Genomic DNA, 71019 nt, shown 5'->3' on the forward strand with positions numbered 1-71019 from the left:
AGTATAAAACAAAAGTGTGGTGCATACAGTGCTGTCTTGATCTTTCAGCCAATAGGGAGGTTTAGTTCCCACGTAACGGAAACGCGTACGTGGGTGATCCACGTAAAGTGGATGAAGGGCACCCGTACCCACGTTGCAATGTTGTGTAGTCACACGGAACAAACAAAAGCATGAAGTGAAAGGCCCAAACCTGGTCAAAGACGAAGTTACCCGGGCCTAAGAAGCTCATCCAATATTTTGATTTCGTGCTTCGGAAACTTCTTCAGCTGAGCACCCTCACAGCTCGCACAATGCGCTCCATTCTGATTTTCACCCACGTTCTGGCGGAACGTGGGTGAGCCTCCATACACGGTATGTCGTGAATCAGAAAACGTCTGTACGTGGGTCACTGAGTATATATATCACGTGGTACACACACGTAAAGTACCCACGGATTACGTGGGACTAAACCTCCCTAGTTTCAGGTGTTTACGACACTAAGTTGCAAAATACTCTTCCAATGCATTAGTGAGAGAGTCCCGGTTAGGGCAGCACACACACACACACACACACACACACACACACACACACGGATACACATACACAAACACGCACACACACACCCATTCTGCGTGCGGACGCGGCACAGAGACTCTCCGTCCGCACGGGAATGGAAAAGTGGACACGAAGAGACGAGCCGGTTTAGAAGTCATGACAGACCAGTACACAGTCCTGTGGGGCAATATCCAGAGAGGCATGAGGGTAGCAACGCCGAATAATAACAGCTAAAAGCAGTATGAAAAAAAACAACTTTCAGCAGTAGTTGGTAGTTAGCAAAAACAAACAAAACAAACGACAATTCGAAACAGAATCAGCACAAGACAGTGTGCAATGTCTCCCGGTGACATTTTGCGAGCAAGAAAAAAGAAAGAAAGAAACCAACACACAGAACCGGGATGGCTCCAGATCACGGGCAGCCTGTATGTACCCAACATGTTATATGTATACTATTAGACATATCAGACACATTTACAAGACCAATATGGTCGCCCCGACAAGCAGCGACCAGGTCAGCACGAAAACGCACACGAGGTGACTGCTCCCCGCAGGTGAGAAGTGAAACGGCAGGCGCACAGCAACATGATTGCAGTGAGGAGCGGGTGAACTCCACACTACAACAAGAGAGAGAAAGTCAAAGACACCACTAATTGCAGTGAGGAGCGGGTGAACTCCACACTACAAAAAGAGAGAGAGAAAGTCAAAGACACCACAAATTGCAGTGAGGAGCGGGTGAACTCCACACTACAAAAAGAGAGAGAAAAGGTCAAAGACAACACAATGCAGAAAGCGAGAAATTGCACCACACGCAGCATTCGACAATCGACATACATGTACACATATACATGTACACGTGGGTTGTGTAGTCACACGGAACAAACAAAAGCATGAAGTGAAAGGCCCAAACCTGGTCAAAGACGAAGTTACCCGGGCCTAAGAAGCTCATCCAATATTTTGATTTCGTGCTTCGGAAACTTCTTCAGCTGAGCACCCTCACAGCTCGCACAATGCGCTCCATTCTGATTTTCACCCACGTTCTGGCGGAACGTGGGTGAGCCTCCATACACGGTATGTCGTGAATCAGAAAACGTCTGTACGTGGGTCACTGAGTATATATATCACGTGGTACACACACGTAAAGTACCCACGGATTACGTGGGACTAAACCTCCCTAGTTTCAGGTGTTTACGACACTAAGTTGCAAAATACTCTTCCAATGCATTAGTGAGAGAGTCCCGGTTAGGGCAGCACACACACACACACACACACACACACACACACACGGATACACATACACAAACACGCACACACACACCCATTCTGCGTGCGGACGCGGCACAGAGACTCTCCGTCCGCACGGGAATGGAAAAGTGGACACGAAGAGACGAGCCGGTTTAGAAGTCATGACAGACCAGTACACAGTCCTGTGGGGCAATATCCAGAGAGGCATGAGGGTAGCAACGCCGAATAATAACAGCTAAAAGCAGTATGAAAAAAAACAACTTTCAGCAGTAGTTGGTAGTTAGCAAAAACAAACAAAACAAACGACAATTCGAAACAGAATCAGCACAAGACAGTGTGCAATGTCTCCCGGTGACATTTTGCGAGCAAGAAAAAAGAAAGAAAGAAACCAACACACAGAACCGGGATGGCTCCAGATCACGGGCAGCCTGTATGTACCCAACATGTTATATGTATACTATTAGACATATCAGACACATTTACAAGACCAATATGGTCGCCCCGACAAGCAGCGACCAGGTCAGCACGAAAACGCACACGAGGTGACTGCTCCCCGCAGGTGAGAAGTGAAACGGCAGGCGCACAGCAACATGATTGCAGTGAGGAGCGGGTGAACTCCACACTACAACAAGAGAGAGAAAGTCAAAGACACCACTAATTGCAGTGAGGAGCGGGTGAACTCCACACTACAAAGAGAGAGAGAGAAAGTCAAAGACACCACAAATTGCAGTGAGGAGCGGGTGAACTCCACACTACAAAAAGAGAGAGAAAAGGTCAAAGACAACACAATGCAGAAAGCGAGAAATTGCACCACACGCAGCATTCGACAATCGACATACATGTACACACACACACACACCGTCTCCAAGTCAGAAACCAAAAAACTCAGGCCCAGACGGTGCTGGTCCAAAAGGCAAAAGCTGAGCAAAAAAACAACCCCTCAGGCCAAATCGGAGAGGCCCTACACGCTACAGCAACGATCGCGAAGAAGAAGAGAAAGTAAAGGAAAAGAATATAAAAATCAGCAGCAGTAGCTGGGTGGAGATCAGCAGGCGGAGAGTGATCGATTGGCGAGTTCGTCACGACGAACCATCATTGCGACACAACCACAACCAAACACATACACAAAATCATACAACTTGATGTCGTTCTGGTGTCATTGTAGTTGAGTGTCAGCAGTTCTCTATCGCGCTCCACTAGCGCAAGGCCCCCCATTGAGACGAGAAACATGCCATGGAGAAGACAGGAGCCCGCTTGCTTGCACGCGCGCACTGCATCCGCTTGGCCGTAGCAGTACAAGCGAGAGATTCATTCATGAACACGCCACCACGTGTACGAGTGTGTGTCCGCCACAATCTGCTGCCGTCGGCTCCACTGGCAGAGTGAACCGAGCCAGGCGAGCACATTTTTGTTCAGGTCACCAAGGAGGCGTCGTATCAGACGCCGCCAAACATAGCAAACAGCAAGCGCACTGTTGGATCCACAGAAGAGCGGAAAAGGCAAGAAGCAGCGGGCAGAGACAGAGTCCGGGGTCAGTCAGCCGGCCAGCAGAGCCGCTAGGGACCAGAAGCGAAGAACTGAACTGAGACGTGCCCACAACAAAATAGTCAATACACCTCCTACGGGCGCGGACATGCCACTGACAACACACAAAAGAGAAGCAAGCATACACGCCGTACGCATGCCGCTAACGGACTAGACTCGCTGGATCCACGGCAGCCTCACAAAACACGGAACATAACGACGTTGCGGCCATTGTGGTGGCTGCGGCTCGCAGACCACCTGCACTGGCGGCAGTCGTTGATGGTGATATCGAATTGGAAGAGTCTGCCAGCTTCTCTAGTCAGTAGCCGCAGCTGTTACGTTCGCCCCTGCTGACGGAGCAGCACTAACTTCGCTGTGTGCTGCTGGCGCGCTGGCTGAAGCCGGCTCAGTAGCAGAGCTGCTCGATGCCGATGGCGGTGCGGACACCTCGGACACTGCGGAACGCTGCTGCTCGACTCCTGCCGTCACCGCTGGGGGTGTACTGTCTGACACAACGATGGGTTCAAAGCTTGCGCCGGTGGCTGGAGCGGTTGGAACCGAACCAGTAGTGGCAGCAGCTGTCACACTACCACCGGACTTGTCAGCTGCAGAACCTAGCGCGGGCGCCGAATTCGACGCTGTACTCGGTGCAGAAGGCCGCAAAGCTGCGACGGGTGGAAGACCACCGACGGAGTTGCCAGCAGGGAGAAGACGACTGCTCAGCGCCGCAGACTGCTGAAAGCTGTGATGATACGGCGCGACTCCTATCGGGGCGGCGGGAAACGGACCAGCAGCGGCAGAGGCAGGGTGCACGCGAGATTGCTGAGCGGGCATGTACGGCGGCCGTGGTGCACCTTGCGCTGCGGCATTGGGATAGGGTAGAAGCGGTGACTTCCCGTCTGCCATGTTGCCAGTTGCTGCTGTGGCCGTGGACACAATAGCGGCGGCGGCAGAATTGGTCTGCTGCTGGCGCTGACGGTACATCGCCTCTTGCTCGTTGGCGTGGCGGATGTGAGTGGACGCCTCCTGAAGAGCGCGCTGCTGCTCAATGCGCTTCTGGTCAACGGGTCCCCCTTGACCTTGCTGCTGCTGTCCGGCTGCTGCTGCAGCGGCCATTTGTGCTGCCGCTGCTGCGTGCATACCACCCGGTCGCTGGGCACCGACAACCTGTCCTGCTGCTGCTGCTTGTGCCGCCGCCGTGGGTAGCGAGTAGTGATGCTGGCTGGGGTGATGACCTCGACCCACGTTGTGCAGCATACCGCCGACCGGGACGGACGAGATGTGCCTCTGGCCGGCGACGGCGGAGGGGGGCACGCCTGGCGCCTGATGCAGCGCGGTGCCGGGATGGCGCGGCGGTGCACCGATGGCATACGCCTGCGACGCCTGCTGCAGTGCGGCCGGTGAAGGGCGCACCATCTGGTTGGCGGCTGCACCTGCCTGCTGCAGGCTGCTGTGCAGCTGGTGAGCAGTGTTGGACTGCTGCTGCTGTTGTTGTTGCTGCTGGGAAGCTAATAGCTGAGATTGTGCCTGCACTTGCGAGCTCAGTGTATTGGTCTGCTGCGGTAGCGATGAGCGGATCGTATACTGGTTACCTACAAGCTGGCCAAAACCGGCCCCAGGGTGCTGGCCTTGACCTGGCTGGGAAAAGAACTGCTGCTGCTGCTGTTGTTGCTGCTGTTGTTGTTGTTGTTGCTGCTGTTGTTGTTGCTGCTGCTGTTGTGAGGCTTGTTGAAACTGCAGCTGCTGACCCACAGAGTCTGACTGTGAGGCGACCATTCCAAACGACGCAGGTTGTTGCTGCTGTGACGGGTTCTGTCTGTACATTACCTGGACATGACTAGAGTTGGAGGACGAGTTAACAGAACTACCTGTGGACTCACTACCGTCAAGGGTAGGACGGTGCAGCTGCGGCTTGAACTCCTTCGCTTCGACGTGCTTTGCGAGCGACGAGCTGCCATTACCTGCTGCTTCTCCTTGCACTTGCTTGGCTCGGCCTTGACTGGACGGAGGCGCAGACGAAGATACAGCGGCCGTCGAACTTACGGCCGTAGATCCACCGACGGACTGGTTGGAGTCGATCGGGCGTAGGGCGAGGTGCTGCTGCGCCTGACCGGGAAACGCACTGGCGGTATACTGCATGTTACGCATATGCTGCTGCTGTGACTGGACCAGGGTATTGGCTGGCGGTGCAGCGTTGCCACTCATGTGCGAGCCGCTGAGCATCATGGGCTGCATTCCGGCAGTGCCGTGCAGCTGGTGACTGACCAGGTTGGTGCCGTACGCCGCCTGGTTGAGCATCATGCGCGGACGGGCTATGGCCTGCTGCGATGCACCGGCGGCCGCTGGATTGCTCAGCATCATGGCGGGCTTGCCGTGCGGCATGTGGTACTGGCTGGTGGCAGAGTTGGGCGCCGCAGCCGCCGCCATCATGCTGCTTGCCAGCGCGCTGTCCGCAGCAAAGGAGCGGGCAGAAAGGCCGCCGGCGGCCTGGGCAGATGCCTGGCCAAGCTGCTGTGCCTGCGCACGCGTCTGCTGGAGGACAAAGCCGGACTGAGCAAGCTGCTGCTGTTGTTGTTGCTGGGGTTGCTGCTGCTGGGCTGGAGGACCCTGATACAGCGAGGCGAACGGATTGAACATGGTCTGGGCCGATAGGCCAATCTTGCTGGCACCAGCGAACCCTTGGCCGGCAGGGATTTTCTCAGCTTCGCCGGGTGCGCTACCGGCTGTGCCACTGCTGACATGCGGCTTGCTGGTTTCGGCAACGCTCGCCGGGTGCGCTACCCGACTGTGATCGGGGGCGGGCGTTGACACCGTATTCCAAGCATTATAGGCAGCCAGCTGGGTCTTCTGCTCCAGTTGCTCCGTTGTCTTGATGGTACTGTTGGTAGTGGCGGGCTTAGCTTGTTGTTGCTGCTGCGGTTGCTGTGCCGTCTGTTGTTGCTGCTGTTGGACGCCACCCCAGGACGAGAAGGGATGGTTACTGAGGGTTTGATCCATACCCATTGACATGGCCGACGCAGGCCCCGTGATGGTGCTGCCGGCCATGGGAGCGGGGGACACCTGCTTGCCCAGTCCGGGCATACTTGCCGCCTGCAGAGCGGCGCCGCCCGGTGTTTGCAGTTTGGCGGAGACTGCAGTGGCTACTGGCTTCATACTGTCAGTGCTCGGAGGCTCGGCTGCAGGATGCGACTCTGCTCCGGCACCTTCAGCGGGAGAAACGGATTCGTCCGCATCGCTCGTCTGCACAACACAAGACAAAATAGGCCAATGGATTGTTGACTATTGTTCTGCATTGTATGACGTGTGCAAGTACGCCATGAGATACTAATCGTCATATACTGTGTACGCAGAAATTTTCGTCTGGAATTAAATTTCGTTTTTTCCGTCCAAGGAGGTTTTGGACTAAATGAAATGCCGGACTAATGTCGATGGTCCAGCTTTTCAATCCACTCTTATGATCCATGGACGAAATTTACAACCAGACAAACTCCCTTTCTTTGGAGTTGGGCGAAATTATTGACCGACGAAATATTCTGCCTGTACAGTGCTCAACAGTCCAAGAATGTTATAACATTCATTTGTTATTATTTGTTGCAGCCCGAGGCAGGACAGCTGAAGATTCGTACGGAGCAGGTATTTTGAATTTTATTATTTTACTTGGGCATTGCCAACAGACCCTAAGGTCTTCTTACAGGGTGCCCAGCAGGTGTGCAAAACAAGAGCACGATTTTACTGGTCCAACAATGAACATAAAACTGGCATACATGTAACTGCAGCATAAAGACGGAATCCAAATCAATCAATGCTTCTCTTGATACAGTGTCGACGGTGTTGCCTAGCCAAAACAAAACACTGCCACATTCACAGACACAATAGGCTACGCGATCAACTTACCTTGGACTTCTTGTCAAGAATTTGCTTCTTGGGCTTCTTCTCCGGACGACGGGCCTTTGCAGAGTCTCCAGCGGCCATATTGGCTGATGTCTTGCTGCTCTTGCGCTCAGCCGACTGTTCGGAAGAATGCAAACACAGGAAGAGAAAAAGCGAGTGAATAGCTTGATACACAAAATGTTCTTATATGCGTTACGTCATATTATCTTGACAGGTAGCATCAGCAAAATGTGAAACGTACGAAAAGGTCGTTGCTCGGAAATTAAAACAAAAGACACCACGTTTATAGTCTGGGAATTTGTCTCGTCATTGCAACGAACTCCGTACATCACCCTATCTTACAAGAGGAAAGCCATACGCACACACATAGAACCAGGCTCTAAGTATTAGCAATATACCAGTGTCATAAGCCCTCCCCAATAACTGCGTACATTTAGGGTGTGTTTGGTTGGTACGATCTAGAACAGGATTGAACAGCGGGTGCATATGCGCAGCCTCATGCCAAACAAACGGTACTCCAGAAACAGAGCACATTTTCGTGAAAAAATGTGCCAAACGCGGTGCATTCTTCGACATGTGTATGGGTCGCCATGGTCACTTTGTACGGTACTACGAATCAAACCCAAAAGCGTATGCACGTGATCATTTGGGACCAAAATCGATGTTCCCGCCAGGTTTCACTGTGAAAAAGTGAAACTGCTCAGTCTGCTCCGGCCTCGAAGCCGGAGCAATCAGAACATGTTCTGGCCGACCCAGAACAGGTGCAGTCCCAACCAAACGCGCTGTTCTGGTGAATCTTGCTGTAGGTCGTACCAACCAAACGCGCCCTTAGTAAGTGGGTGCAACTCTTTTTTTCGGTCGACCAACACACTCACGCATACCGGGGGCTTCAGAAGCTAACCAGAGTCAATCTTACAAAAGATTGCTACCTACATGTTGCGAGTTTCAAACATGTACGCAGACAGGCAGTTGATTTACAGCACAGCACACATATTCACAGGAGCTAACCGGCCAGCCAAGTTGCATCACGCTGCAGCTGCTGTTGAGCAGTTGACCCGATTCAATATCACCAATATCACTGTTCGCGTTTTGAGAGTTATCGAGATTTTCCAGGAGGGGGGTCAATCTACAGTACACCTCTCTACAGCACCTACTGGAAGTCAACACATATTCGGCCTGGTCAAATTTGGCCGACACTTTAATGCGGCCGAAATGGGTTTTAGCCCTGGGATGCTGAAATTTGAATGAGCCGAACATTTGTAGACTTACAGTAAATGAACAAAGAAACGATAAGGCTGCAAACCAAGCCTCGGCGTGGCACATACCTTGCCAGAGTCCACAGTAGTGGTGGCGTCGTTGCCACCAGGACGAACGGTGGTCTCCTTTCGCCTGGTGCCGCCGCGCCCACGACCACGTGCCTTGGCTTTCGCGGCGGCGGCCGCTGCTGCCGTTGATGATGATGACGACGAGGCAACAGAAGCACCGCTGGAGGTTGCGGTGGCGGCTTTAGAGCTAGTACCGGGGGTGGTGGCGACCTTCTTGTCACCTACAGCACCCTGGCTGCGCGGCGGGTTGTAACTGGCGCCGGCGCCGTCGGGGCCCACCTGAAGGATCTCGTGCACCGTGGACGACGGATGATTGCTGGTGGCCGTCTGCACCGTGGGAGAGCTGGGCGTGTTGGCAGTGCTGCTACCAACGCTCTGTTGCTGCTGCTGAACAACCGTGTTGTACAGTGCTGGCATGTCGAACGGAGACGCCAGGAAGTTCTGCTGTGAATTGGCGGCTTGGCCTGTGGGCGAGACGGGCGATGCGCCAGAGTCAGTACCCGACGCCGCCGACCCACTCCAGGCGCTCGACGTCTTCTCCACCGGTTTGCCGCCGGTGCTTACTGACGTACTGCTGCCACCCGATGCCGTCATGGCGTAGCTGGCAGAGGCGTTGCTACCGCTGAAGAGAACTGGCGAGGTGGCGGACACGGGAGCGCGAGCACCGACAGCGCGTGACGACTGAGCACCCTGGGACGAAGACGCCGCAGCTCCGTTAACCTGAGCAGAGCCGGTCTTACGCGACGATTCCCGTGACGCGGTCGCATCACCCTGCTGGCGCTGCTGCTGCTGCTCTTCAAGCTGCTTGCGCTGGCGTTTCTCACGCTGGTTGCGGCGTGAAACAACCTCCTGGAAATCACCGTCGGCCGTGGAGCCGGCGTCGACAAGAGGAGCGCTCCGCTGGTTCTTGCCTTTCTCTGGAACTTCATCAATGACATGCACCATGGCCGAGTTGAAGTCGACGCTATCTAGAACATGGACCTTGGGTGTTGTGGGCCGCTTTGGCCGTGCACTCGCAGCATCCGGGGCTGGGCTACTGGACCGACCAGAGTTGACTGGAGGTTCTGTGGGCGACAGTTTGTTCGCTGTTTGCTGATTGCGAGCGCCACGCCGAGCTTTCCCAATACCACGTTGACGCTGTGATGAAGCACCCAAGCGCCCTTCGGCGGACTTGTCGTCGGCTTGGTTACCAGTACTGGCGACAGACGATCGGGGAGCGACAGACGGATTGGGCAGAAGAGCTGCAGGCCGTTGCGTACTATAGCCCTTGACCTTACCGCCGCGAGCGGGCGGTGCTGATGTCGTCGTCGTGCCAGTGCCGGTGTTCGCCACACTGGTGGATGATCCGGACGTGGCCATGGATCCACTCTCACCGCTGCCGCGGCGAGTGTTGACGGAATGGCCTCCGCGACCACGTGCTGGTGCCGCGACGGCATCACGGCCAGCCCTTGGCGGTCTGGTGCTGGCTGTAGACGTTGCTGCTGCCGCTGCTTCCTTGCCTGTGTTGGACGATAGCGATGTGATGGGCGCGGGTGGCGGCCCCTCGCGGCTTTCTGCTTCCTTGCTGGCGCTCTCCTCCAGTGCTCTGGCTTCGCGGCGGCGGGTAATGGCACGCTCACGTGCTGCTCTGATCTGGTCGGCGTCCTGCACCTTCTGAGGTTTACCTTCCTTGCCGCTGGACTCGTCCAGCGACGATCGCTTAGCGGCAGGAACGGACTCCGCAGAATCCCTCGGTGCTGCTGATGCGGCTGATGTGGATGCCTCTGTAAACGTGGGCCGTGCTGACGGTGTCGACCAGGCAGGCTGTCTTGGCTTGTCCTGTCTGGAACGCGCGTCCGATGTTTCCGCCTGCGACTTGGCGCTGGGCTTGCTGACGGAGCCGCCATCAGTGCTGTCTCGTGCTTCGGCCCGGGGATGGTCTGTGCCGCTGGTGCGTGGCTTCCTGGTGCGCTTGTCTCCGTCTGCACGCTCGTGGCGCTCTCGACGCTCGGGTCTGTCCGCACGCTCTGGCCTGTCTGTGCGCTCGCCGCGATGATCTGCACGCTCGCCTCTCTCTGGCCTCTCTCGGTCGGGTCTGTCTGTACGTTCGCGACGTTCCGGACGCTCGCGGTTTCCACCGTCGGCGGCATCACGCTGGTTACGTGCAGCACCGCCGCCGCGCTCCGAGCGGCCACCTCTCTCACGCCGATCCGGACGCTCTGCTCGCTCGCCGCGGTCTTCGCCAGTACGTTCAACACGGTCTCCTCGGTCTTGGCGAGCACCTCGCTCTGCACGGTCTCTGCGCTCGTGACGATCGCCACGGTCGGCGCGCTCAGGACGGGAATCCTGCTCGCCGCCACGCTCCGTGCGCTGTTGTTCACCTCCTCGCTCTTCTCTCCTGGGGCGTGGCGCATCGCGACTGCCACCAGTGCGCTGTTCGTCGTTGTCTCTGCGACGGTGCTCCCTGCGACGGTCCGCGCGGCCATCTGCTCCCTCGGACTGTTGCTGCTGCTGCTGCTGGTTGTCGCCACCGCGCTTCCACGGGCCGTCCGAGCGGGAAGGTCTCTCGCGACGTGGCCTGTGCTCAGCCTGAACATCCGGCGACGGAGCTGAGTCCTTCAAGCCGACGGCGCCCTCTTCTTTCTGTGCGTCAGCCGCGTCGGCCTGCGCATCAGCCGCGACCTGAGCAGCAGCAGCAATGGCTGCGGTGGCCTCGCGCGTCTTTTCAATACTCTCCATGCGCTCTTCTCGACGCCGATCCTCGCGTGGCCGCCGCCTCGCCGATCGCTCTTCATCATAGCCACCGTAGTCCTCACGTGGACCCTGGACGCGAGGCTCGTACCGGTAGTCATCACGATAATCCTGGCCGCCGCCCCCGCCACCACGGCGGGGCCCGCCGCGACCACCGCGGTGCTCGTCGCCAAAGCGCGCGCTGCCTCGGCCTCTGCCTCGCATTCGGCCGCCGCCCTCGGGGCGGTCCGGGCGGTGACCATACTCGTCGTCATAACCGCGGTACAGCTGACGCTGGTTGTGTGGTCCGCCGGGACCAGCAGCACGGGCATCACCGCTGCCACCACCGCGACCGTACCGACTGTACATCTCCTCGTCGTCCATGCCGCCCATGTGGTGCCCATCGTCGCCATGATGGCCGTGGTGCGGGTAGCGAGGACGATCGCGATCGTCCATGTAGCCGCCAGGTGTGGTGGCGTCGTCCGGCCGCACCGTCTCCTTAATGTCCTTGGACTGCTCCGCCGTGGGCCACTCCTCAACGGGCAGGCTCGACGAAGGCGGCTGCGTAGGGGCGGCGACTTCCGGCGACTTGCGCACATTGCCCCACGCCGATGTAGCCGGCGGAGGAGCGGCTCGCAAGGGAGCAGCGGGACGCCGGCGAGGAGATGGTGGTGCATCCTGTGCTGCAGGGCCACCTGTCGCCGATGCTCGCTCTGCTGCATGATGGTCTTGCTCGGGGGCTACGGCAGCCGGAGCAGATCTCCGCTCGCTCTGTGTGCTCTCGGATGAGGCGGACGTCGTACTGGCAGAAGTCGCGGGAGCAGGCTGTTGCTGATGCTGTTGTTGCTGCTGCTGCCTGCGCATTATCGTCAGTGCAGGCTGACCACCAGCTGCCGGCGGTGGACCAGAAGTAGCGCTGCTGACAACGTCCATGGCTTGAACCGACGACGTTTCTACTGAGGACGATGCCGCAGCAGTTGCTGTCGTCGGCTTGTTGGCCGTAGTCGTCGCCACAGTGCTGTTGGCGGCAGCATTCGGCCGTTCGTCGTGCATTGGCCGCAGCGTGACGTCGCTACGACGCATGCGCGTACGCTGGGGCTGAGATGGCTGCGCTGGCTGCTGCTGGTCGTGATCAAACTGACGCGATGGGCGCTGCTGGTCACGGCGATCTTCGCCGGCCATTTCGTCCTGGCTGGCAGACCGCCACTGTGCCGACTGTCCTTGTCCACGATTGGGCATGGCAGACGACTGCTGCTGTTGCGGCGGCGGATGAGACTGCGTGGGACTGCTGACACGTTTGCGCTCGGTCAGCTCTCGCAGCTTGGCTTGTGTGCGCTCGCGCCTGGCCTGCTCCTCCTCCAGCTCCTGCTCTCGGCGACGCTGGATGTTCTGACGGGCTTCAGTGCTGAGGCGGAAACGCGACTCGTTACTGCCAGCCGGCGACTGGGCAGTGGGTTGCGGCGGCGCCTGGGTATGGTTGGCAGCCGCAGCGCCCTGATGTCCTGCCGCTGGCGTTTGTCGCCTGTTGTAGTCCTGACCCGCATTGTTGCGCTGCTGCTGTGCTTGCTGCTGTTGCTGTTGGGAGAAGTTGGCAGCGGAAGCATCGGGCAAGCCGTTGACACGCTGATCGTGTCCGCCAGATGGTGGCGCTGAGCTACTGCCATCTCGCTGCACGGAACACAGCAATTGGGAAAACAGAGAAGAAACCATACAGGCATGAGCATCATACAGAGGGAAGCAAGAGTTACTTGACAGTTTTGCAGACAAAAACCAAAGGGATGCTTTCGTCCGTTGCTCGGAAATTAAAACAAAGACACCACGTTTGTAGTCTGGGACTGATTCTCGTCATTGCAACGGACATCGTTGTGCACATCGCAGCAGGTGACCATGTTTTGACATGCACAGGCAGAGCAGAGAACAGGACAGGTAGTGTTGTTGTTTAGCTTTATTTTACTTCAACATAGACACAGGCAACATCTACCTTCTTACTGGGCGTATTGCCACAGTTTAATCACAAAATGATGAAGATGTGCGCGTGCGCGCCATGACTCACCTTGAAAGCCAGACGTTGAGGTCTAGCTTGGTCCTGCTGATGCTGTGTATGCCTGGGACCTGCTCCAGCGCCGCCAGGCGAACGAGGAGAGCGGCCTCCCTTTGATGCATCGTCATCGCTGTCACCCCAGCTTAACTTAGCATCAAAGTCAACCTACACAACGACAATCAATCGCAAGAGAGAGAGAGAGAGAGAGAGAGAGAGAGAGAGAGAGAGAGAGAGAGAGAGAGAGAGAGAGAGAGAGAGAGAGAGAGAGAGAGAGAGAGAGAGAGAGAGAGAGAGAGAGAGAGGACACAAAAAAGCCATGGGCGAGCGTAAAGTATTGGCTTTACTTGATCATGTGTGCACGGCTACACATGCGGCCACACAATATTCGCAAACAGACCAGCACAACAACCGAAGCAGAAAGGCCGAGATTCCTTTGGACAGCTGCAGTTGCTCGGAAATTAAAACAAAAGACACCACGTTTGTAGTCTGGGACTGATTCTCGTCATTGCAACGCGCTGTTGGCACGGCCAGAAAGATTCCTTGCACTCTAGTCAGCTCTAGCTGGAAAAGTAGATTCGCACAGGAAGGGTTACACACATTGTACATGGCATGCTATGTCCACATGCAAAACACCGACAAAACCTAGCCCAATCTCCCTTCAGAGGAGACCATGCAACTACAGCAAACTGATGGCCGGGGCATTGTTCTGATTGAACTAAACGCCCAGGAGAACTCTGCAACCTTGTGTGCGCAATAACTGCTGTACACTCCAGGAGAGTTGTGGTTGCTCGTGACAGTGCTCAACGCACCTAGGTGCAGAGTACACAAACTTAAAAGAAGGAAACAAAGTGTTCCGCCTGATGCTTAGTAAAACAGTGAAACTCGAGTCACCACACAGTAGAAAACCATTGTTTCCTTCTTTCAAGTCTGCGAAACTGCTGTACATGTACAGGCCATTCACAAGACATACCTCTTCCTGCTGCCCGGCCCATCCGGACTCCTCGTCATCCTCGCGCAAGTGCCTGATGTCGTCGGCACTGACAGAGGATGCGGAGTGTGCCTTGCCAGGAACCGCGAGTCGCGGTCTGCAACAGCAATGATGCCGGAGAAAGCAAACAAACACGGACGACGACAAGTCATGCATTAGTTACGATGACAGCACTCGACCACTCGACTTCGTGCAGAACAGGACTTGGCTTGCTCGGAAATTAAAACAAAGACACCATGTTTGTCGTCTGCGGATGATTCTCGTCATAGCAACCAGGCACTCGTATCATTGAGAAATACACCATGCAAAGAATTGTGGCACAATGCACTGTAATGAAGGCACCAAATTTCCAAAACAGCTGCACATGATCACTGGTCCTCGACCTCAACAAGTGTTCTACAATGTAGATTGTGTCTGCTAAAACTGGTAGCTCTATCCAACTTCACGGCCTCTGCCGAGTCAAAGGCTAACTGTTGGACTACGAAAAAGAATACAGATGCTGGCCAGATATCCTGCACCCTCAGGACCAGACGCTGCTGTGGATACTGTAATAAATCAACAAATTTTCGCCAGTGAAAAACTCTCGCCGATCTGCAAAAAACACTTTTCGCCGCCACTAAATTTTCGTTGTGGGTGTGCAAGAGTCCGAAAAAGTGATCGATGTTTCGTGCGGCATGTACTAGTGCCAGTAGTAGTGGTATAGTAGTACAAATGTCCGCGTAGTTTGTAGATCCCTGTCTACTGTACGCATTTTTTTACAGAGAGTCCAGCGGCATAAGAGTGACCCAAACTGACAAATGGTTCTGGGGACAAATTTTTGCAAGCGAAATTTTTTTGATTTACAGTAACTGAATACTCTTGATAGCTGGAGCTACATAGTTATCTTGTATTTAAGACTCAAAAGGACTGTACAGGCCAATTCATACTTCATCTCGCGTACGGGAAAATCATCGGAGGACCGTCGCGCGATGGGCTGAGTTGAGCGAGTTGAGCTCAAGCCGACTTTTTCGCGATGCGACGCATTTCCCGTAGGCGAAATGAAGTATGAATCAGGCTTCCAGCATTACTGTACCTGTATTTATGATGTTCTATTATGTGTAGCACTATCCTGAGATAGAGTCATCGTGCTAATATCTAGAGAGTGACTTGCATGTTACATAAAGGCAACCATGCTCGCTGTCCACATTCAATAGAATCAAGACTGAAAATATACAGTATATAAGCTGTCAGTGCTCTGCTGGATAACCAACATGGCGGATGATTAAACACTGGATGCGTGACATACCACTGTACTCAGTTTACTAAAACTTGTGCAGTCGTTTGCAGAGATTGATACTGCTACCTCTCTGCACCAGTAACACAAAGTCTTTCTCCAGCCTGTGAACGGGTAGAGGCGCCCGTCAGTATTGTTCACCGCATTGGTAAACACACACACACGCACACACACACGCACACACACACACGCACATGCGCGCGCACACACACATGCCTGAACTGACCTTGGCGAACTCGACGTGGTAGAGACCGGTCTCCTAGCGTCCAGTGCCCCAGGAGGGCCGTACTGGAAACACAGGGAGCAACGACACAACACAGTAATTACAGCAGGAGTTTAGATCACAAAATCCTGCTACAAACAGCAAGACTTTCAAGCCATGGACATCAACACACACACACACACCATTTGACAAATTGAAGGGGTCCACTGCCAATTGCGAGAGAGGGGGTAAGAGGGGCTTGCGAAGGAGAACACGATGGCTGCCAACCCTGAGTCTCCAAACTTCCAGACAAAGGAACAAATGAATATGTACTGCGCTGTGAGCATAACAACATTGAAACACATACAGTCAAACCTCGTTAGGACGAACACTGATAAGGCGAACTTTCCATTAGTACGAACTAAGTTCAATCCTATGGTTGGCCAGGCATCAATTCAAGTCAAAATTATTCGTTTACGACGAACTTCTGTACAGCGAACTTTCGCGAAGACGAACTATTTTCAAGTGTGATTTGAACAAAGTCAGTGTGGTCATGTACATGTAGTACGAACTTTCGGTCCACGAGCGTGCGCGCGTGCGCTGGCTGCCTTTTTTCTTCTATTTTTTTCAATAGTCGAGGTCATATTGTATGTACAGTGCAAATTGTTTTCAAGCGTGTTTTGAACAAAATAATCAGTGCGTTGTACGAACTTTCGACACAGTCGTGATTCATTGCACTTTGTCATTGTACTTACCTGTTTCTGGCTTATGCTAAGAATAACATGCTTCCCATGTACCACAGCATGCACCTTCACATAAATACAATCCACCTGATATGCATATCGATGTTTTGTCAAATCTGGACAAGAAGAACTCCCGATAAGACAAACAAATGTGTTCAGTCCCTTGAAGTTCGTCCTAACGAGGTTTGACTGTAGTGACATAATCTATTTGAATGGATTACGTACCCCACGTCCAGCTGGTGCAGGCCGTGAGCCTCCTCCTCCGCGTGGACTAGCAGCCCCAGAACCTGGACTAGGGCGATCTCCAGGGCGAAAGGAAGCCCGGTATCCCTCCACAACTATGTTACATAGAGGATCAGAGCACGAACGACACAAACAAATCACCCACTTAAACGTCTTGCACTCAAAAATATTTACTGGTTGGAGGGAAAGATGCAAACAGGAAAAGTCTGAAGAAAAAGTTTACTGTCACCACCAGGACTCGAACCAGGGACCCTCACTTGTAAGTTGTAGCCAGCGATGCTCCAACCACTGAGCTATGGTGTAGCAGTCATCCCAGCAGAGAGCGTTCAACATATTCTTCGGACTTCAAAAAATATAAATAATTTACACTCACAAGTCTAACAATTGCAATGCTCATGACAACAACGAGTAGAACCTGCACTGCAAAACTAGCCAGGCCTTACAACCACAAAACATGAACAGGGAAGCAGTAATCCATTTAATCAGCTCATACATGTATGTACAGAATTTTTTTACGGAATCAAGATCTCTCGATTCTAATTTTTACAATCAAATCAAAAAAATTGAATGGAACAATAAATTCATGGCGCATGCCACACGGAGCTATCCACCGGTTTCGACTCCAGGGTGAACATGTTGCTCATCTATACAATTTAATGCATGTTCCCACAACAAAATGTTCACGGACACATTCTCTAGCAAAAATTGATTCAGGAAATGATCATGCAAGAAAATGAACGAAAACGACCTCGACTTACAAGCATCGTTTCTGTCCGCGGATTGGGTTCTTGGTCTATTGTCATTGCCAAGGCTTGGAAATTCACGCTGGAAGGTTTGCTGACCGAGTGCTGCTGGACCTACAGAACAGGAGAGGACGCACGCACGCATACATGCATATTAACACAATAATTATTAGAACATTTCCCTTATAACAAATGCAAAGCAGCCAAAAGAGATGTCGCAAAAACTGAAATACCCAAAACGTTGCTCACCTCTGGAGGGAGCGGGCGGCTCAGGGCTCGATACCGATGCCCAATTTCTCTTCGTAGGTGGATCTCCACCAGCCTGGCTCACAGTCTGTGTGGTGGACGGCGTTGAGCTTGGCGACGGCTCAGGGTTTACTCGTTCGGCGCTTGAAGTCGACGAAGTTTTATCTTTGGTTTGATTCGCCGTACCCCATCCACCACCACCACTAGGGACAAGACTGACAGTAGGATCATGTCCCTGGTGCTCTTTTCTTAGACTCGGAATAGCAACAGGCTTCGGAGGTCTAAGGGGTACTTTTCCAAGACTTTGAAGTCCATGTCGGTCTGAGACGGCAAGAAAATATGCATGCACAGCGGATATACACAACACACACACACGCAACAACCCAAAGACACTCAAAATACTTGTCCATGTCGACAAAGATATCGACAACCACAACAACTCCGACGGTAGCGAGCACTCACTGATTCCAGATGGTTTCTGTTGTTGTGCTTGGGCAGGTTTGTAAATGGCATTTGCGTTCAATGACGAATATTTAGGTTGTGAAGAAGTCCTACGAGTCGATCCTCGGTCAGCCATTCCCAAATCACTGGCATTAAAGAATTGGGAAATCAAAGGAGCCCAAGGAAGTTCTCCAAAGCTTCTCCTCGCATCCAACAGCGCCTGGCGGTTGCAGAACAACCTACAGTGAAGACCACCAGGGTATCAAACAGCCATCAAAACGCTGCACAACTGCGTTCGAGTAGGATTTGGGAACAATGGCCTCGCGCAAGCGCAAAAAAACGGACTAAGTCCGCCAACAACAGCTACATCCACCAAGAGTTTCGGGTATCATCGGCTCAACGAAGAAATTCCCTTACCTCTATATCGGCAGAAGTTGAGCAAGGATAAAGGGATGCAATTACTGGTAGAAGTACAAGGAACAAACTGAAAAGACGACCTTCGAGCTTCATCAAAAAATAGGAGCCCGTGGATAAGCGGCACCAAATCGGTTCGGCAAGAGAAGCAGAGCTCAAGCATGCAACAGCCTACGCATCAGACATTTTGTAAATCGCGCAACACTGAAGTACCTAGGCGTTTCATCTATAAGTCTAGTCTAATACGAATTTACCGTAAACTTTAGAAGGTGTCCCTCTAGTTTTCTTCATTATTGACCAGTTTACTGTGAGTTCTCATTTTCACTTTTCGCGGGAAATGCAAAAATGGAGAACATGTCGCATCACGATCACGCGCATGCGATTCGTAAATCATTGGAGCAAAAAAAATCATACCCGGTATGATCGGTATTTTGACTATGAAGTCGGTGCATAGTGATTCAAGCATTTTTCAATCTTGTACCTGTCATTGTTGTAGCATGAAACATAGCCTATCATAGGCCATCAAATCGTCAGACATACGATTGGCTTGCTCCCACGGAAAGTTACTGGGAGATATTATGTATAATATTGTTCTTACGAGACCTGCCTCGTTGGGAAACCTGCGTCAGATCAAACAGCTGGAACATGGCTCCACAAAACCTCTGGTGAAAAAGTAGTTTTGAATTTGAGAATTATGTGGATGGCTGGAGGTAAGGATCTACACATACAATCAAGAGTATAAGGGGGCTTATACTCTTGATACGATTGTATAACGTTGGTCCATTATAAATGGCATTATCGTTTGGTTGGGATCCACTTCTCACGATGATGATCCTTGGTCGGATCCATGCCATGGCATGGGATCATTGATTTCAATGATTTGTTTAGGGATTGAAAGGGATGACGTCAGAAGTCAGTCGAAATTGAGTTTGGTATTAATTTTGCTCACAAACTACAGGCAAGAGTTCACAGGCCCAGTCCAGTAACTACACGTATCGCGTATGCCGGCAGATGCGTTGCGCTGCTGCTGTGAAGGAACCGACCAAACAACTGTTACGTGTACCGTGTACGTGTCCATACAAACACTGGATGCAAGTGGCTCCAAAAAATCTTGCGTTGTCATGACCAGGGACTCCGGGCTGGTTTTCAAGCCCTATTGTATCTGAGCTGAGCACCCCTCCTCATACCTGTCCTGGGGGGGGGGGGGGGGGGGGGGGGGAGAGGGATCGCGATAACTCCAATTTCTGAAATTTTGGGTGCTCAATATTTTCGGGATGAGGGCAAAAGGCCAGGTTCGGTGACCAGAAATTTTAGGTACAGAGAAGCAGCTCCCTATTGCCAGTATTGGATTATGTGTGCTGGTGTTTGTTCGGTTTACTGAAAGTTTAGGTATGAAACCGATGCACCGAAAATACCGAAAATTTGTGAAATTACAGTATATTTGTCCGTGATTTTGACAGCTATTAAATCTCCATACTAGCAAGAGTACATAACCAAGAGTGTGCAAATCGACGATCCCGCAGCCCAGGGCAGAATGGCCGTGTACTCTTCGTAGTAAAGTTAGCTCACATGCCGGCCGCATTACCACGGGCTATGCCGCGACTGTGAGTGTTGAGAAACACAACCATCTTTAAGGACGTTTCGCTTGTGTGGGGCCACCACGATGCCTGCTACTGCCATTCGAAAATTCGAAAAGAGGCTAAAGCCAATGAGTTCTTCAAGACTGATGTGTCGTCAAATTCCATCAACACAGTTTCTACAGTGTAGACTAGACTTTCTCCATCACTTGCGTTCGTGTAATCATGATAGCCGGCGAGACGTCACGGGCCGTGAAAGTAATGAAGGATTCCGATTGTCCGGGGCTACTTCAAATCATCGCAGATACGCAGCCCAGAGTCCCGTGCAGCAGGCCATGAAAGTAATCCAACATGGCAGACACGGGGAGGGAGTGTCTTTGTGGATACAAATTTGCTCATCGGAGCGTCAGGCTTCGATATAACAGTGTATTGCCTATGACGTCATAAATATCCAACCGGAACTTCACAGCATGAAAAATAAAATCACGCAATCACATCACTACCGTTGCCTTTTCACAGGTTCATCGGCAACAAGATTTAAATACGGTATTAGATCAGAACCAGGGATACTGCAGAGGCAGAAAATTTCGTCGGTCAATAATTTCGTCAAACTCCAAAGAAAGGGAGTTCGTCCGGTTGAAAATTTCGTCCATGGATCATAAGAGTGTATAGAAAAGCTGGGCAAATCGACAATAGTCCAGCATTTAATTTAGTCCAAACGTCCCTTGGACGAAAAAGACGAAAATAAATTCCAGACGAATATTTCTGCTTATACAGTAACACCCATAGGGCCATACGGTTCAAATGATCGCAGGACCGGGGCTCTGCCAACCGTGGATGGTTGTAGTCAGGAGCACTGTTTCCGAACACGGTGCGTCGTCCGCCTTGTAACATGCCGTCAACCAAACAATTTTTAAATACCAATGACCCGGTCCAACGGAAACAACGTACTGTGCACAGTAGCAGCATTGACAGGTGGAAATTTCAATATCTAAGAAAATATTCTCGGGGCGAGCATCAGAAGCTCTCCCAATTTGCGGATGAGGTGTGTGGCCGAAAAGCAAAGCGGATTGCCGTACCGCTAAACTCAAAACCCACGGTCTGGACTGCAAACTGCTGAGTGAGTCTGGTATCTGATAAACCGTCTTCTCTGTACCAGGTATGGCACGTCGAATGGCTGACTCTGTGTCCACAGGGTTTCAGGCTACCGGTGCCAGGGCTGGGAATGCGGCTGTGTTCGAAAATCCTGCGCAAGCTGGAGATGTCGTCCTCTGCCTCTGACGCCATCAAGTCTGAAGTCATGCGGGCCCAATCCTGCGCAAGCTGGAAATGCCGTCCTCTGCCGCTGGGGACATCATGTCTGAGATCATGTGGGCCACGCACAAACTGACTGCACAATACAGGACGTTCAGGTCAGACACATTTGCACATGCTCCTCCGCACAGCCGGCTTGCAAGCCTGGTATCTGATCGCATCCATGATGTAACGATGATGTCATTCGGATACATATGCACCTGCTCTTGGGGAGTCCTGGCTCCATGCAGCATGCATGTAAGCTTGGTATCTGATCACATCCATGATGTAATGATGATGTCATCCGGATACGTATGCACGCACGTGCTCCATGCAGCATCATCATGCATGTAGGCGTCTGGTATCTGGTCACATCCATGATGTAATAATGATGTCATGCTGTACGGTACAGTCTAGCCCTTCAGCTGCTGTCGACTGGAGGCTTTCCTCTTGGGTTTGCTCAGCGCCGTTTCAGCTTTCAACTGCAGGTACTGCCGGTAGAACGTGCCGGCATTCTTGAAGCCACGCCTGACGTACAGCGCAAGTGCGACGGCAGTGAAGGCAGCCATGAGTTGCGGTCTGATCGAGGTGGAGAGAGAGAGAAAGACAGGGACACGGACACATGTGTGTACATAGGCATGACAAGTTGTACAATCATACACACATACATGCACACCACACACACACACACACACACACACACACACACACACACACACATTCACACACATTCACACACACTCACTCACACAATCACACACACACACACACACACACACACACTCACTCACACAATCACACACACACACACACACACACACACACACACACACTCACTCACACACACTATCAGTCCCAGTAGGGAATACCATGATGCAAATTTACAAATTCCGTGACACATCGTGTCAAAACTACAGTACATTGAAACCTAGTCTAAACTGACCCCGCTCAAGGAACTACAACAAGTCATTGCAAAGGTCTTGTGACTGGAAAAACATCCCTTCATACAGGACCAGCACAAGGCGCCCTATCTTCCCTTTTCTTTATCAAGTTTCACACCGTTAGGCCACACCAAGTTATTTCTATGTTTCGCGTCACCCGCCCGCGTACCTTTTCGAATCCTTGACAAGAAGAAAAAAAAGAACCTATACGAGCGAATCGATGGCTGTTCTGGTGAACATTCTCTAGCCAGTATGGCAGATCAGAGGTTATCAGCTTCTCGATAATCTTGCATTCCAGGCGATGGTACGTAGAAGGTGCGAGAGATGAACATTTCTATTTTTCCAAGCCGTGCGGTAGGCCTAGGGCCTGCTCACCAAGCGAGCAGAGATTCCAGGTGTCAAGGACTTCGAGATTTTCCACGATTGTGATGGAGCGGGATCCCACTCGACTCATGTCAAAATGCAGAAGGAGCCATCCATGAAATCTCTGTATGCAGTATCGGTCCAGCCCAGTCTGCTAGCTGTCCTGTGACGACTCGTCGTTTTGGATAGAAATGACAGTTTAGTAGTGGTATTCTGTGTGCAACATGGCTCAGTACACATAGAATGGAGTTTTGTTTTTTCTTCTGTTTTTGTTTTTTTCCGCCCGCCCGCGTGCCTTTTCCAGAAAATATCCATCGCGAAACATAGAATTAACTTGGTGTGGCCCTATACACCGCTACCCAAAAACGGTCTCTCGGCGACAAATTCTTCCAAAAATAATTAATCATAACTCGTAACATTTTGTCCGTCTCCTTTTTTACCATAAAGATAATTTGAGGTGGCTGGGGCGGTACAACTTTTTAGGGGTAATTTTGACTACATTTTGACTGCATTTTTGAGGGTATCGGCAAGGTGGAAATGAAATTCGAAAATGTTTTTCGGTGAATTTCTGGAGAAGAGCCTTCTCTAGCCTCCTATAGTTTTATTTTTACTTTTGGACAAAATTTGAAAACGTTAAATCATTAAAGGTCCGTGCTATTTTTCCATAAAACCATTTTCAAATTTCATCTCCGCCTTGCCGATAAACTTAAAATGCAGTCAAAATTTCCCCGAGAAAGTTGTACCGCCCCAGCCACCTTAATTAAATAAAATTAAAAAAGAGAGGACCATAAGTTTACAAGTTATCCGTTTTGTCCAATGCTAACGATTATAAGCAGGATACTGTTGAGGCAAAATGTGCAACAATTGGCACAAAACTGACTGATCTGATACTGACCTTCAACAACCTGACCTCCATCCGAGTTAATTAATTATAATATATAATTTTCGGGCCAAGCCCATCTTCAGGAAGAGAAACAGTTTTTGAGTAGACAGCGGTGTATATTAAACTGTGTGAAGCATGAACTGTGGCTACAGTGGAGTCTGCACACCCTTAGGCCACGCCGTTTTTTTCTATGTTTCGCGTCACCTTTATTCGATGAAATCAATGAGGGAGGGCGAAAAAAATAAAAAAGCCATCCAAAAAAACAGTGTACGTGCATTGCATTTGTGTACAGTGAAGCGACGCAGCACTGTTGATGTACATGTACATTGACATAATAGTACATAATGAGTGTATTATCCCCTCTGCCATGCTTGTGGTCCAAACACAGACGGCATGATGATTGTGTGACTTGCGGCCCAGCTTATTGCATGCACATGTGAGCTGAGTTACATTTTCCGGTTTTCTGGGTTTGCATTAAATTTGTATTGCATTTTCAAAAAAAAATTGTTCCGTTTTTTTTTAAAACTCCGGCTGTGAAATACATGCGCGCAGGGGACGCGAAACATAGAAAAAAACGGTGTGGCCTTAGGAAAGTGTTATCTTTAATTCTTTATCAAGGCGCCTTTATCTCCGCCTCTATCTGCTGTGCTGAAATTGCTGTGCCCGTCCATATCACTTCTCTCCTATAAAACTGCAAAGGCCACGTGACTGGAGATAACATCACTGCATACATGTACAGGCAAAAGTACAGAACTCCCGAGAGTGTGCAACTTCACTAGTGAGTTTCTGCTACACGCAACTATAGTTACCAAAAAGGCTCCGTGTCAACTGCCGTGAAGTTTGACACGGATTTTACGTACGTTGTGCCGGTCCTGCTGTGCGTAGGATGCTCGTAACATCTAGCATGCTCGAACTCCCCGCCACATATGTATTCTGTCCGCTCAGTTTTCACACGGAGACAAGTTGTGAAGCGCGCTTCACACGGAAAACGGTATGAAAAAATCCGTGTGAAACTTGATCCCGTACCGCGGCGAGGTTTCCATACGTACTTTGGTACATTTTACTGTGTGGCAGAACCTCGCTATTATCTGTGGTAGATTTGGTGTCACGTGTTTGTTTCGTCTTGGTCGCTGTGGACACGCGTCATTGGTTGGTGGTGTTGTGCGCATGCGCGAAACTGTGTGAGCTAGTCTTTGGTCTGTCGTCTTGTCAAGATGTAGTCGTTTTCCGTGTTCTTGTTTATTCGTCAATAAAAAGAGAGTAAAAAGGCAGTCCAGTGGTGGCGGTTGAGCTGATGCAGTGATGGAGAAGTAATGTTGTAGTGCTGCCCCGGCAGGACTTCTTCAAGTCGACATCACTTTTTTTTTTAAATGATTCAATGCTGGGTGCACATGTACATGTACACGTATGATGAGACGCATCCTGGACCTGTGGTGGACGAATCCTCGTTTGATCCAGCGACGAGCTCATTCTCCTGAAGCTGCATCATCTAGTGGCTGGTTGGTGTACACTGGGTGAACCCACATTGGGAATTTCAGGTAGTGCTGGAGCATCCAGCTCAAGTACCAGCCCCCCCCCCCCCCCCCCCCCTCCCAACACACACACACACACACTGGCACACTCTTGAGTATGCCACTACAGTACAAACTGTGCTACCACAGTTGCGCTCACGGAAATCCCACCAAAACTACAAAGCTGGCGCCCTGGAGCAGTTCCGATTACATAACTGTATTTTGTACATGTGTACGTCCAGCCGCATTCGTACCACTTCAAGGGCGTCAAGGGCCGTGCAAGCCGAGGGCGCTAAATATGCGCTCTGGGTTGGATTTCACTGAGCGCAATTGTCTTATCGTAGAGTGTTGCTTACAGAAGTGAAGTGTACATGATGTTGATGGTTCCTTCCGGTTCGATGCAGTCCTGAATGGTGCGCGGCTGGTCATAACCAAACATGTTCTTGATCTTGCGCCACGATAGATAGCTGGTCGTTACAAGGGCGCCAGCACGTGGATGGTCGTAATCCAGAAACGGACCTGAAAAAGCAGGACGAAAGCAAAGAGAGAATGAGAAAACACTTCAAAACAGACAAACGGACAGATACAAAGAGGCAGGAGAGAGACAGAGAGAGAGAGAGAGAGAGAGAGAGAGAGACACACACACACACACACACACACACACACACACACACACACACAGAGCTCCGTATCACATGACAGACCCGGACACACGTCATAGGCCTTGTACACATTCGATGTAGTGCTGATGGCATGGCACGAAAGAGCCTCTCTGGGGGCATGTTGTAAAACACTGTACAATCCGTACGACAGTTGACGCACCAACCGCTGCAATGCTTACCGCTGATCGGCACAAAGCGAAACATTTTACCCGCCTTTTCAAATCGAAAACACCACTGTACACATTGTGGTTCCATTTATCCACACGCGTCTGTTTTACGGATACAGCATGCTTTGTGTGTCTGCCTGCCAACACTCGTATCTCTAATATGCGGGGACCTCCCAAGTTACGTGCATCTCGGTCTGCCGGGTACCCTGCGGGCGAGTTTTAGTGGTAATATTACTACTCTTGTGCCCGATGCTTGGCCCTTCTTCGTTGAGTATCTGATTCAGAGTTTCGGATGTTTTGAAGTTATGGGCAGTGCCTGGTCCTGGACCGCCCGGATAAGAGAGATACGAGTGTGCAGGGGCGTCGGAAGGTATTTCAGTGTGGTACGGTCAGCCATCTGAAGTACAGTTTACTCGTGGGGGAGGGGTGGAGATTTAGAGCCCAAATCAGTGCATTTTATCGAATCACTGGGTACTTGGGGCAACTAGAGGTACGGTCAATACCGTAGTGACGTGTCCGACGCCCCTGGTGTATAAGGATTACTGTGTTGGTGCATTTGTACAACGTCACAACTCATGACCGTTTGCTAGTAGCTGCAGGGAGACTCAGCACCACATAAACATGTACTGTACTTTCCGGAGTGTAAGCCGCACTGGAGTGTAAGCCGCACTGGAGTGTAAGCCTCCGCACTGGAGTGTAAGCCTCCGCACTGGAGTGTAAGCCGCCGCACTGGAGTGTAAGCCGCCGCACTGGAGTGTAAGCCGCACTGGAGTGTAAGCCGCACTGGAGTGTAAGCCGCCGCACTGGAGTGTAAGCCTCCGCACTGGAGTGTAAGCCGCCGCACTGGAGTGTAAGCCGCACTGGAGTGTAAGCCGCACTGGAGTGTAAGCCGCACTGGAGTGTAAGCCGCCGCAATGGAGTGTAAGCCGCCGCACTGGAGTGTAAGCCGCCGCACTGGAGTGTAAGCCGCCGCACTGGAGTGTAAGCCGCCGCACTGGAGTGTAAGCCGCCGCACTGGAGTGTAAGCCGCCGCACTGGAGTATAAGCCGCCGCACTGGAGTATAAGCCGCCGCACTGGAGTATAAGCCGCCGCACTGGAGTATAAGCCGCCGCACTGGAGTATAAGCCGCCGCACTGGAGTATAAGCCGCCGCACTGGAGTATAAGCCGCCGCACTGGAGTATAAGCCGCCGCACTGGAGTATAAGCCGCACTGGAGTATAAGCCGCACTGGAGTATAAGCCGCACCTAGATTTTCTTGTCACGAAATACAGACATCAAACCTATAATAGAGAGGTTCTGCAAAACGAAAATGCGAACGAAGTTTCGCGAAAGTGTGTGCGAATTTTCGCACGAACTTTGCGTTCTGCACATTTTCGTAGTTCGCATGGGCCAAGTGCACGTACGCCATGACCCGATCTCACGAAATTTCCTACGAAAGTTCATTTCACGTTCCGTGCAAGTTTCGCGTCCAAAGTTGCGAAAGTTCGTGCAAAGTTTCGCACTTCATGACGTAGAGTGAAAGTTTGTACGCATTTTCGTTTTGCAGAACCTCTCTAATATCACCGTTCATTTGACCATCGCAGTATAGGCGCACTGACTTTTTTTAAGTGTGAATTAAGTGCTTAGAGTGCGGCTTTTACTCCGGAAAATACAGCAGTGTGACACAGGGGTGTCGCACCAGCAGAACGGTGACGGATCTCTCACCGCGAATGATCTCCATGACGAACGGCTCGGTCTTGCACTCCGCTGCCAGGTCAGTGACGGTGTGCTCCCGGCCATCCCAGCACTGCAGCTTGTCGCTTTTCATCGCCATACGCATGCCCAGCATAGTGAAGCCTTTCTCCTGTTGCTTCTCCACCTGGTGCACAATAAACAAATGCCGTATTTTCGGACATTAGCGCCGGTCTTTCAATACCGCCTTTCTGAGATAAGCGCCACATCATTTGCATGGATTTGTTCAAATTAGGTGAAATTCTAGGGCTCGCAAGCTACTACAATCCATTCAGAAAAAATGATATCCTAGTTTTTGGCCATAATTGGGTCAAATTTTAAGTTTTTTCACAATTTTGTTCTGCAATCCCGCATGTAACGCTCTTTAATTATGTTTCTGAAGTCCATTTCTCCGAAAAGCAAGCCATAACAAGAATAGGATTTCGGCCAGGTTTTGTCTTGTAAGCACTGAATTGGGAAAGGCCATGGAAATCCAATCCGTTTCACTCCACTTGCATCACTGCATTGTCCAGTTCTAACCCCAGCTGAGGTACCTTTTTCGGACCCTTTTTCTAACCTCAAATTTCGCGGCACTGCACTGTGTACGATAAAACCACTAAAAATCGCCAAATACGGGAGCTTGACAGAGCCAGCGCTCATCTTTTTTTATGAATGGACTGTAAGCGCCGTAGCCAGTATTGGCGAAAATACGGAAAATAATAATGATGACCAACGGCATATGTAAAGGAACTATAGACACAGGTATGTGAGACATGTACATACGCATGTGCACGTGTACCACCACGGGATAGAGATGCTCACGACACGTGTGTGCGCAAACACATGCCACGCGCACACACATGCCACACGCACACACACACACAGACACACACGCGCGTGCGCGCGCGCGGGGGCAAGCACACGCCATGTATACTATACGCCCGTCGCAAGAGAAGCCCGCAAACCTGCAAACGCATTGGATGAGCACCCACAGATCTTCTCTTTATAGCAACGATAGCCTGATCTAATTCTGCACATGCGCTCTTATGCACGTCACTACGCGTTATACAGTCAGAAAGTGCAACAACTTTTCACAAAACTTACAGAGCATCGGAATGCTATTCTAACCTTGTACAGTCAACTTCGCTTATAACGACTGCGGATGTAACGACAATTCGTGAATAACGACAGAATTTCCATGCCCAGAGCAAAGTCCCATCAAACTGTAACACGTATAGGGTATCAGGACGCTTCGCGAATAAGGACACTTTTCGGATGCCCCGCCGAGTGTCGTTGTACGCAAAGTTGACTGTACACTCATTTTGCATACCAGCTCGGAACGATGCCACAGATGCCCCCCCCCCCCCCCCCCCCCCCCGTAATAAAACTCACCATTTCGCCGTGGTGGTAGCGTAGGTAGCGCTGCAGGCTTACTCCGGCCAGCCAACCTATGTTGACGAGTACCTTGGACTTTGTCTCGTTGCAGTAGAACGGCACAACCACCTGTGACAGAAAGCAAGGCACCAGCAGCACTCAGCAAGATTGAGGTGAAATTTGAAACGTTTCGCTGAGTGCTCCAACTACGAAAAGTAGCGGGCAATGCGTAATGCAGCAGCACTAGAGCAGCCTACCGAGAATGCTCAACAAGACGAAAGCCGCGGAGCATAATACCCAATGCTGTAATGTAGAGCATGTGTACTACGAGACAGAGAAGTTCAACATTACTACATTATCATCACAGACGGCAGAGCACTTGTCCGTATTAGTACTATAAGTCGCAAATTGCAAACATAACGCAGGGGCGCCACAAGGCAGTGGGGACTGGTACGACCGGAGGTTGCCCCCCCCCCCCCCCCCGGGAAAAAATCGGATTTTTCGGCCAACAGCAATAGGGCACGTTTTAGCGCTCTTTTTTGGGTTTTTTAATAGATGAATTGGGCGGACCATAATGGATGAAAAGTGGTACGACCATGCGACCATGACCGTGTGTGACGCTCCAGGTACTGCACATACTAGAAAAGCAGAAATTTTCGGTGATGTAATATTTTCGGCATTCTCCAAAACCGGCGGTTCGATGGAGGGAAACTTTCGGTAAACCCACTTTCCAGGTAAGTGAAGTACTACATTATAGTACCGAAATTTTCAGTAAAAATTTCGGCACTGAAGTTACTGAAAATAAAACACCACCGAAAATTTCTGACTTTACAGTATGAGGCATAATTTACTTCCTCGTTACCGGTATATTTACATGTGTTGCAGTACCTGGTAGCCGGACACGTGTGTGAACGGGTTGACGACCTGGCTCATGAAGCCGCTCTGATCGGCCGCAAGGAGAGTCTTGAACAAGACGGGACCGACGAGTACAGTCTCGCCCCGGACAAAGCGCCCAGTGAACCGTGCCAGTTCCTTGCCGGTCAGTAACTCCAAGCTGAAGTGGAGGCAAACGATGGCATAAGAACATGTTGCAATAGAAGGATCCACAAGCGGGATTCGAACCCAGCACCCCTGTCTTTCCGGGACAGTGCCCTACCGATTAGGCTACTAATACCCCCCCCCCCCCCCATTGGGGATCACACACACCCGTGGGTCCTTCTTGCTACAAACAGACAAACCCGTAACTTAGTACTATAATTGTAGTAACCATGAACGGCCACCGTGTTCTGGTCAGCAAAGTGTGGCGGAAGGTTGCCTACAAGGGAGGGTCTGCAAATGTGAAAAGAGCACATTTCTACTTTTTTAAATGTCAGGGTTCCGGGCGGATGCCGGAACGATCGATTTGTGGCCGAATTTTCGCTGTGTGAACAAACAAAAAAACACAATAATAAGAATGGGGGTGTGCTATCAGAGTGCCCCCCCCCCCCCCCCCCCTACTCCCCTTGCCTACAAGAACCCTGTATGTTTACGGAATTCAAAACTCACCTCTTTACGTCGTCCCCCTACCACTCTAATGTAAGCCATGCATACGGTCCCAAATGATTGCGTGTCTCGGATCGGGGGGGGGTATAATACTCTTCATCAATAGCGATAATCGGACCCAAACAATGTTGTTACTGCCAACGCTTCTATGCCTTCCGTGAAGTATGGGCCATTTGTGCGCGTGCTCGCCCAGGAGCATTTGCACAACTTCCAAATTCAGGGCGCCACTTTGAGTCGGACTTGACCTAGCATGGCTACCGATCTACAAACAGATGAAGGGAACATGCCACGAACAGGAGTGAGAACATTGCAACTGCTTTTCGGTGAAAGCGTTCTCAGTGCTTGTACGTGCAGTTGCCCATGCCAGGATAGTCCGGGCGATGGGTGTTTAGAATATGGGTACGGGTAAGCCTCACCTTGCTGGCATGGGTACTTCGTTCTGGTTCGGCACATTCGTCTTCGACATATCACTCCACAAGTCCGCCAATATCGGCCCCGACAACACACTGGCAAGCACAACGACTATCGCCGCGCCGACCATCTTGAGCCACAGGTGGCGCCACTTTGTGGCAAGCTCCGGCGGCAGATCCGAAAGTGGCCAGGACGAGGAAAAGCGACGGAAGACGGCATGGCTAGCGCCAGACGTGGACGCGGAGCTGCCAGGGTACGAGGTCTGACATCGCGGCGAGTCCGCCCGAGTGCACCGTTGCCGTGCTAACGCGGATACGGATCGAATCGCTAGTGCCGTGCCAGGGATGTGCATCCGTGCCAGGTGTCCCTGTGTTGTAATGTTCTGCATACAGCTTGGCAGAATGGCTGAGCATCCGCCTGCCGCCGCTCTCCTAGGTGATGTAGTGTACGCTAGAGGAGAATAACACCGCTGCATGAAGAGACCGAGCACTGCGTTACCACATGGTGTCGGTGTAGAGGTGATCGTCTGCGCCGGTCCCGACAAGCGACACGTCCTCAGCAGGGTTGTCATGGTACGTCAGCGGTCAGGCTACTCCTTCATCAACTGGGTTTTTTCTCTGGTACATGGATTTGCATCAACACACACAACATGCATGCAAGCACACACACATGCACGCACGGACACACGCACGCACACGCACGGACACACGCACGCACACACACACACACACGCACACACACACACACACACACGCATGGCAAGCGCGCGCGCGCACACACACACACACACACACAAGTGAAAGCAAGCACACACACATATACATACATGTACACACACGCATACGCATGCATGCACGCACACAATCATACTGTACATTGCTGGGGCTACTCATAGCTGGACGTTGGCTAAGTGTGTGTGGGGGGGGGGGGGGGGGGGGAGTCTCCTCAGGAACAGGGAGAAAGATTAGTATTCAGACAGAATCTTGGAAAGATGGCTCAATTGGCCTTGGGGGTTTGCATGCCAAATGTCACTAAAAGTGCCATTTCGTTCTTATAAAAGCACGGATGAACACGATTGGACGATAATGTTGTAGTCTTTAGGACGCTGAGTCAACTGGTTTTGGTCCGAGAAGGCTGCGATGCAGCATTCGGCCCTTATTCCCAATCGAACACGGTTGAGTAAGCGGTCACGTGCTCATGCGTACAATAGTCGCCTGGTCACCGTGCCCCCCAGGCCACAACTTACAGCCTATGTGGGCGCGTTCCTGTCACTCGAGTTGAACCATTGAACCTGTGACTTGACCCTTAGTGTGAAAGTTGTAGCCAGCAGGGACAGTGACCAGGTCACCAGTGTACGCATACAGATTTTCTTTCATTCTCCTGGGTGGTTACCAACAGCCAGTGCATGCCGGAGTATGTGGTGGCATGTGTTTGCGGGGGGAAAATGAAAAAAAGATCAAAAAGTAGGGATTGGCTGGGCACAACAAAAAGCCACTTCATAGCTGTGTGGTGTAGACCAGGCTGAATAGTGGCGGTCAATTCTTCAGCCCGGCAAGCTGTTGAATGGTGCAATCCCAGTACAAGTTGCTATGGCTTCTGCTGTACCATTGCTATTGTAACGGAATCTCAGCCATTCCGTTCCCCGGGACACAGGACACGAAGGACAAGACTGGTTTGTATTACATTATTTATATTGACAAGACGGAAAAGCAAACTACTCTGACAGAGACGAACAAGAAGACTGACAAAAGGACTCTCGACTACAAAATCGCGCATGCTCATATCACACATGCACGCGACTAGACGAGACAGTTTGGGGAATGCCATCACACAGGAAAACAACACATCATTTCACAACACCTGCCCCCTTGATGACATTCCACAAAATAATAAACTGACACCACGTTCCACATGCACAACAGCAAAAGGAACCACAGCAGAACAGAAAAACGAAAACCAACCATCAACCTAGAGCCGACGCTCTAAAATAATATCCGGGCCACGAAACAGGGCCAAACAAAAACCTAGAGCCGACGCTCTACAACCAGGCCACGCCACACAAGGCCAACCGAAACACGGGAGCCGAAGCTCCAACAAAATAATAACATGCGCACAGCTTCACCAAATAAATCTACAACAAAAACACTGGAGAACAACAGAACGAATAGAAGAGCAACAGACCGACAACAACCAAACTGAAACAACACAGCAACAAGCAACAAACTGAACAGAGAGAGAACAATACAGCGAGCAAGACAACAAGACGAACAACAAGGACGACACACAGTCGGTGACGCCAGACTCGTCCACTGTCCTCTGGCGAGCCACGGCCACACGCTCCGTCGCGGTTCCTGCCATCTCAGGCTCCAGTCCACAGTGACTGTTCTAGTCCATCACCTTCTCTGCCTCCTCTCCGCGTCGTCTTCCGCTCCCACCAGCTCTTCACCTCCTCCGCTCCCACGCTCTGTTTACTTCAAAGTAACAGTTACTTCGTTGTTGACGACGACGACGAACAGACTCACTACGAACTAACTCATCCTCTGCGTCCCGGGTTTCGGCACCAACTTGTAACGGAACGACACTTCACACTGAAGTCGCACACAGCACACACTGAGCCACACGTCAACATCTTGATAGAGAGCTAGAAGATACGTTCCATTGACTTTGTAGAGTGGGACGAACAACAATGAAGACGAAAGCCAAAAAACCACGAGAACGCAAAGCGCTCCGGAAACGGTCTTCCAGTACGCATGTACGCGCACGCTGCGTATGTGTACGGCAGAGCAACGCCTGCGGCGTCGCGGCTGGACGGCCGCGGCTCAAACAAAAGTGCAAAGCAGGCATGCACAAATCAATGCTACGCAAACGAGAAAGAAACAAACAGTCTTCGAATAAATCAGAGAGAAGTAATGTGCTGCAATCAAAGTAGACCGGCACAGGACATCACCAGACAAGAAAGACAAGAAAGACATTTATGCAGATAGGCGAGGTGCAGTGAAACAGATAAGCTATTGTTGATGATGTTATTACATGTTACCAAAGTGACACATTTCCTTACACTATCATCGCTTCTGGCGATGGGTGTCAAGAGGTCAACAGGTGTGTGTGTGTGTGTGTGTGTGTGTGTGTGTTGCCGGTTCCGACTAGTCTCGCATCTGGAGCGCCATCAGGTGGCGTGAGTCTCTCTGAGTCTCTCTCTCTCTCTCTCTCTCTCTCTCTCTCTCTCTCTCTCTCTCTCTCTCTCTCTCTCTCTCTCTCTCTCTCTCTCTCTATCTATCTGCTGCCTCTCCAGGGCCCACGTGGACCTTGTGGTAGTGGCTCTACTGGGCAGGTGTCTGTGTATGCGTGCGTGTGTTGGTTTGTGCTCACATGTAGCCAGCCGTGACACGTGCTGCCACTCCACACAAAACAGCTCAAACGATGATGTAATGGAATGACATCATCGCGCATTTCGCATGGAGTAGCGAGTCTGGCGACACGGCGAGCCACTGTGTGTGTGTGTGTGTGTGTTTGAGTACATGTGTGTGTATGTATGTGTGTGTATGTATGTGTGTGTGTGTGTGTGTGTGTGTGTGTGTATGTGTGTGTGTGTGTGTGTGTGTGTGTGTGTGTGTGTGTGTGTGTGTGTGTGTGTGTGTGTGTGTGTGTGTGCATGTGTGTGAGTGCATGTGTGTGAGTGTGTGTGTGTTGCCTTGCAACCTGTTGAATGGTGCAATCCCAGCACTACAGTGCGTTTTTTTTAAACAGACATTTGTCGATTTTGATTTTTTAGTTTGTTCTCATTCCAAATTTGAAATTTTTTCTTCACAGCTGCGTTTGTGTGGGTCTTGGATCGAAGAAAATTAAGTTTGGGAATCGGAATAATAATAATTGTCAAAGTTAGATATTCGGCCGGGTTTTGCCTGAAAATCCGGTTTTAAATGGTTTTCAGTGGGTTTTGATTTTAAAACGAAAGTTTTAGCCAGGAAAGCTCATCACGTGCATGGTGTCCGCCAGAGTTCGAATCCAGTACAGTTCATCTTGATTCTTTTTTTCTCTTCTTTTTCGGTACAGCGCATGCATGTACATGTACATGACTGTGCAGTTGTGCTGTCTGCAGTTCTCCTAACCTTCGTAGGAAACCAGTAAGTCGTGGCTTTTCACGACTTACTGTGGCAAACTGTACTGAATAATTCAAATGCTGTATTGCAAATAGCTCAATAAATCAAAACATTCCAGCATGCATGTAGGAAACTTCCCTCGATCCCTGAAAGAATGCAGTGAAAATTCAACCACCACAACAAATCACAAGGGCAATTCACACAGCACCCATAAAGAGACTGAAAGGAAGCACTACATGAGCGCTTTTACAAACACACACACACACACACAAACACACAATGCAAATAGGTCACAGTTGTGTCTGGTTCAACATCTGCGAATAGTAGAAGATCAGCGAGCGTCGAAACGGCCCCAATAATTCCGTGTTTTGTGTTGCACTTGTGACAACAGTATTACACAGTGAACAGATGTGCTAGGACAGCCGACGACGTATATCATCGTTGGCGTCGGCCTCGTCGGTCTTCAGTCACGAACACATCGGCGCAGTTTTTCACGAATCCGTCCCGTCCACCAGTATGCAGAACAATAAAGCACTTGCCTTTACCTGATGGTGCTTCATTTGGTTGCTTGCCTATACACTCCTGTCACCACTGTCGGATCACCTCCTAGTAACTGTGTGACGCGCATTGACCCACGTCTCATCCAGGTACATGTATGTCTCACTGACACAGGTAGCGATGCCGCCATGACACAATCCCGTGCCGTTCCATCATCATGTGTGTGATACCTCTGGTCTTGCCACACTGGAATCCCATGGAACGCAACATTTTCCAAGAGCTAGTTTTGCTCATGTCTGGAAAATCGTCGATGCTTTCTATGCAGCGGGCAGGAACTTTGTCCAGTGTTGGGTGCTCCTTCGCAGCATAGAATCCGTAAATTACTTCTTTACATACAGTCCAAAGCAAATCCGTCAGGGTTGAGTGGTTTTATGGCACGAGTCTTACATTGGGGATTGTCACTCTCGTCACCTTCATCACTGGAGACAGACAAGACCAACGCAGCACGCTGATTTTCGCCGTCAGCATCCCTGGTACATCTGTTCATGGTGGAAATGCTGACGCCACACGCAACAGCAGCATGACGAATGGAATACTTGGGACCAATTCGATGCCCAGCCATTGTTCTCCTCGTCTTCGCAAAGATTGTAAAACAGACACCACCATGTAGATTCTCTATCATGGCCCGCTCACGCTTTGTTATATGTGGCATGTCGAGAGAACAAGTTGCCACGAACGAAAAGACACTCGAGAAAAAGCAAAATAGGGCCACAGATCATGAGAGCAGTCAGCAACAAAATGATTCCTCCAGCCACGAGGAGCTCGAAGGACACTCTGAACGAAACGGCGAAATGCCACGAGTCACACCTGGTTTTCGAATTTCGCGCGCAGATTTTCGTGACGCAACTCGCATGACATTTTCTCAAAAGTGGCCTTGAGTACGTTCTCAAGGATTTCAGAGTCTATTATAAAAAAACGCACTGTAGTTGCTATGTCTAACATAGCTGTTCGCTATCATTGCTTCTGCAATGGGCAGGTCTGAGGTCTGAGGTGTGTTTGCGACCGTGCGTGCGTGTGTGCTGCACATCCTACAGAGCACGCCGATGTTGATGACGCACACGTACGCACATACATGCAGTACAGCCAGACCTCACTTAACCGCACACGTCCGTTTTCCACGAAAAAGTATCCGGATAGGCGAGGGAACCGGATAATCGAACACACATACCGTATGTATGCATGGCATATGCTGTAAATCGGCATCCAGCGATTTTCTTTAGGATGGTGAGGGATCCGGATAAAAGAAGACTGTTTTTTTTTACTATGTTCACATACCCAGCTCGAAAAGAATAATGAAAGACAATGGAGACCATTAGCAAACCGCCACGCGTACAGTCGAACGATTGGAAAGCTCCGATTTCCAATCGTCAAAGCATGCACAGCACGAAGCCGTACGCTGAACCATTTAGGGACGTGATGCGGGTGATGCGTGATGCAACCGGAATCGTGATCACCCGTTGGGGCTGCTCGGGTTTTGCCGTGTGTGTTAGGTCGCGGTGGCGACGCACTAGTGAACATTTGAATATGAATCACGCAATGCCCGCTACTTTTTGTAGTTTGAGCACTCTGGCGCTAGAACGACGAGCTATCTTAATGTCTGTGGTGCCTCCTTTGCACCATGGCTGGTAGCTCGGCCTATTTAGCTCGTAGCTGTACTGATGAGGCCGTTATGGCCGAAACAGCTTGCTGTCTACAGCATTGGGTATTACGCTCCTCGGCTTTGGCCTTGTTGAGCACTCTCAGTAGTCTGCTCTAGTGCTGCTGCATCACGCAATGCCCGCTACTTTTTTAGCTCGTAGCTGTACTGATGAGGCCTTTATGGCCGAAACAGCTTGCTGTCTACTGCATTGGGAATACGAATATAATAAAATTAATGTAAGCTATTTACCTGTTCAATGTCACAACATTGATTTTAGTTGTCCGCGAGTGATCACCTTCCTCGAGTCGCTGCTTCACAGCACTACAAAGTAGTTGCCGTTTTCACACCAGAATTATTCCTCTGTCGACGTAGACAGGCGAGAATGCCAGGGGATCGCTTAGAGTGCAGCTCGAGTTGCCAGCCAAACCTCGCTCTGTCTTCGTTGCAGTTTGGTCACCATTCAAGACCCTTATTTCTCCTTGGCTCATCACAGAGCCTTGACCACTCTCACAAAACTTCTGCTACGAGACTCGTAGACTTAGGCTAGGGTCTACTAATAGTTAGACTATTATGGTCTTCGCTTCGCAGATATCATCAACAATAATAATAATTACCCATATAAAAACCGCTCTGTGAGCGGTTCTGAAAAACCTCTACTGGTGCAGCCCCGTCGTAAAAGTAAGAAATTAGAACTGGCGCATTGTCCTCCCAAATGTGAACTGATCCACCTAAATCGCGATTGACGGGACCCGAACGCACCAGTAGCACGAGGTTCCTACCTGTGGATGCAGCTGGGGACGCTGGTCCATAGCCAAAGCCAAAGCGGCAAAGGTGGGCTTCGGGCCGGGGTAGATCTAAGTGTTGTATGGTAACTTGATCAGCGCCGACGCCGGCTGTGATCCTGTGCCCTCCCGACCTCGTGCTACTGGTGCGTTCGGGTCCCGTCAATCGCGATTTAGGTGGATCAGTTCACATTTGGGAGGACAATGCGCCAGTTCTAATTTCTTACTTTTACGACGGGGCTGCACCAGTAGAGGTTTTTCAGAACCGCTCACAGAGCGGTTTTTATATGGGTAATTTCAGTTCTTTTTCTGTTCCCTCCCCCACCCTAGCCCAGCTCCGAAGATAAACATGGTGAGCACACGCGCGATGCACTGTACGTAGCCATGCAACTGCAGTAGCACACTGATACATTCCAGCCCTCCCCACCTCGCTACCCCGCACACAGACACCTTGTGACAAACACGCACATGCACATGGCACACACACACATGGGCACGCACACACATACATACACACACACACACGACCCAAACAGGAAATTCTTGATGAACATTGTATAATGCCATGCAAAGCAGTGGCCACCATACTTCAGGAAGTCAGTTGTGAAACAAAAATAATTCAACTACAATGTGTAGGTAAGCTAGCAGCCAAAGCACAACATTGCAAACCGTGATGATATTTGCCTAAGGATTGCAGTTTGCAGACCACACCATGGAAGCAGTGAATACAGAATTATTGTAATGTCATACAAAGACGAGCAAAGAAGTGGCCACCATACACCAGAAACTTGCAGAAAGTCACATATCCAACAGATAGAGAAGTGAACAGCATCTGGTACAGCCCACACAAAACCAAGCTGACCTGATAATCGTCCGAAGATCGTAAGTGGCAGATCCTTTTCAACGATAGCATGCAGGTGTACGTTACACGCATGGACAAAATCTGACCGTGTCATCGGCATACATTGTCATCACATGCATACCCCACAGGTTACACACATGCACAGTAGAAGCACAATAAAAGCAATGGAAAAATATGAAGGGGTTGCTGAAGCATCTTCACACTTCAATTTCAGACTTCGATGTGGTCGTCACGGGGTGATATACCTGCAAGATACAAGTGATACAGAAAGAAAGCATAAGGTCGTGAGGTAGGCTATGAGACACCACAAATGGGTCACCTACATGTATGTTCAGGGCTGGTGTACACACACACGCAGAATTATCATAATCGAGAATTTCCCAAACTACAGAAGAGCAATGAAATCCATTTGCATGCACAGGAGCAATTTTGCAGTATGATGCGCAGCTCGGGAATACACCTGTTGGCAATGGATTACATTCCCATTGGAATTCCCATTCACGTGGGATTCACAGAAGCAATTTGGCAGTGTGCTGCGCAATGCGACACGACCTGCGATTCTGCGTGCGATGCAAACTCGCACAAAATACCATTCACAGAATCAGGACAAGACGTCAGCGATGCAACAGCGCCTTGCTGACGTGCCTCAAGTCAAACCTCAATGAGAATGCGTTTGTCGGTTACAACTGGTACAAATGTACAAGCAATTTCTGAAAATGCTCCTGTGAATCCTGCTTTTAATAAGCAGTGCAGGAATGTCCCTCCTCCGCTCCCCCCCCCCCTCCACACCCTCAGGGAACTTGACAAGGAAGGGTGGTCTTCGCGGTTCCCAACATCTATTTGCAGTTTCTGGTCTCCACTATGTCTTTTCAATGGGGATTTGTACATACCATAAAAGCAAGCCTAAAAAATGAACAGCACATTTGCCGTTCCCCCACTGGGGAGGATGCGTTCCAAAGCTATCCTGACAAGATACTCCGAGAAGCGGTGCTGAGTGCAATGCATTGTGAAACTGAAAAAGCTGACCAAGCCGGGGCATATAACGTCTAAACTTCAATTGTAGTTCGCCAGCTGACTACTTTCAGACTCCATGTAGGTTGGAGTACAGCTGGCTTAGAAGTTTGACAACGGCGCACGCACATAAGCAATGGCCACCTTACCTGTACTGTAGCAGTACTTCCGAGTTCCCGTATGGGAGTTCCCTCACTGTGTGTGCAATAGCAGCCTCATCGGACCAGTTCAATGCGACGCGGACAGTCCGACACTGAGGAGGACATTGAAGAAGTCAGAGACAGGAAGAATGGTTGATTTACAATTCAACTAGCAAGGCTGCACACCAACGAAGTTCCACTCACCATTGTGCCGTCCTTCTTGGAATGCAGAAATAACGCTTCCTCTCGAGAACGCAGCCTGTGACAGAGAAAAAGGAAGGTGCATCGCCATCGGCATTGGTCCTCTGCTATCACCGATTGCCGAGTTGCACAGTTCATTCTAACAAGACTGAGGATGTTCAAGAACTGGTAAGAGGAAAGGTCAGATTGCCTAGTTCCTAGGGCCTAGCATTCCTGGATGCCAGGATGTGCTGCCTCCCCCCCCCCCCCCCTCCCTTCTACTGCCTGGAAAGGGCAACATATGTGACAGCGTTCACCAGTACAGTCGGAGGAGAACATGGGAGAAGGCAAAAAAAGGGCAACACACATGAATCCCTTATAAACAAGCAGTGGTAACTCTAGCACCAGCAATGTTGGACTTACATCCCAGCCATTGCCGCCGGATTCAGCGGCTTCTTCTTCTTCGTCTCCCATCTTGGAAGCACTCCTTCCCGTAAGTTCAGTCCTGGGATCGGGAGTACAGTCGGAGGAGGACGTCGGAAAAGGCAAAAAGGCAACACACATGATTCCCTTATAAGCAAGCAGTGGCTACTCTGGCACCAGCAATGTTGGACTTACATCCCAGCCATTGCCGCCGGATTCCCACGCTTCCTCTTCGTCGTCTTCCAGTTCCCAGGTTCCATCTTGCAAATACTCCTTCCCGTAAGTAAGTGCAGTCCTGGCCTGGGTGGATGCGCAGTACATTGACGATGGCGGAGATGGAGCAGGTCAGGGAGCCCTATAGGGTCCCGAGAGCAGATTGTGGCCAAATTCGGGACGATGCCGGACGCCAGTCAGTATGAAGTAGCGAATTACGGACCGCCACGTAGATTGGGGTCGCGGGGTCATAATCCATGGGCACTACTCGTACGTTGCTCCAAAAAAGGGCACTGCACTGTTCCACAGTTGCTGTTAGCGGTCGCCAAAGGCACTTGGTAGGCCGGTAATTGGGTCACGTGTCAACAAAGTGTCAACAACGTGTCAACAACGTGTCAACAACGTGTCGACCACGTGTCTTTAGCGGTACACTAATTTTGGTGTCCCCAAACTGAAAACATCGAGCACCAGTATGGAAAGGCTTTAGACAGAAAGCCTTTCCAATAATGCTGTGAGTGTGAAGTAATTACAATTTTTGTAGTACAGTACACATGGTACATGTATACAGTCAACTTCGCTTATAACGACACTCGGCGGGGCATCAGAAAAGTGCCCTTATTCACGAAGTGTCGTTATATCCGAAGTCTCATTGTATGTGTCACAGTTGGATGGTACTTTGCTCTGGGCATGAAAATTATGTCGTTATTCGCGAATTGTCGTTATATCCGAAGTCGTTATTGGCGAAGTTGACTGTAGTATAATTATACTGTAGCACTTATGACTTAGCAGCTAAGATTTATATTTTTAATAGCACGTTGTGTGAGCGCCATGCATACCGTACCGGTGCTCAGTCATGTCTGTACGTAGACCCGGGTGCTCGAATGAGACACAGGGTACCAAAACAGAAACACCCTGAAATTGTACCTAAACTTGTTCCGATTTCGTTTAGTTTTCACAAATACCATCAACATACGGCCCGCTAACGGTATGCCAAATTTCAGCGCTGCCCGGTAAGCGCTTTTTGAAATACTCGCGACCCACTTTTTGCTGGGTCCTTGATTTGGGTCTCCTGTACGGTGCTGCCAAAGACCTGCTGAATCTGCGGCTCCACTGACCATCTATTCTTGGTCTCAAAAATGAAGTAGTAAGTTACTACTCCCTGCCCTCAACTGCCACACCAAGCGTAGACGATGGTAGACCCGTGTGCTTGAATCGGAGATGATCTGACCAGTTCGCTGTTTCTGATTCGAGCACCCAATTTTCGAATAAAAAATCTGAAGGAAATACGACAATTTTACTGCGTACTGTAGCTTGTGTTGAAGCGCACCCAGGTTCTGAATTCCTGCTGGGTGGGTCAAGCCAGACTCTCTTCCCTGTTCCATCGCCTCTCCAAAAGTATATTCTGACATTATTGAGAGTTACAGATGAGAAATTTCACACCTGTCAAATCGTTTCTGATTCGAGCACCCGGGTCTACGTATGCGCATATGCATATCACGGCTGTTTACTGTTTTAGTGTTGTCGTTAGCGTTGTTGCTGTTGTCGTGTTGACTGTTGTTCTTTTATTATTAAATTATCCAAGGTCGGCAGAGCATCCCAGACCACGCCACCACTCCCCTTATTCATGGTTCACACATGACCTGTGACGGGTTTACGTGGCTCTACAGTCCATTTCAAAACTATACGCGTACCTAGGCAAAAACCGTTATGCCAGCATCTATACCACATAAAATCTGTGATCACGTTGTGCATAAATTTTTCCAAATTGGGCGTCTGTTATCCAATCGTTTAGAAACTATAGTGGTGGAGCGGTCCTGAGCAATATTCCGAAAACTATTCTCAAAAAGTTCCAGCCAAATTTGAAATATTTCAAAAACCCTACGCGTCTATAGTTTTGAAATGTGGTGAACTGGTGCAAAGAGGGGAATCCGAAGGCAGATGCGTATAGCACGGCGTTGAATTCTCTCCAGTGTGTCCCGCTGTTGCTGTGTGGTGTTGGAGAGGGCAAGGCTGCCATATTCGAGAACGGGTCGGATGTAGGTCGTGTATATTAAAGGGGAAGTATACCCTAAAATCAAATTTTCACCAGTTGTAGTCTTTTGGGTGCTGAGCTCATGAGTCGAATGGTCTTGGTCCGAGGAAGCTGCGACGCTCCCTTCCTACTTGAATCCCAATCGAACTCGCGCACTTCCACCGAAACTGGGTGACTGCGCCCTACTAGATGGGGATTTGTATGCAAAATGTCACTAAGGGCCGGGTTCCACTGCGGCTCCGCGGCTCCGCTGCTCCGCGGCACTTGGCTGCATGCAGCGGAGCATCGCGGTTCCACTGTCACTCGCCATTCGCGGTACCGCGGTCGTGGTCCACACTTTTTGATGACGTTTCACCTGCCTGCGCGCGCGAAATCAAACAAATCCTCGTGTACTGGCCTGCGCAACGAATTAAAATTTGAATTTTGAAATTCTGGCGTACAAAACAATGCAAAGTACGGGAAACAGGTCGAGCCGCGACCGCGGCTCGCAGTTTTTGGTCAAGAATCGTAGCAAAAGCTCGCGGTGAGCCGCGGACTCGCTGCTCCAGCTCGAGCCGCGGTCACTATGGTAATGATGACGTTTCAAGCCGCGAAAGACGAGCAGCGGGGCAGCGGAGCCGCAGTGGAACCCGGCCCTAAAAGCGCCATTTCGTTCTTATAAAAGCACGGATGACCGCGATTGGCCCATATGTTGTAGTCTTTTGGACGCTGAGTCGACTGGTTTTGGTCCGAAAAGGCTGCGATGCAGCGTTCCTCCTTTATTCCCAATCGAACATGGTTGAACAAGCGGTCACGTGCTCCTGGGTGCCTAAATCACTTGGTCACCGCGCCAGCAGGCGACAACTTTCACACCAAGGTTCAACTCGAGTTCAACTCGAGTGACAGGACTGCACCCAAAAAAGGTCAAACAGGCTAGTAAGTTGTACCCTGCAGGCACGGTGACCAGGTGACTGGTGTACGCAGGAGCAAGTGACCGCTTGTTCAACCATGTTCGATTGGGAATAAAGGAGGAACGCTGCATCGCAGCCTTTTCGGACCAAAACCAGTCGACTCAGCGTCCAAAAGACTACAACATATGGGCCAATCGCGGTCATCCGTGCTTTTATAAGAACGAAATGGCGCTTTTAGTGACATTTTGCATACAAATCCCCATCTAGTAGGGCGCAGTCACCCAGTTTCGGTGGAAGTGCGCGAGTTCGATTGGGATTCAAGTAGGAAGGGAGCGCCTCAGCTTCCTCGGACCAAGACCATTCGACTCAGCACCCCGAAGACTACAATTGGTGAAAATTTGATTTTAGGGTATACTTCCCCTTTAACAATAGGCTGGAAGCATTCATTGTGCCACGTGTCTTGTGGAGTTGGTGCAGTAGTTTTTTGGCTTTGTTGGCACGGCTTCAGTTGGTCCGGAGACGGATTTCTGGCTTTCCGAAATGAAAAAATGTTAAACGCTTCCGCCTTTTCTCCATCTGATCTAGCCACTGTTTCGTTCGCTGAAATAGGCGGAAGCTCCATTTTCGGGGACGACCGCAGCTGTATTCCCACGATAGCCCGTGGCCTACTTGTTGTAGCTGTTGTTCCTGTTGCTGTTGAATTCTTTATTCTCACGATGGCACCATCGCCAATCAAATTCAATAAGTTGTTGTTGTTGTTGCATGCCTTGCTTTTGTCTCTAGCCCGCACGCATTTTACATTATATTTTGTAGTCAACTCCTATAGTCATTGTATATTAATTTTTTGTTTCTTTGTTATAATCAACTTCAGAACTAAATATTGCGACAGAGCTTTCGGCCATATTTTCAATTCATCGCATTCCCAACTCATCACAACCACGCGCTCTTCAGCCGAACCATACAGACACCAGCAAGGACACTTCCATTGAGAGATAATATTGCTCCACGCCTCTCGACAGCTGTTTCGCTCCCTGTCGGAGCTCATCAGTAGAGGATGATAATGATGATAATGGAGGAATGATCATTCTTATACACCAGAAATGGCGCAAGCGCGCGCTTCCCACATAATATGTGGAAAGCGATTGATATGCCATTGATATATTATATCAATGGCATATGCAAGCTGCTAAAATGGTAAAGTGTGAGAACAGCGATAAATAATCATAGTATGCGCTCATTGGTGGAGAAACACACCACACAAGCGACGAAAATCTTACTCGGAATACTGATGCCAATGGAAAGTACATGTATGTTGTTTATTATTATGATGTTGCAATGTCCATGTATGCAGGCGAGGCGAGACTCACCGCCGAGATCCCCCTACGCGACAGGCTCGGTTGCCGTTCAGGATTCACACCGACCTGTCCGCCCGTCAACAGGATCGACAGCGGGAGGCCCCACTGATGCCGATGTCGATGCACACCAGAAAAAAGCATCTGAGCTTTCACCTTTTTGACTTCTTCCGCGAGGATCTAAGTTTTATTTTGTGAGCACGGAAGTACGTCGTTGTTTTGAACTTTTCGTGTGAGGAACAACACGATGATGAGTGCGTATGCAGAAAACAATACTCCTCCGGCCGGCGATAACACCACCAACCCGAGCCCCAAAGGAACGCAATGTAGTTACGTGAAGGCGATTCATCTGGCGATGTTGCTGAAGATGCAGATGACGAACTCCGAAGTCTTTCATTTCAGAGCCGGGTGGGCAACATCGCCACCTTCGATACAGCGACATCATTTTCAAGTACGAGGTATGTGTGTCACACTAACAGCAAACAAACATCCTTCCACTCCTTCGTAATCACAAATAAAACAAAGAGCTGGAGCTTCGTGGAGGAAGTACCAGTGCGACAAACTGCTGTCGACTTTTGTTTATTTTGTCCCTTTTTGGCGTTCTCATTGTGTACAAAGTACACATCGAGTGTCTGAGCTGAGTTCAGAACAGGGAGTAGTACAATACCTGGTTCAGACATGGCACGTGCTTGTTGCCAGGCTACAGCCAATGAGCGGCCAGAATAAGCGGGCAAGATCAGTAGATCTTGCCCGCTTATTCTGTACGCGATACGGTACAACTGCTGTTCTTGCCCGCATATCCGGGCAAGAACAGCAGTCATACAGCACCGCGCCGCACATGCGTACTTACCATTTTTCGAAGTCCTTGCCTTGGTCAACATCTCCGACGAGCTCTTCAAAATTTGTCTCGCTTCTCCAAAATAATTACTCACTACTGTCTTGAACGTCTTGAACGTCTGTAGGGAGGCCAGAAACGCCATCCAACCTTGCAGCTGGGCATGTTGCTCGGCGAAACGCACGTAAGGGAAGCAGACCTCAACAAGTGTAGCTTCTCAGCACTAGCATTCGAACCTTACTCTGACAATCATCAATCTTACTCGGAGAACGGGTTTATTCAACCAATCATATTACTGGTACTACTAACGTTACTACTGCCTTCAGTCGGCTTCACTGTACTTGAATACTTTCATCTCAAAAGTGGAAAGTCCTGACCAAACAAATAGCTGTTTATGATGGACATAATCATTGCACACAATGTGACATTGCGGCATTTTGCCAAGGCTTTTTTCCTCTTTGAACATCTCCATATATGTGGGCCTTGTCTGAACCGCAATCCTACATAACACAGTTGCATCGGGCATGACGCTCTGATCAGGCCCGAGGTCTGTGAGTGATCTTGCCCGAGGTCGCGACGCCCAAGGGGCGTAGCCCCGAGGGCGTCGCGACCGCGGGCAAGATCACTCACATGACCGAGGGTCATGCCCTCGCAACTGTGTAGGATTATGTATTTCAGAAGGCAAGCGTGCACCGACGTCCGTACATCGAACAGTTGGCTCGATCGACGAGCACACGGGCTGGACTTCGTTTTTGACGATGAATGTACGCGTGGAGGTCAAGTCCGACAACTTTCACACCAAGGTTCAACTCGAGTGACAGGAGTGCACCCAAAAAAGGTCAAACAGGCTAGTAAGTTGTACCCTGCAGGCACGGTGACCAGGTGACTGGCGTACGCAGGAGCACGTGACCGCTTGTTCAACCATGTTCGATTGGGAATAAAGAAGGAACGCTGCATCGCTCGCTTCGCAGCCTTTTCGGACCAAAACCAGTCGACTCAGCGTCCAAAAGACTACAACATATGGGCCAATCGCGGTCATCCGTGCTTTTATAAGAACGAAATGACGCTTTTAGTGACATTTTGCATACAAATCCCCATCTATAGTCAGTTTCAAAAAGATTAGCAATCCTTGTGATCGCCCGGGGAGTTTGCCGTCTTACCGTATGAGCGTTCGAGCGCTGCCTGGAAAAACTCACTGCGAACTCGAAGAAATAGTCCGCGCGAAAGCATGAAAAATGACAATTCACTGACGTCAGTACTCGTACATGTTCGTCTGGTTTACAACAAACGAGTTCTTCCTCGCATCGATATGGAGTCAGAGAGGACATGTCGAAAGTGAGGTAAATTTTGACGGCCGGATGCGTCCGTTTTGTGACCAAATTAATAGATTCTTTGAGCTACCGCGGCGCGGATGCAATTTACTCTCACGATGTGACGGCATTGACACAGACTCATTCCCAAGGCCTTGAAGTAGCAGAGCTATCCGTGTGACTTCGATGACATTTTGAGAAAAGCAGACGCCTGTGAAAGCTGATAGAAGACGCGTTGACTCCTAAATTCAAATAAATTGGCGACCTTCTATTACTAAAATAATTCTCAAACAGAAATTGATCCATCGATGTGCCGGTGCACTCAACAACACGTAGCTACAGCGCAATGACTTCCGTGTTTACTCACACGGTTTCAGTGTTGTGTGTATTTTCATAACTTCAAATGGCGTGAGCCAGTAAAGTGTCAGTCAGTTCGGCAGGAAACGCGAGCTCCAACAATAAGTCGCTTGGCGCAGCCGTCCTTCTTTGTCTTGTACCAGCGTGATTACCAAAACAATGAAAAATGAAGAAAAATGTTTGACTTGAAGATTTGTTGGGATTTGAACTCACAACTTCATGGTCAGCAGACAGCATGCATGACCACAAGGCCAAAAAGGAGGGGATAAATCGTGGGTTTTGATAACAAATCGATACTGGCTTCCAGGGCAACATATAAACCATGGGAAAAGGCCAGAAACCTGGCGAAATACTAACTCCTTAACGGTTGGTCCAATTGTTCCGAAACATTCACAGAACAATTTGCCGTGCCCTAGCAAGCCGTTTTATGTACTTTGTTGTCCAAATTTCCCGTATCCTCATACTTTTTAAGACCCAAACTTGATTGCTAATCTTTTTGAAACAGACTGTAGTAGGGCGCAGTCACCCAGTTTCGGTGGAAGTGCGCGAGTTCGATTGGGATTCAAGTAGGAAGGGAGCGTCTCAGCTTCCTCGGACCACGACCATTCGACTCAGCACCCCGAAGACTACAACTGGTGAAATTTTAATTTTTGCCTTAACTTCCCCTTTTAAAGAACGCAGCCATATTGATGAAAAGTAAGAACGTCCCAGTCTAGCCAATCGGACCCAACATTCTTGGCCTTGGGCGTGCCACTCTACCGTGCAACCGGTCAATAACCTAGACTCGCAGCATGCATGCAATCAACTCAACACCCCACGCATGCTCAGGACGTGGGATGGGAGTGTCCGATGCACACACTGTGTATGGATATGGAGAGCTACCCACACGGCAAGCATCGGTATCGATCAGGCCGTTCAAATGTATCACCAGTGCTAGTAAATGTCCAATGTACAGTGACTCAAGGTAGAATGACTTGAATGAGTGCATGACAATGGGGGGAACAGAAATAAAGGAAACCAAAGAAAACACATCACCGCGGTTTACCCTTGTTGCTATCGACGAAAGCAAATTGACGGCATAGCCAGGACCAGACTAGCGTGAGTCATGAATTCAAAGTTCAACTGGGCTAAGTGGCACATACAATGTACACACACACCACACACATGCGTGCACACACACACACACGCACACACACACACAACAACGGTCAACCAATGGAATTACTTGTACGAAAACTAAAAAAACTAAAAAACAAAAAAAACAGAGCAGGCAACCTTGATCTGACAAAACAACCGTTTCTACTGCCGACGGCTATTCAGGTCTGTACAGTGGTCAGCATGGTGTCCATATGTGAGCAACGCCAACCCTGCTGCTGTGTCGGCCAATACAGCAGTGACCTGCACGAATGTACTAAAGCAATAGTGAAGAACCGTATCAAGGCACACATGCCCACACACACACACGCACGCACGCACACACACACACACACACACACACACACACACACACACACACACTGTGTTGCTCGCATGATGCATGTAGCAGAATGTTCACGCCAAGGCCAGTTCGCAGGCGGAAAGCAAGAGCAGTTGTTCACACATACCTTACCCACCGCCCGAGTCACAGGACTAGAGGACAGTACTTGCCTCACGCAACCAACAGACACGCATGTTCCAGCACGTGCACAGACGAGAGCAGGCACGTGCACAGACAAGGTTGCGCCGTTCTGCTGCTGCACGGACACAACGCCGTCATCGTCACGGCAAACGAAAGCGGGGCCCTTACTCGACGGCACTGACGACCATGTCGTCGTTGAGCGTTGCGTACGTGAACGTCTGGGCTTGGCGACGGCGTGTAACGGTCATGCGCCAGCGGAGCAGCATGACGAGCAGACCGAAGCCGACGATGCCGCTGGTTACCACGCCAACGATGAACCACTTGTCCTCCCACACGCTGACCTTCACCTTGTTCAGGTTATTGTCGACTGGCTCTGGGAAGAATGGCTCGAGCAGAGGCTCCAGCGAAGGGCAGGACTCGACCTGCGGGTAGTGAGTGCTGGCGCTGGTTTTGCCTACAGCACGGGGAAAGGGAGAACGTTGACCGTCAGCACCAGTACCAGCACAAGTGGAATAAGACAACAACAACAACAACAACAACAACAACAACAACAACAACAACAACAACAACAACAACAAGTGAGAATAAGAATTCAAAAACAACAACAACAACAACAATTTACGTCGCTCTCGTACTTGGCACTTCCCAACTCCGAGGACTGATCGCTGTCTCCATTCTCCCCTGTACAAGGCCCTTCATTACTATAATTGCTTGCCCACCCAGCTTCGCGAAATCCCTTCTCGTACTCTCTTCAAATCCCAGATATCCCCTTCACTATATGTTCTCCTCTCTCAAACTATTATCTCTTATTGGCCACTGGCTATCGTGAGAATAAAGATTCGAAACAACAACAACTATATTTTTCTCTTATTTGGCCACTGGCTATCGCGAGAATAAAGATTTGAAACAACAACAACAACAACAACAACAACAACAACAACAACAACAACAACAACAACAACAACAACAACAACAACAATAACAACAGTACCACCACCACAACCAGCAGCCAACAACGCCAGCACCGGCACCACCACGCCTCACCGGTACAGCTAGGTCCACAGTGTACACGGGCACCGGGCAAGGCAGGTAATTTTGTCAAAAACTGGTTTAGCACTGTACAGAGCGTACGGGCATGGCCAGTCTAGAAAGCCAGGAATGACTTTTAATGCAGCCTCTACTCCCCTCCCCCAGTAGAGTTTCCGGTCCCTTGCACAGTTCACTGACCTTGGCTAGTGCAGTGGAAGCTGACACGGTCCACTGGGCACTGGCTGAGATCGAGACCGGCGGGCAGCTCGCTAGAGTCAATACCAAGCGCCTCCAGCTGTTCGGCCAGGAGGCAGAGCGGCGAGCAGATGATGCGGCCGACGGCCTGGGCAATCACGTTCAGGTTGCCGTGCGTCTGACAGGAGCGCGGCAGCATGAGCGACGCATTGTACGTGCTCGGACGCGACGACTCGGCAGCGTAGTACGTCACCGAGGTGTTGCATGATCCGGAGCGGAACGTGCCCGGCACATGCGGGCCTACGTGCATGCGTACGCAGTGTTTAGTCGTCGTAGCAGTTGCCCAACAGGGTGAAGTATGGGATTGGCGGTGAAAGAATGGAGCGTGGCCGGCAGAAAACACGCGCACGCATACACATGCATGTACACAGACACACACAAACACACACACACACACACACAAACACACAAACACAAACATGCACAAACACACACACACGCACACACACACACACACACACACACACACACACACACACAAATAAGTCAGAGTGCTGGGCACAGCACAGATATGGAGGTGTTCGGCCGCGCATGCAGTGCATATGAAAGTGTAGCTGTACAAGATACTCTGGATGCAATGTCTGACCTTTTGTAGTCTAATTCTAAACCTCTTAAAAGGTAGCTCAATACCAAAAAAATTGGCCCGAAGATTGGTCTGTTTTTTTTGTCTTCAGCAATTCTCTATAGATGTATGGGGCAAGAAATGACCATTTATTAGTGGGGCGTTTGGGCATCATCTTCCATTTTGCCAGTCTGAAAAGCATTGGATTTTTTCGAGTTTTGCGAAAATTTTGTGTTATTTCTCCATAGGGTCTACTTTGCTAGATAGACTCGGGTGGAAACTGACAAGCCAAGGAGTATTACTCTATTCATGGGGGTTGGACTACAGTAGAGTCGCGTGCCGAAGAACGTGGAGCCCAAGAACGTCCAGCCTGAAATACTAAGAACGCCACGGCCTAAAGTTAAGAGCGGCGGCGTTGAGTTTCTGGGAGCTTGTGGGACACACATGATTCAGTATGGATTGTTTCTAAGAACGTGTTAGGCCACACGTTTTTATTTCTATGTTTCTCGTCACCCGCGCGCATACGATTCAGGAGTCTGGAAGAAAACTGAAAAAAACTGTGCTGCACTGACTGTGCATGTGGGGACCAGCACACTCATGCACATGTACATAATGTGGCCTGGCCTGTGCGACACATGATGCGAGGTCGGCATTTGTTGTGCACAATCTAGCTGCACATGCACAGATTGTGACAGAAGCTCCTATCACATACTAGTTGCTAACTATGGATGCTATTTTGCATTGTGTATGGGTGGATTTTAGTGTGAACAAAGGTCTAATAAACTTTTTTTATTCTTCGGTCATTTTTATTTTTTTCCACCTCTCGCATACGTTTTTAGATTTTCAGGTGACGAGAAACGTAGAAATAAAAACGTGTGGCCTTATAAGAACGCAGTCAGATTGCTGACAAAATAAGAACGTCCTGGGCTAGCCCCTTGGAAACAACGTTCTTGGGCGCGACCCTACCGTACTAGCTGTACTAGCTGTCATTGAGAGCACAATGTCCCGACGAGGTCGAGAACTACTAGACACATGCTGTTCAACAAACACGTACCGACGGCCGCATCACCTTGCCCGGTCTCCGTCAGGCATTGTCCCAGCTTGGTGCACGCTCCTAGACGTGAGACCAGCAACGCCGCGCTCGGCGCCTTGCCGAGTAGCCTGGCCTGGGAGGCGGCGAGAGGGAGCAGTCCCTCGGCCTGCGTGATGCACTGCTCGTAGGTCTTGATGCACTGTCGCTTCTCGACAAGCAGCTCCACTTGGCATTGCGCGGTGACCTGGCTAAGGTCCTGCTCGAACAACTCGCCCAGCAGCTCCGCCACCCTGCAGGACAATAGCAATGGCGATAGCAAAGGTTGGAGGTGTGTGTGTGTGTGTATGCGTGCGTGTGTGTGTGTGTGTGCATGTGTGTGTGTGCGTGCGTGTGTGTGTGTGCGCGCGCGCGCGCGCGCGCGTGTGCATGTGGTGTGTATGTGTGTCTGTGTGCGTGCAGTAATATCATAAACACTGGTCTGCCACTGCAGGCAAAGCCTTGGGCAGACATGCTGATGTTATTCTCTGAAGATCAAGCTTATGTAACCAAAACAGTCTTCTATGCGAGACAGATTTCTACACAAGACATTACGGTATATACAGTAGCGCTCACTGAAATCCGACCCGAAGTGCAAAGCTGGCGCCCTGGACCAGTTCCGATTACATCATTGTATGTGTACATGTGTACGTCCAGCCGCATTCATTCCATTTCGAGGGCGTCAAGGGTCGTGGAAGCTGAGGGCGCCAGCTTTGCACGTTGGGTCGGATTTCAGTGAGCGCAACTGTATATGACATAATGATGTGCAGTGTCCTTCGGTTTGCCAGTCTCTCTGCATGTCTTGAAACGGTTCTCGTAACTTACGCTTCGGATGTGCAGCCGATCTTGAAGTCGCCGATGTGACAGCACACGCTGTCGCTGTGACATTTACCGCACACCTGGCTCTCGTCACAGACAAGCTGAGAGCGGCTGTTTAGGCCTGCATTGCATTGCAACAAGCATAGTAGCAGAAACAAATTCGAGCATAAGCACCGACCCCATAGTAAGTAGTGGCCTTACTAATTACCCTGGTCAACATCACCACCACCCTCACCCATTATCACCCCCCCCCCCCCCACCCTCACTCATTATCAACCCCTCCCCACCCTCACCCATTACCCCCCCCCCCAAAACACACACACACACTCATCACCACGAGCGCCATGTCCCACACAATGACTGTGAATGATTTTAAATCAAGAATAGCAATAGAGAGGTTCCGGCGTACGATTTTCCGTGCCAAAATCCGTATGGGCGCCACGGATTTTTTCGTGGCGTGCTCCATACGATTTTTCGGCGCGGAGAATCTGTGTGGACTGGCTTTCATACGAACCATGTTTCGTATGGAGATGTTGAGTCATCGGGTGCAGAAAGTTTTTGTTCGCGTACAAATTTGGTACGAGAAACATCGATTTTCCGCGGGAAGTTTTGATTTCGGTACAAATTTTCAAAATAAAAAAAGCATAGGGCAGGAATGTGACGTGTTTGCGATCGTAACCTAGGCAATGACGGCGAGCACAGAAGTTCTGTACTCCGGAACATTTCACTGCTCGAAAACGACGTATAAAAAATCCGTAGTGCCTCTACGGATTTTGGCACGGAAAATCGTACTCCGGAACCTCTCTAATGTTACGAGATAGTGTGCAAGAATGGACTCGGCCGGAGAGCCAAGGAACAAATTATAGAAAAGAAAAGGACCAAGGATGTTAGTATCGCATGAGCTGATTGTTTAGGCTGTAACTACACAAGGTACAAAATCACGTACAAACGGCATTGCAGTAGAAATCGGCATGGCGACGCGCCCAGAATGCAAAATGGGCGTTGCAGGTTTTCAGCAACCAGTGCATCCCTGTAGAAAGCCACGCTTGTCGTTTTCGCGCTTCATCTCCGGTGTACAACTTGTTTTTGTACCTTATCGTCGTATGTACGGCATCAGCATACCGTATTTTCCCGAATATAAGTCGACTTCGAATCTAAGTCGACCACCCTAAATCCAGGAGTCAATTTCATGAAAAAAAGTTTTTATAGCTCCATGACACCCACACATACAGAATGATGAATTCTCCACGAGGAGAGCGCATATCATGCCAGTAAGACAAAATCTGAACAAAACCAGTGTCATCTAATGTTCATTCCATGTTAACTGCCACTGTGCAACTTCACATGGTTCGTACGGTAGTGCATTTTTGTACGGATACTCCAGTCACTTCATTTTTTGTGCCAGATTCCCGTATGTAAGTCGAGTTCCGTTTGTAAGTCGACTCCCGGCTTTTGGCGAAATTTCTGGCGCACAGAAGGTCGACTTATATTCGGGAAAATACGGTATTCAAGCATTGTTTTTGAATTTCCCGGTCTCTTCCAGCGCGTGGCACACGCTTTGGTACGACAAGTGTCACATGCTGGTCACGTGAAAACGTCATCTATTGTTACAAGGCGGAGGCCGCAGTGTGTTGACAACAGTGCTCCTTACAACAACCATCCACGGTTTGCAGAGCTCCGCCGGTCTTGCGACCATTTGAACCGTATGGGTGTTATCCCTGGTTCTGATCTAATACCGTATTTAAACCTCGCTGCCGATGAACCTGTGATGATGTATGCGTTTGTATCCACAAAGACACTCTCCCCCGTGTGTGCCACATTGGATTACTTTACGGCCGGCTGCACGGGTCTCTGGGCTGCATATCTGCGATGATTTGAAGTAGCCCCGGACAATCGGAATCCTTCATTACTTTCACGGCCCGTGACGTCTCGCCTGCTATCACGATTACACGAACGCAAGTGGTGGAGAGAGTCTAGTCTACACTGTAGAAACTGTGTTGATGGGACTTGACGACGCATCAGTCTAAAAGAACTCATTGGCTTTAGCCTCTTTTCGAATTTTCGAATGGCAGTAGCAGGCATCGTGGTGGCCTCATACTGTAAGACATGTATATATAACGAGGAAGCAAATCTAACGTTTTAACGGATGACATTTCTTCGTTATAATAAGATCCGTTGCGGCCGTACTGCTTCATATATGCTGTGTGTGGATATGGCAGAATACTGCAAGATCGTTAACATATCTTCTCGTTAACCTATGAATTTTGGACAATCGTTAAATTTGCGACTCGTTATAATAACATGTCTTACAGTACATGCGAAACGTCCCGAGGGGGCCATCCGTAATTATCGATCTTTTTCACGAAGAGAAAAGGTTTCGTTCATGGTGGGTGGGAGGAGGAGAGTTTCGTTATGAAAAATATTGATAGCTGAAACATCAGTACATTCTAGCTAACAAGTCAATATATTTTTCGTTCATGGGGGTGGGTGGGTGGGGGGAGGGTCATAACTAAACTTTTTCGTTTCGTGAAATTATCGATAATTCCGGATGGCCCCTTATGGATTTTGGAGAATCGTTAAATTTGCGACTACAGTAGGTTATGGCAAGAGTACATCTATGTACTTTTGACACTAGTTATAATAACATGTCTTACAGTACTAAATACTATATGGTCGGATCAGTACCTTACCTGGGTACTTCTGCTGTGCTGGCTTGTGTGTAACGGCGCGGCCGGGGTATGGACGAGCAGTACGCACACCATCGGGAGCAGCACCGTGAGCTCTGTGACCGCCACTCCCGTGCGCGTTCTGAGTCTTGTGCTGTTGTTGTTGTTGTTTGGCTTTATTTAGAGTGGAGTTCTGGCCGGCGTGACCTGCGGCGGTGCTGGAGCCGATGGATGCAAACGTACACGCGTAGCTATCGCAACTGCTGCTGCCATCTACAGAGCAAGGGCAGCACAGAGAGAGAGAGAGAGAGAGAGAGAGAGAGAGAGAGAGAGAGAGAGAGAGAGAGAGAGAGAGAGAGAGAGAGAGAGAGAGAGAGAGAGAGAGAGAGAGAGAGAGACAACCTTGCCACATGCATGGCATACAAAGCTTTCACCTGCCGTACATGTACATGCTAAAGGTTTGTCAGGCATGCGTAAAATAGTTTTTTTACGGCACACGAGCGCGCCAAATCCAACGCACGCACTAGAAGAGCTAGCCAATGAGTGCCAAACTGGAGACAGCCATGCAGAGATTGATTAATTGATTTTTTTCTTAAAAGGATTGTCCAAAGGCTGCGGACGCCTATCGAGGGGCTCTCCTGTTGAAGGAAAGAGAAGGAAGAGAAGAAGGGTAGGGAAACGAGTGTAATGTATGGCTTGGCTAATCGATACTGCCGGGTGAAAGCGGGTATACCAGAAACAGAATACTGTAAGACATGTATATATAACGAGGAAGCAAATCTAACGTTTTACCGGATGACATTTCTTCGTTATAATAAGATCCGTTGAGGCCGTACTGCTTCATATATGCTGTGTGTGGATATGGCAGAATACTGCAAGATCGTTAACATTATCTTCTCGTTAACCTATGAATTTTGGACAATCGTTAAATTTGCGACTCGTTATAATAACATGTTTTACAGTACGTATACGTAGAAGATACACGTCACAGAGCACCACACATCATTCGTTGTAACTAATAGGTTCATGCCGTTCGGACAACTGATCGCCTGTGGGCAGGAAGTTCCCTAGCTACTACTGTAAAGTGAGAAACTTTCGCTAGAGATTAAATTTCGCTATTTTCGCGACCATCACACACTCGCAAATATAAATCGCCGCAAACCTCTCCGTACGTTGATTGTAGACAGTACAAGATCCGACTGAAGAGATAGAATCGCAAAAGTTTCTCATCGTGAACCAGCCCAATTTATGAAAACGCTAAATTTGCCCGCCGCGAAAGTTTGTCGCTTTACAGTAGTTGCAACGAATGATGCCTGGTGCTGTGTGCCGTGTGTACGATAGCTCTATTCGAGTACATATTGAGCACTCTACAGAGTCGGAGGACTTTCTTTCACAACTACAAAAGAAGAAGAGGTAGCACACGCGCGTAGACAGCACTTACGGGAGCAGGTCATCACCGACTTCTCGATCGGGTTGTAGACAAGCGTCTTCTGCAGCGCAATCGCCGAGGCCTTGGCGTAGATTGCCTTGTTCAGAGCGATGAGCGTGCTGCGAAGGTGTGCACCGCCACAGCTTGCTGGCATGCACACGCCAGCCTTCAGATGGAGCGGCGTGGTGACCAGCAGGTGCAGGGCCACCGTGCAGTTCGTGTTGCCGGTGCACCGCTTGGTGCAGTGCGTCATCACCTACGCACGCACGCACACACACGCACGCACACACGCACACACACACGCAAACACACACACATAGAGGCAACTATTGAAGCATGGCATAGAGCAGGCCCCTCTGCAGCCGTAACCCCATGCACCGCGAACTCCCCTACTGTGCATGCTATCAATAACTTCAAGAGTACATGAGAACCAGAGTGCGCAACTCGGATGGGTTGCTGTCACGGAGAAATTCCGCGATTACATCATTTTAGTGATGTCGTGCGTACAAGCAGGATTCAAGCAAGTCTCTTTCTGCACCACTGCAGCTCAGTTGTATGCACTGCACCACTTCTCGCCTCAGATCTGCCCCTGATATGATGTAATCACGGAATTCCGCCGTGACAGACACCCATAGTAGAAAAAGCCCCAAGCCGCACACTCTGGGTTTCATGTACTCTTGATAAATTGCATTAGGCGACGTTGGCTGGGAGCATATGGTGACATGCAGGTCTACTGGGACAGCCAGTCTTGCAGGGCAGTGGTTGTAACTCAGTGTCTGCTCCAGCGCCGGGTGAGCCGGGTAATCCACCCGGTTGGGCGGCGCTTGGACCCGGTTGAAAATATAGTACCGGGTCACCTGTGACCCGGTTGGTACTTTACACTTTCGAACTTTGAAAGGACTGACCACATGGCTTGCATGTGTCAGATACTTCTTCTTCTTTCGTAATTTTCTAATTCCTGCCCTCTCTTTTCTAAATGCGGCTTATCCATTCGCCTTTATATCATTGGACCTAGTTCCCGTTTATTGTCCGAATTAAAATAAACCAACCAACCAGTTAAAGCATGTGCCTCGGCTGGTGAGACAGCGCCAGGTACACGTGTACCCGGCTCCGACCCGGTTGAAATGGTTGCGCCAGGTACACGTGTACCCGGCTGTCCTACAATCCTAGAGCAGACACTGTAACTACACATACATATCTGTGTAGAACTGAAAGAAATGTGTATCCGTCGCAGCCAAACGCGCGCACACACACACACACACACACACACACACACACACACACACACACACACACTGTGCTGCACATGTACTTGCTCACTGCCAAAATTGGCCACGTCCGTCTCCCCGGGAGAGGAGAAAGAGACTAAAAAGGAATTTTGGAAGATGACTCAATTGGATATTGAACCGCGCAGCGGCCGACACCCCCGGGGAAATCCCCAACCCCCCTGAGTGGATTTGAATGCTCTTACAGATGGGCTCAGCACACATGCGTAAGAGGGTGAGGACACGGTGCAGGAGAGGATTCATGGCATCAAAGATGGCGTGGTCACTATTGGTGAACTGTGTTTGACTCAAGGTCTAGGGGTGTGTTTGGTTGGCACGATCTAGAATAGGATTGAACAGCTGGTGCACATGGAGCAGCCTCATGCTCACCAAGCGGTACTCCAGAAACAGAGCACATTTTTGTGAAAAGGTTGCCAAACGCGGTGTATTTGTCAAAATGTGTACAGGTCACCATGGTCAATTTGTACGGTACAACGAGTCCAACCCAAAAGCGTATGCACGTGATCATTTGGGACCAAAATCGATGTTCCCGCCAGGTTTCACTGTAAAAAAAAGTGAAACTGCTCGGTCTGCTCTGGCCTCGAGGCCGGAGCAAGCAGAACATATTCCGGCCGACCCAGAACAGGTGCAGTCCCAACCAAACGCACTGTTCTGGTGAATCCTGTTCTAGGTTGTACCAACCAAACGCGCCCTAGGCAACAACGGAATTCACACACACTATTCAAAAACGCACGCATCGAGGGCTTCTTGGCCGATCAACGTTTGGGTGACATAGGGAGGAGCATTGTGCAATACAGCACTGCCGCGCGCTGAAAAACCGAGCGCCGAAGAACGGCCAGGCCAGAATTTCACCAAGCACAGCACGCCAATGTATACACGGTGACTCAACTGTGCATAGACTGTAGTGCACGAAAAATAAGAGCGGCCTAGGCTAGGAGGCTGACTCCCCAGTTCTTCGGCGCCCGACAGCACTGTGCACAAGTACTACAGAAGGTACGGCACAATGGTCATGACACGCGCTGCTTACGTTTCCGCACGCAGCAGCACCGAGATTGTGCGCCTTAATGCAAGAGCTTATTTCGGAAAAACACTGGGCATTGGCAGTGCCCGCGTCACGACGGCAAGAAGCGGAGAGCTTGCTGACATCAATGTTCAGACTCTTGGCAAGTGTGTTGCTGGAAGCACAACAAGAGAGAGAGAGAGAGAGAGAGAGAGAGAGGGAGAGAGAGAGAGAGAGAGAGAGAGAGAGAGAGAGAGAGAGAGAGAGAGGAGAGAGAGAGAGAGAGAGAGAGAGAGAGAGAGAGAGAGAGAGAGAGAGAGAGAGAGAGAGAGGAGGGAGGGAGGGAGGGAGAGAGAGAGAGAGAGAGAGAGAGAGAGAGAGAGAGAGAGAGAGAGAGAGAGAGAGAGAGAGAGAGAGAGAGAGAGAGAGAGAGAGAGAGAGAGAGAGAGAGAGAGAGAGAGAGAGAGAGAGAGAGAGATGAATACAATGATCACACAGCAATGAAGCAAACAAATCTTTTTCCGCCGTTACTCAGAGTTTCGTGTGAAACACTCAGACAGCATAATTGAAATAATTGAAATAGCGATGAAGATAGATATACAGACAGAGACAGCGAGAGAAAAAGAAAGGGAGATAGACAGATACGGAGATAGATACTGTAGAAAGATCGATAAATAAATAGACAATGTGTTTCAGGTCCTTGCTGCAAGTAGTGCTCGATCCCCTAATAAGGGCAGAGTGTACTATATAAGGCAGAACAATAGAGACCAACAACATTATTCGGATGGAGAGCCAAGGATTAATGAATAAAAAAGAGAAAGGATCAAGGAACTACAAGTTACCTTGCTTATCTTGGTTGCGCTCGCCTTCCCCTCCTTATGTTATTTCTATAACTTAGAACCTTCCAAGTTGGAAGGCTGTTGGAGTGCGCATCCAAGATGTGCTAGAGCTGTTAGCTAGTTAGTTGTAGAACAGCAGTACCGTCGGTCAGTGTCGTGCAATGTTATCATCACATGAGCTGATTGTAAAGTAACTGGTGGTGTTAGTGGACATTATAGTGTAACTTGTAGTTCCTTGGTCCTTTCTCTTTTGTATAAAATTAATAATATTACCGTAAAGTACTGCCAGAGCGCCCCACCATCTCGTCCTTTCGGGGTCGTCTTGTGGAGGTGGTTCCTGTCTGTAGGTCATACGACACGGACCTTGTACACATATTGCAGTCAATCCGTATCCAGTTTACTTTCAAGCGGATGCGAGCTCCACATAAAACATGACAAGCGTGACCTTAGTACACGAAGGTTCTCACACCGTACAAACTTAGTAGCATTCTGCCATACGATTGTCTTCCCTTGGCTGTAAAATCAAGGTGGGGCGCTCTCGCGAGACGGGGCGCTCTGGTGGTACTTTACGGTATTGTTATCGTGACTCCGAGTTTTAAGAGAGCATGAGAAAACCAGAAAAATTGTGATAAGTCGATCTATCCAATTTCGCTCAAATTTTGCAGGTAAGTTTCCTTTCGGGTGTAGGTCGACTGTGCAAAGCCCGCGGAAAAGTTTCTTGACAGACACACTACGGATCGAAACAGAAAAGAAGAACTTTGGCATGTCGCGCGAACGCCACGTCGAAGGAAGCCCCATGTTGCAGGCGCCATACTGTTTGGTCGGCATGGTTGCCGTGACTTGCGGTGCACGTGACCACGGCCAACGCGCCGATGTGGGCTACGTATGAACAGGCATGCAGCGATAGCGCCAGCGTGCAGTGCAACATGAGCATGCAGTAGCAATGCAGGAGGTTTGAGTACAGTGAAACCTGTCTAAGACGACCGCTCAAGGGACCTTCAAAATGTGGTCTCTGTTACCAGGTGGTCTCCCTATCTAGTGTCATTTGACTGGAAATAGCATCCCCTGGTCCTGGTTGCAGTGGTCTTCTGGGACAGGTGGTCACCTTATCCGAGTGGTCGCCTTGACAGGTTTTACTGTAGCATAGTGAGTGGTAGCACGCACCAGTGTGCACCCGTTAATCTGCAATAACTACAATACTACAAACCCACAAACACAAACACACACACGCGCGCGCACACACACACACACACACACACACGCACACACACACACACGCACACATACACACACACACCCACACACACACACCCAAACACGCACACCCGCGCACACACACACACACACACACACGCACACACACAAACACACACACACACGCGCACACACACACACACACACAGTGTGTACTTACAAGACAGAAGATCCAGAGGCTTGGTTGTACAGTGTTGGCACTGGATGCGATCCAGATTTAGAGGGATGGGATTTGGGGGCACTTCTCAACAGCTTGGATATGTCTCCAAATTTGCTCAGTGTGTTTTTGATTGCTTCGCGTGCCTTAGCCTGATTTGGATCGTTTGTGTTGTCCTTGAGTGATTTCGACAGTGTGGGTAGGTTGGGCAGCTTGGGCAGCTGCTGAGCATCTGAACAAGATAGCAAGGAAACCAACACACTGTAACGGACACAAACACACACATATATACCATGTACTCTTCACTATGCCCCCTTCCCCTTACACACACACACACACACACACACACACACACACACACACACACACACACACACACACACACACACACACACACACGTACACCACACGCGCACATGTCTCTCTCCCCCCCCCCCCCCCACACACGCACACACTCTCTCCCCCTCTGCGTCTCTGTCTCTCTCTGTCTCTCTCTCTCTCTGTCTGTCTGCCTCTCTGTCTGTCTGCCTCTCTGTCTGTCTGCCTCTCTGTCTGTCTGCCTCTCTGTCTGTCTGCCTCTCTGTCTGTCTGTCTGTCTGTCTGTCTGTATGTATGTATGTATGTATGTCTCTCGCTCTCTCTCTCTCTCTCTCTCTCTCTCTCTCTCTCTCTCTCTCACACACACACACACACGTGCACACACACATGCACACACACATACACACACACACACACACACACACACCACACACACACACATATTACACACACACACACCACACACACACACTCACACACACACACACACACACACACACCACACACACACACACACACACACACACACACACACACACACACACACACACACACACACACACACACACACACACACACACACACACATACTTCCACATACCCGCACACACTGAAGCGACGATAGCGCAGGAGCGTAGCAGCCGGTCCGGTTTTGGCCCGACCACTTTTCTTCCGACCACGACCAGAATGCAGGATTTTGCACCCTAATTTCAATTTTTTCCTGGGGGAGACCCCCTCCGGAAGCTCCGCTCGGACCACCTCCAACAGCGGTGCTACGCACCTGTAGTGAACAAGCTATGTTAGACGTAGCAACTTGTGCCGGGACTACACCATTCAACCGCTTTTCTTATCCCCCCCCCCCCCCCTTTCAGCTCTGAGCTCTCCAATATACACGTACAGGTGCCTGCTAAGCTCCATGAGTGTCAAGGTCCCTTGTAAAGGTTGTTCAAAATCTACTCTAGCCCTGAAGGAAACTGGTAGGCCATCATGACTGAACACAAGTGATTAGTACGTGGTATGACCAAGCACTCATGTACAGGTAGGTTGATCATGTGACTTGGGCCGGAGACTTCAATTCATTCACGAAAGACGCTCCGCTTGGTCTCGTTTGATCCTATAATGATTTCGTCACAAGGGACTTATAGGGAGTAGCTCTTTTGGACTTCATCCCCGGTTTCGAATATTCATGTACAGCAACACGCACTCTCTCTCTTCTCTCTCTCTCTCTCTCTCTCTCTCTCTCTCTCTCTCTCTCTCTCTCTCTCTCTCTCTCTCTCTCTCTCTCTCTCTCTCTCTCTCTCTCTCTCTCTCTCTCCCTCCCTCCCTCTCTCCTGGAGGTATAGCAGTCTTCTCCGGACCAACAGAACCCAGACTTGCTGAATTCTACATCGACGGAAACTGAAACGACCCTCCTCTATAATGTCGGAAACACCCACTGCCTTACCGGTGGACAGGAGAGCAACGGCCACAACCAGCAGCAGCATGGACATGGGAAGGTGCAAGGACGCCATCCTCGAGGCAAGACGCTGTGGGCAGCGAAGGTCTAATAGAGGAGAAACCACTTCTCACAAGAAAAGAAAAACAACTTCTGCTTTCCTCTTGCCTTGCAAAGCTTGGTGGCGTCGGCTTTGATGAAAATAATACCGTACCATATAATGCATAGCATGCATAGCTGGTTGTGTGCTATGTGCATGTACGGTATATGTGTCCATATATGGCCATCTGCAAACCCAAAGAACCCGTATATTAGGCCTCGTTTACACGACAACGATTGAAAAACGTTTTTGTCAAAAACGTTTTCAAAAGAATACGCTTCCACAGATTTTGATAAGAGCGTTTACACGACAACGCTGAAAAACGTTTCAAAAACGTTTCAGACGAAAAACGGCCTTCAAAGTGTTTTTCAATCGTTTTCGTTCCGTTTCGTTCTCGTGTAAACGGCAAAAACGTTTTTCTAGTACGAGCCCTGTACTCAAAACATGCCACCGCCAGCCTCCGCCAGGCCAACTTCTTGCACGTGACCATTGCGCGCCGAAAAACGTGTTGCAGTGTACGCGATTATCGTTTTCGTGTAAACAGCAAAAACGTTTCGAAAACGATTGAAAAACGTTTTTCAATCGTTGTCGTGTAAATGAGGCCTTAGTACCGTGTGTAAGTCTTTTTTGGTGCCATTCCGTCATTCGTACACATTTGGATCTGATCTCAGTGTTCTTACATGACACGTGATCGTTGCCGGGGCCATGGCCAATAGGCGATCTTCCCGCCGCGGGCATAATCAGGCCATCAGGTCCGTTTGACGTCATTTCGGGAGTTTCAGGACCGTTTGACGTCATTTCGGGAATGTTCGGACCGTTGACGTCATTTCGGGAATAATTTTTCGACCTTGCGACCTTTCGACCTTTGACCTTCCCTAATATGTTGCTTCGCGCTGTAAGAAATCAAATCAAGCACGCTCTGTCTACAAAAATTTTGTAGTCTGTCAGTACCAGTATAGTAGTAGCAAGAGTAGATAAACAAGAGTGTGCAACTCGCGGATGGGTTGGCCCACGGCGGAATTTTTTGTTGACGTAATCTTTTCGACGACGCACGCGCTGCGAGTCTTTCGGAAAGTTTTCCCTCGTGCTCTTGGCCGGGCTTTACACTACAACTAGTACAAGGTCGGTGTCCAGCACGTGCTCTCACACTGCTCTGCGGCAAACTGCGCGTTTCTCTGAAAAAAGGTGACGTCAACAAAAAATTCCGCCGTGGGCGGGGGTATCTGCAGATTGTGCAGGAGAGATCCGGAGTTGCACACTCTTGTTTATCTACTCTTGGTAGTAGGGAGTCGTACTCAAACTAGGGAGGTGACCACGGCGAGTCGATCCGAGTATGACCTTTCGGACTGGACTGGACTGAACTATTCCAAAAATAACAACGAGGGGTCACGGGTACCCCCGGGTGCGAGTCAACCCCTGTGACACGGATTTCTGTGCCGTGTCACCTCCCTAGTTTGAGTACGACTCCCTGGTCAGTACACTGTACTCTGTAGAGTGTAGTGTTTTTCGTCCTCGCCTTGATTATTATTATTATTATTAGGCCAAACTAAAGAAGGTGTGTGGTTCGACTCACCCGACCGACCGTACAATTTCAGCCCGACCGTAACTTTTTTTCGGCGGGCTGTCGTGTGACTGACGTACGTGGACTGAACACGTCCACGTCTACGTGCTGTGCGGCGTGAGTCTGCGGACGCAGGCGGCTCCTTTTGGACTTGACTTGTAGTTGTACTGCAGTGCAGTGCAGTGAGTGGTACGACTGCTGCCTTGTGCTGGTAGTAGAGTCTACTCGATACGCGTATACAGTGTATTTACATGTACTAAAAAATATATTTTAAAAAAAAAATCCGCCCGCCCGCCCGTAAAAAAAATGTCCATGTTAGTCGAACCACACACCTTCTTTAGTTTGGCCTTATTATTATTATTATTATTTGTGCTCCCGCGTCAATGGGCTCGCCCAAATTCGCTTGCACCGAACCATGCGAAAAAAGGCCGCCAGCAGGCAGGCAGGCAAAGAAAAATAGAAAATGGTGTCACATAAACTAATACAAACACGAATATCATTATTGATGACATTAATATACTGAATGAATGGCAAAGGCCATGTGAATACGGATAATCAGAGTACCATCAACAAAGAATGTAGCTCAAACCATTGCAGTGCCAACTTCCTTCACCAGTACTCTGCCTTGTACGCATCTGTAACTGCGTTGCACAGATATGTCCATTCACGGCGATCAAGTGCTCGCTGAGCCATCAGCTGCAAGTCCCTTGGAGTCCTCAGACGGCAGCCGACTCGCTCCGCGTCTTGATTCAGCAGGACCGGTAGCGTGATCCGCGGCCGCCCACGGTATCCCGGCACGGAGCAGCCAAAGAATCCACTCATGGCCTCCCTAGCCGGTGTGTGCTCATCTGATCGCAGGATGTGGCCAAACAACCGCCATCTTGCATTCACCAGAATGTTGCCAAGTGGAGCAGCACTGCAGCGCTCGTAAACCAAATCGTTCGACAGTCGGTTGGGCCACCTGATACCCAAGATATGCCGAAGTTGCCGCCGATGATACGATTCCAGCGCTTCAATTGTCTGTCGAGTGATGCCCCATGTGGAGCAGTTGTAAAGCAAGACAGGTAACACGAAGCAGTTATACAGCCGGACGCGCACCTCCAGACTCACTTGGTCTCTTCTCTTCCATAACTGGCAGAGGGACTTAAACGCTATCGCCGCAAGCTGCTTTCTGCGGGTGACATCCTCTGCATCACCAAGGAGAGAGCCGAGTTTCTTGACCATACGCCATGGCTCATCAGCACGATCGGCCTCTCGCTGGATGGCTGTGAATTCTGTCTTGGTCTGGTTGACGGTAAGGGACCATGTACCCAAGATGGTGGCAACTTGTGGCTCTAACATCCGAAGCCAATCACTAGAGATACTGATGAAGTCCACATCATCGGCGTACTCCACATCGTACGGAAGATGCCGGGCCACAGGTGCAGCCATTCGCTGTCGCACATCCTGCAGGGCAGCTTCCAGGTAGATCACGAATAGAATTGGCGACAAGGAGTCGCCTTGCGGGGTACCAATGTTAGTGGAGAAAGAGCTTGATGTTTCCGTGCCCAGTCTGACTGCCAAATTCGTATCTGAGATCAGGTAACGGATCAAGCGTACCTCGTCTTCTTCCAAGAATCGCTGAACCACGTCCATCAACTGTCCTCGCCTGATCGTGTCAAAGGCACGTGACATGTCGATGCCCAGTATGCTGAATGACCAGTTTTTCTGGCTGAGGAGGGTGACTCCTTCTCTCCCTCTCTTGGGATATGTCTCTATCGAACCTAGTGGATGGGGGCTTCTTTAGACAGGAAGGAAGCCAATTTAGTTTAGCGACGTTCAATGTACGTGGTCTATCGTCGAAAGTCAAACGTGAAGCGCTCTGTCGTGATTTGGCCAAGTACAAAATTGATGTTTGTGCCGTGCAGGAAACTAAAATTTGTGAAACGAGGCAAGAGTATTGTGGTGGCTATGTTCTTTACACACTGTCGCCAACCTGTCGTCATTATGGTCTGGCATTTGCAGTAAGAAGCAGCTTGGAGCCGAGAGTCGAGAGAGTTTGGAGCGTTTCTGACCGAGTCGCTGGAATTTCGTTACAATTGGGAAAAAAATCGACATTGAGTATCCTGAATGTGTATGCCCCGACGTCAGCTCGCTGCAGAGACAACAACTTTGAATTGGATGAATTCTACGATACCTTGACCAGAGCTATACATGACGTGGACTCGAGTTCCCTCTTCTTTGTTGTTGGAGACTTCAACGCGAAAGCTGGAACGAAGCAGCAGGACGAATCATGTATTGGCAGCCATGGGCGTGGAATCAGAAACGTCAGCGGAGAGACGCTAGTGCAGTTCTGTGAAATTAACAGATTATTCTTATCAAACACAGCGTTCTGCCACTCTGCAAGGCACAGGACCACATGGACAGGACAGCGACTTGACAGAGCCAGTGGCAAGATTGTCAACATTTACAACCAAATTGATTATATTCTGTGCCGTCAATCGCAAAAGAGACTATTCACCAACGCCAGAAGTTACAATGGAACGGAAGTCACATCAGATCATAGGATTGTGGTGGCTCGCACGCTTTTACCTCGAGTATTCGGCATATGGGGTCGGGCGGCGCGGAGCAGCCAGAAGAAGGTGGATCGCCTAGCAGTGCATCGTTTACCCGGGGATCCACAACTGCAGAATCAGCTAACATTTGCCATCTCAGACAGAATTCAGAGGGTGTCAGAAGATCAGCCCAACACCGGATGGGATGCAATAGCTGCAGAGATCTTCCACGCGGGCAAAGAGATTGTGGGTGTGACAGCCAAGACCAGTCATCGTCACCATGACCCAGAGACCGAGAGACTTTCCTGCATGCAGAGAGATGTCCGACTCCGTATTCAGGGCAGTGATGACCCAATCGAGCGAGAAATGTTGAGGACTGACCGGAATCGAATCCTGCATGATATCAGGAACAGATCCATCACAAACAGAGAAAATGAACTAATATCGCGAGCAGAGGAGATAGAGAGGCTCAAGGATGGAGCCCAGATGTTCCAAGCTGTACACTTGCTCCGGCGAAAGCCATCGCAGAAAGTCGTCGTTAAGGACAGCCAGGGCAAGATCATATGTAATGATAAGCAAGCAAGCTTGGAGATTAAGAATCATTTCTCATCGCAGCTCAGTGACTCTGCAATTCAGCAATTTGGATCCTTCACTGGGGAACCTCGACCGCTGCAGCATCCCGTTTCAACGGAGGAAGTGAAAACAGCACTAGCAAGACTCAACAACGGTAGAGCTGCAGGACCCGACAACATCCCGGGTGAGCTGTTGAAGTACTCAGCCGATGCCACTGCTCCCGTCATAAGCCGATGCATCAACAGCCTATTTCAGCAACACCGGGTAGAGCCATTCATCGGTCATGGCACACTAATACCTCTCCAGAAGCCCGGAAAGCCGGTGGGTGCTTTAACCAGTCTGCGACCGATCATCCTCCTGACAACTCTACGCAAAGTCATGTCGCTGGTAGTCCTCAAGCGCATCTCGCCAGCCGTAAACGATTTCCTATCACTGAACCAAAGTGGTTTTCGTGCAGGAAGGTCAACAGCTGATGTGGTCTGGTGCCATCGGTGGTTAGCAGCTACGACCCAGCGGTACCACTGGTCATTCAGCATACTGGTCCTCGCCTTGACATGCTGTCAAAATCGAAAAACTGTAGAGTGTAGTACTACTCCCTGGTCATGATGGCTGAATCTTGCCCGAGCCTGCAGCCCAAGGGCCGTAGGCCCGAGGGCTGCAGGCATGATGCAGCCATCATGACCTCCTGAGCGTGCTTGATTACATACATCCTCCCCCACCGTTTAGATCAGTGATCATGGGTTCATGACCAGGGAGTTGTCTACGACTCCTTGTTCTTGACCTGCCCGGTACGGCTGTCATCACACCATGGTACAAAGCGCTGCGTCTACGTCCACGTTAGGAGTTTTTGGTCGGTTGTCATGATGATCCGTATACGGGGTGAAAACGGGAGCAGAGGAAACGGGAGACGTGGACGTGGTATGGAGAGGGGGGGGGGGGGGGGTATACGACTTTTTGTATGAACGTGCGTATCTCCCCCAGCCTTTTTCCGAGCGACCCTGTACTTCGATGTACGTGGGTTCAAATTTCTCCAAAAACCTGACTGTGTCACACAGTGTGTGTACGCGTCAAGAACTGTGCCTGTCTGATGACACGACCACCCGTTTTGGTTTTTTCACCATAGACGTAGACGTAAACGGGAGTCGGAGAACGTGGTGTGATGCCAAAACTTCCCGTGTACTGTATTATAACAAAATTTGTATACTATAGTCCCAACACGGCACCTTTCACATTTGCATGCTTTCATGATCACAATCCAATTACCCCTACCCCTGCGCCTCTTTGGGCTCCCAGCGGCTTTGATGGGTCCACTTGTATCATAGTTAGTTTTGGCCAAGTGAGTAGGGCCAACTCACTTTGTATTTTCTTTTCTCCTTTCACTCTGATGATTCTTTAACAAGATGAAACCGGTCAGTAAGAAAGAAAAATGACCTTTTGTGATAAACGCTTGTGTCGGGGGTTCTCTATTTACAATATTTAAGTTCCGTTATAGACCTCCCTCAAGCTTTCCAAACCCTTTGGTATGGACTCCGCTAAGGCCAAACTCGGCATGGGCCGACAGAAACCCGCTACAGACGGCTCTCCTCGCCCACCGAAACGCACTAGATTTCCTGCTGATGACGACGACGTGATCTTCGATGATGATGTCAAAGATGATGATGTCAAAGATGTTGACTCCCCTCCATCAACGCTCCTGCTTGGCGCCTCACCGCTACCGGACGCTGAACTCGAGAGGTATGTGACGTGGTGCATAAACCGCATTGCTACAAGTGAGAAAATTGTCATCGAACAGCAAGGAAAATTGGACAAACTGCAGATTCAGTCTACCAGCCAAGTCTTTGAGCAATACATTCTGAACAAGTTTTCCAAAATGTCTGATAAAGCTAGGCTTCACGAGTGTACCGAATACGTTGACACCGGCATAGCTAGCTGTAAACAGAAAATCGATAGAGCCAATACAATTACAAACGAAGCAAAGAGAGACATGGATGATGTTGTGACAACACTATTGGATGACAAGCAAGGTGCAGACTTTGCAAGCATGATCCTATACCGTTTCGACTACCTCCAAAGCTTGAAATGTGCTACCAACATAGTAAAGAACTTGCGTCTCTCTAAGATTGCTGAGCGGAAAACACCAAAACAACAACCAGTAAAACCCATGGACGTCACAGCACTCCCACCGACTACAGAAGAAATTGGCACCTTAATTAAAAAGGAAGTGGCTCGCCAAGTAAAAGGGAATGCTGTCCAACAGAAGAAAACCATACCTAATCAACCAAAGCCCACTAAACCAAAGTCCACTAAGACAAAAAACTTTGTGGTGAAGGCCTCGTCTGGCAGAAGGAAAGTCAGCCCCCCAAAGGGCAGAAGTCGATAAGAGATTTAAGACTAAGATTTGTTTGGAACTTAAAATTAAGTACCCATTCTACTTATGTTCTTAACTCTGGTTTTCATAACTTTTCTCGTTGTACCTTCACTGAAATTGAAAAACAAATTCTAGGCTATGGTTCTAGTTTTCGTCCCAGTACGTACCTTCCCTCTTCTGTTTCACTATTGAATGATATTAACTCACTAACACGTAGAGCTAGATGGAATGACTTATTTGCTAGAATGGGACCTCCAGTGTCCAATAGCTCGTTCATCCGCAAATTTCACCTTCCTTCAGAGAAAGTACCACCCACTGCTCTACCAGATGTCGAATATTCGCTTCTTGATTTCAGTAATAGGCTTACCTCCAGTGTTGCTGCTGCAAAAATTACAAGCAAACGTTCTCATAATTTGACACTAAGTGAGTTTTCAGCATACAACTGTCTTAAACACAGAACAGATAT

At 49.9% G+C, this 71019-nt stretch overlaps 5 protein-coding genes across 5 annotated transcripts in view; 1 reads left to right on the forward strand and 4 right to left on the reverse strand.

Moving 5' to 3' along the window:
• Positions 1-676: 676 nt before the first annotated feature.
• Positions 677-18691, reverse strand: LOC135829988 (pneumococcal serine-rich repeat protein-like). Its single transcript, XM_065342380.1, has 11 exons — positions 18566-18691; positions 18170-18387; positions 17711-18028; positions 17477-17575; positions 16701-16813; positions 15757-15818; positions 14240-14354; positions 13282-13434; positions 8520-12896; positions 7198-7311; positions 677-6543 (listed from the first exon to the last, which is right to left on the reverse strand). The coding sequence occupies exons 2-11, from the start codon at positions 18282-18284 to the stop codon at positions 3619-3621; spliced, it is 8391 nt and encodes a 2796-aa protein (XP_065198452.1). The 5' UTR covers positions 18285-18387; positions 18566-18691; the 3' UTR covers positions 677-3618.
• Positions 18692-20551: 1860 nt separating this feature from the next.
• LOC135829978 (uncharacterized) lies at positions 20552-37899 on the reverse strand. Its single transcript, XM_065342368.1, has 7 exons — positions 37544-37899; positions 31003-31614; positions 29933-30098; positions 29063-29173; positions 27665-27818; positions 25487-25649; positions 20552-22011 (listed from the first exon to the last, which is right to left on the reverse strand). The coding sequence occupies exons 2-7, from the start codon at positions 31566-31568 to the stop codon at positions 21846-21848; spliced, it is 1326 nt and encodes a 441-aa protein (XP_065198440.1). The 5' UTR covers positions 31569-31614; positions 37544-37899; the 3' UTR covers positions 20552-21845.
• Positions 37900-48569: 10670 nt separating this feature from the next.
• Positions 48570-63600, reverse strand: LOC135829528 (uncharacterized). Its single transcript, XM_065341927.1, has 9 exons — positions 63427-63600; positions 61668-61896; positions 59442-59589; positions 57141-57384; positions 55724-55972; positions 53040-53154; positions 52200-52468; positions 50527-50823; positions 48570-49753 (listed from the first exon to the last, which is right to left on the reverse strand). Exons 1-9 carry the CDS (start codon positions 63491-63493, stop codon positions 49464-49466), a joined length of 1908 nt encoding a protein of 635 aa, XP_065197999.1. The 5' UTR covers positions 63494-63600; the 3' UTR covers positions 48570-49463.
• A 1029-nt stretch (positions 63601-64629) lies between these two features.
• Positions 64630-66752, reverse strand: LOC135829165 (uncharacterized). The gene is made up of 2 exons (XM_065341569.1): positions 66189-66752; positions 64630-64692 (listed from the first exon to the last, which is right to left on the reverse strand). The coding sequence occupies exons 1-2, from the start codon at positions 66750-66752 to the stop codon at positions 64630-64632; spliced, it is 627 nt and encodes a 208-aa protein (XP_065197641.1).
• Positions 66751-71019, forward strand: part of LOC135829166 (uncharacterized) — a 6611-nt gene continuing 2342 nt past the window's right edge. Inside the window, exons 1-3 of the mRNA XM_065341570.1 lie at positions 66751-66763; positions 67209-68599; positions 69678-69919. Of these exons, the coding sequence (XP_065197642.1) occupies positions 66751-66763; positions 67209-68599; positions 69678-69919 (1646 nt within the window). The remainder of the gene's footprint in view (positions 66764-67208; positions 68600-69677; positions 69920-71019) is intronic.

This window comes from Sycon ciliatum, chromosome 13 (assembly GCF_964019385.1).
Source record: "Sycon ciliatum chromosome 13, ocSycCili1.1, whole genome shotgun sequence".
Classification (NCBI taxonomy): Eukaryota; Metazoa; Porifera; class Calcarea; order Leucosolenida; family Sycettidae; genus Sycon; species Sycon ciliatum.

What these genes read in the sequence shown, in the direction of transcription:
- LOC135829165 (XM_065341569.1), bottom strand. Translation starts at nt 66,752, where the DNA reads ATGTCACGTGCCTTTGACACGATCAGGCGAGGACAGTTGATGGACGTG. An exon ending in TATGGAAGAGAAGAGACCAA is followed by an intron (nt 64,693 to 66,188) that starts GTGAGTCTGGAG and finishes ACCTTTTTTCAG; the next exon opens with AGAAACGCGCAGTTTGCCGC.
- LOC135829978 (XM_065342368.1), bottom strand. Translation starts at nt 31,568, where the DNA reads ATGACAACCCTGCTGAGGACGTGTCGCTTGTCGGGACCGGCGCAGACG. An exon ending in CGTCATGGAGATCATTCGCG is followed by an intron (nt 25,650 to 27,664) that starts GTGAGAGATCCG and finishes CTGCTTTTTCAG; the next exon opens with GTCCGTTTCTGGATTACGAC. An exon ending in ATCATGTACACTTCACTTCT is followed by an intron (nt 22,012 to 25,486) that starts GTAAGCAACACT and finishes CACCTCGATCAG; the next exon opens with ACCGCAACTCATGGCTGCCT.
- LOC135829528 (XM_065341927.1), bottom strand. Translation starts at nt 63,493, where the DNA reads ATGGCGTCCTTGCACCTTCCCATGTCCATGCTGCTGCTGGTTGTGGCC. An exon ending in CGTTGCTCTCCTGTCCACCG is followed by an intron (nt 61,897 to 63,426) that starts GTAAGGCAGTGG and finishes TATCTTGTTCAG; the next exon opens with ATGCTCAGCAGCTGCCCAAG. An exon ending in GTGCTGCTGCGTGCGGAAAC is followed by an intron (nt 57,385 to 59,441) that starts GTAAGCAGCGCG and finishes GTGCGTGCGTAG; the next exon opens with GTGATGACGCACTGCACCAA.
- LOC135829988 (XM_065342380.1), bottom strand. Translation starts at nt 18,284, where the DNA reads ATGGCTGACCGAGGATCGACTCGTAGGACTTCTTCACAACCTAAATAT. An exon ending in GCCGCCCGCTCCCTCCAGAG is followed by an intron (nt 17,576 to 17,710) that starts GTGAGCAACGTT and finishes CCTGTTCTGTAG; the next exon opens with GTCCAGCAGCACTCGGTCAG. An exon ending in ACCACGTCGAGTTCGCCAAG is followed by an intron (nt 14,355 to 15,756) that starts GTCAGTTCAGGC and finishes TTGCTGTTGCAG; the next exon opens with ACCGCGACTCGCGGTTCCTG.